Here is a 72089-nt window from a genome sequence, read left to right on the forward strand (position 1 = left end):
TGTTGCCGAAATATTTTGGCTATTTCGTCCACATGACAAACTCTTCAAAGCAAAATCATCTGATTTCATAGATCTGGCTGAAATTAGGCTTCAAATAGGTTAATCCGGGTCTGAAGAACCTATGAAAGAACTTTTGAGGAATTTCGACCTACTTACATAATTTTGGCAGGGCTCTGGAATTTCGGACAACCTATATTTAATATATGGCCAAAACTTTAAAGTCCGATTCGAAATTATTACAGATTATGCCGAAATTTTCTGAAGTCTGCTAAAAGTTGCTGCAGATCTGGCCCAAATTATCTGAGGTTTAAAAAATTTTATTGATATATCTACAAGTAGCTATATTTTGGAGCCGAAATGCGGCCGAAATTGAAAAAAAGTTTCGGCAACATGTATAGTTTATGTCTTTATTTTTTGTTTTTTGTTTTTCTTGGTCACTTTTTTCAGTGTAACCTTATTTCTTTGGGGGATGGGGGATACTGGAAAATTTGATCGTCATGGTGGCTAATTTTTAAAATCGATGATCACTCAGGTAATAAGGGGGGTGACAGGTTGGGTACTGCAGTTTTTGTAGTATGCCGATCAAAGTGGTCACATGTTGGACTATCATTGGATTGACTTATCTAGGTAGATCTTAGGCTAAAGGATCGTTCGCAATGAGGTGGGTGTCCTTCGTTTGGGATTGTTTGCAATGAGGTGGGTGTCCCTTCAGGATTGCACAACACTAAAAAGTTCCCCATCGGCTGGACTGCACGACACTAAAAAGTTCCCAGAGGCCTTTGTGAAGTAGGTTTGTTATCCATAGTATGTAGTTAAATAGGGGAAATTGAATTTTATGCGTTTTTGATAGTGCTAATAGTAGCTTGAAGGTTCTTTGCCGATTCTAGGAGTGGGTATGGCGCTTGATGGGTTATGTATAGCATAGTCGACTTTACTCATTTTGAAATAGATTTGGAAGGAGTAGCCATAGTTATTAGCATAGAGAGGGTGGGGTTTTATAAACTTAGCTTTTCTTATTTGTAAATTCATTGGAAGATTATTTGTTCTTTGTTTTTCTATTAGTTCTGCACTTGTTGTGGTTCTTTTTAGAATACTCTGTATTCTCTAAAGTGACTTATGGTATTAATTAATAAAATTCAAGCTCAAGCTATATTTGCCTAGTTTTTGACTGGTACTTTGTGCCTATAAAATCTACTCCTACTTCCTCTATCAATAATTTACCTAATAGATAGTTTTCTGCTTACCAGCCCATGGATGATGTGCCCTCCTCCATCTATGATTCTTTAATGAATCCCCTACCCTAGACGAATGGTTATCTACAGTTTCTTCCACTCCCAATGACAAAGCTCCTGGTCTTTCTATGATCACTTATGAGATGCTCGAACACCTTGGTCCTTGTTACTCCTGATTTTGATTCAAACTTGCCTATCCAAAGCTGATATCCCTGATCTATGGCAACAAGCTATAGTTTTTCCTATCCCCAAAACTCACGAATGAAAGTGTCAATTAAAGAACACTCGCCCTATTACTTTATTAGAAGTGATTAGAAAATCTCTTGTCAAACTTTTCTACAACCGCCTTTCTACTATTCTGGCTTCGCATGATGTCTTAAAAGGTGATTACTTCGCTGGTCTACCTGGTGGTTCTTGCTGTAACCCTATCATTACCTTAGAATCAATTATCCATGATGCTGACGTCAACAAAAATCCACTTTGGATTCTCTCGCAAAGTATTTTCAAAGCTTTTGATTTGGTCGACCTGACTATGTTACGTTTCGCTCTCAAACATATACGCCTTCCTATCTCTGCAGTCAAATTTATCCTATCACTTTTATGAAGCGCACTAATAGAGTCTTCACCGCTCATGGATCCAGTGTTCGGAAATGACCTGGTCATTTGACCATTTTTCGGATTAGGAGTCATTTGGTCAAATGACACCCCATCATTTGGCATTTGGCATTTGAATTATTCGCGAAATGACAAATGCCAAATGATTGGGTATCATTTGACTGTCATTTGCGTCCTTTGTCATTTGGTCATTTGTCATTAAAATATTTAAAGATTATTGGACAATTTATAATCACGTGATGTACAAAAAGGAAGGACGTAATCGAAATAATCACAAACAGAATCAATTTCACCAAATTATTTATTTTTTACTGTAATCTGAAAATAATAAATAACACAACCATAATTATTAAAGTGATAATATCTGATATGTTATTTATTATATATAATTTTATTATATAATTATATGCATAAATAAATATTATGGCCATCTTATGATTAAATAAAGACAACAATTATATATAAAAATGGTGAAAAATGGGATCCACTACATGTGTTACAATTAAATATTTTATTGCAAAATCAATTAACTTTTATCTGTGTGGATAAAATGATCATTAGTGAAATAATTATAAGTGAAATAATCCTGTCTATAATAATATTATTAACAAATAATAACCTGTAAAATAATAACAAAATCACGTGATTAAAAAATCTTTACTACTATTGGAACTTTTTTGATTATATATATTAAACCAATTTTGTTTTAATATTTTTGTTTTCTTAATTAAAATAAACAAAATAATTAATAAAAATTCTCAGAATATTTAATATTTTTCAAATGACTTAAATGACAGGTCATTTGAGTTGCAAATGACAAATGACAAATGACTTGTCATTTGAGTCATTTGTTCATTTCAAGTCATTTGCCGAACACTGCATGGATCTACTCCTACTTATAGGGTTCGCATTGGTATTGACCAAGGTGAAGTTATTTCTTCTCTTTTATGGGTCATTTATATTAATCCCTTACTTACTGTTTTGAAAGATGAAATGATGGACCCTTATATTCTTTCAGCACCATCCTTGATTGCATCTCAAACTTCTTTCCCGATTTGCATATCAACAATTTAGTCTTTATGGATGACTCTACACTTATTTCCTCAACAAAAATTGGCATTGAATCTATGTTATCCATTACAAAAGAATTTTATCAAATTAATAATACTTCCGCCAACCATAACAAATATGTGTTAATTACTAATTCGTTGCCCTTAAATTCAGTCTCTATTCCCTCCCCTATCACCATTGACTTGACTTTATTCTCTTTGAATAGAGTGCCATCTATCTCTATTATTCTGATTTCCATGACAACTTCCTTTTATTTTTTAGGTGTTTGGTTTAATATTAAAGGCTCTCGTGACTTTGTTAAGAAGCAACTCAAACATGAATGTAATTCTTTCGCTTCTCTGCCAAACAGTTATATACTTACATAATGCTGTTCTTATACCAAAACTTATCCAAATATCACTTAATAACAAGGACTATACGTTCTGTAGTGAAACACAAGGCTAATTTTATTTTATACTTATCTCAAGCTTTGGGCTTGATTAATTTGTTTGCTCATCAATGACAATGTTATTTAACTAATTTATTTTTAATGGCTAATTCTTCTTCTTCTTTTAGTCAATCTCTTTTTATTTATAGATTATGTTTAATTCAATATAATTTTTGATTCCTATTTCTCCTTTTTTAATCAAGGACTGGTCTATATGGTTTTCTCTTTTATCTTTTAAAAAGGATTATATCGCTTGCACCATTGCTCTCTTAGTTTCTACTCCTTTCCACCTGCTTCAAACTTTACTTTTGAAGCTCTTATCTTTATTTTTGCTCGATAGTCATGTTCCTTTATTTGAATGCATGATATCGCAGATGACAACTATTTTATTTGTCTCAACTTATTACTCCACAAGGCATCCATTTAATATCTTGGAAAGCTTTTTATGACAATTTAGTCAGAAGACATGATCTTGACTATACTTCCATTTGGTATAAAGACATCCAAAAACAAACTACCATCCCTGACTCTAATAACCGCTTGATTGATACATATATTTCTTCCTCTTTACCTGTGTTTTCTACCTCACCTGTTGATCTCACACCATGTGTATCTTCTCCTTCTACCACCAAGAACTAGATAGTCTCCTTACTGTGAATCTTCACCCGGCAATATCATCAAACTTTCTCTGTGCACTGGTTGTGCTGCTCACACTTCTTTGCCTCCCTTCAAGAAGCGAAATGCTGATTTAACTCTTTGCACGCAGAAAGTTTCTCTTACATGTTCACTTATCCTTCTTACCATCAATGAACGAATTAGATGCAATACTTCAGAAGTGGCCATCCTTTTCATGCAGACTTTTCTCCTATAGATTCCATTGAAACTCTACCTCTGCTGCTGCTGTCTTTACTAACTCCCCTTTAATCCCTTCTTCAGATTCACGTTATATCTTTTTCACTGATGGGTCTCTTATTAACTTAGGAACTCCTGATGTATCTATAGGTTGGTCTTGAATGCAAATTGTACCAGATGCTGGTTTTCCCAACTCTATTGCCACATATGCACATGGCATTATTCGAGATAATCCCTCTTCCTCTCGTGCTGAAGCTGCTGCTATTTATGCAGTTTTAACCATTTCTCCTTGCGACTCAGAAGTCACCATTTATACTGATTTGCAAACTGCCATTGATGGCCTTCGTGGCTGTTCTTCCTTTTCTTATTCTAATAGTCATCTTTATTATAAAACCAAGAACTTTAAACTTTGGGCTATTATTGAACAAACCATCCGCTCCAAGAATTTGATTGTCCTTCCAATCAAAATCAAAGCACACTCTGGAAATTATTTGAACGATTTTGCTGATTTCTTGGCCAATACTGCCCATATTTCATCGTCTAGTATCCTCATCTCTGGTTTGGAACTTGCCTTTGCCCTGCGTGACTTGTTGGAATTAACGCGTTTTCATTTCACTTCATTATTATCATCTAATATAGATTACAGTCAACTCTCGATATACCGAAGTCGCCGTTCAAGACTAAAACTTCGGTATATTGTTGACTATGCAAATTAAAATATATGACATATATAAAAATGATTGTTATTACGCAAACTATATATATAACCTTTTAAAAAATCTCAAAATCTATGCAAATAAAATTTTACGACTTTTGGAAATTTTACTAATATGGTTAAGCAAACTTACATGTGACCTTTATATGTATTTTTCGGGGTCCTAGCACAGTAAACATAAATTAAGAAATATTAAAATGCCAATTTTTGACATTTTGCTAAATATCTCATCAGCCAGTAATTGTAGAAAGATGAAACTTACTATTGACCTGACGCCCTGGTCTTAGATTCTTTCTCTTTGCTCCCATTCCTTATTCAATTCTTTATTTTTTTCTTTTTGTTTGAATATCACGTGGTCCCTTTCCTTCCGACCTCCGAAACGTGATCTACGTCTGGCCAAACTTCTCCAATCTATCATTTTGCAACATTTATTTCAAACTAGTTGGAGACTGTGAAAGAATCTTAATCTTTTCGTATTAGCACAACTGTGGAAAATTCCTTCTACCATGGCCTGATCTTTGATATTTGGAAATTGTTGAAAAAAAATGACGCATCCCAGCTTGGTTTACCTTTTTGATTGATAATATTTTGTCTTCTTTTAATTCTTCTTATTTTTTTTCTTCATTTATTATTAACCCTTCTTACGCAGTAGCCTCTCCTTTCTTACTTGATAATACAGTTCCTGATGGACAATATCGTCCATTATGGGCCCTTTCTCAGGATCAGATTACCCAAACTTTACTTGTTGGCCGTGTATGCATAACATATTCTAAAAAAGGACTAGCAATAATGTCTTATTGGCTTCCTACCACTGGCCCTGAATTCACCTCATTTCGCCCTTGTTCTGACTGCTCTCGCCACGTTCCTAAGTATGTAGCACTTTCTGCTATCAAACAACATTGTACAAGTGAACGTTGTTTCCTCCAGGTTCAGTTAACTGAAACTGTCACCTATCCTACTAAAAATGCCAAAATTTTTGCCACAGGCTGACCTATTAAGTTGTCAACTTCTTTAGCTTATGCTTCTTCTTTAGCTATGGTCTATCTTAATCCTCCTTTGAGTGACATCATTGCTCCCCTATCTCTAGATGATATAGATGATCTTCCATTTGTCCTTCCTTGTTCAACATGTATTTTATACACAGATGGATTCTTTCTTAATTCGATTTCTGAGAAATCTCCTTCTATGTCTTATGCCTGGCTCGCCTTTGATGATGATAACTTTATTTTGGAATTTTCTTTAGACGCTATTTCATCGACTTACCCTTCTGCCTACATTCTGAAACGTTTGCCCTCCTGTCAACACTTAATGCTTTAGCGCCTCATTCTTCAGTTGTTGTTAACACTGATTGCGCTTTTTTAATCTCAACTTGGAGTCAATTTATTGATAAACCTTTCTTGCCAAAGCTTTTACGTCAACCTAATCATTTGCTTTGGCTTTCTATTAGACATCAAATTCATAACAAACATTTATCGATTACTCTCCAGAAAGTCTCTGCTCACACAGATGATATGTATAATATTCAAGTGGACTTACTGGCCAAAGAAGCTCTTCACTCACCTCAACCAACAGTAACTCCATTGGCTCTGTTGGATGCTCTGTGTATCATTTTATATGACTCTCTTCCGGTTGATAATAATATTCACCACTTTTTTAAGTCTATTTACGAGGCCCAAAATTTATTAAATTTCAGTTCTCTTTCCCGCTTCTTTCATATTGCTTCAGTTGATACTTTTAACTGAGAGGGTATTCTTTTTTGGTTATCTCGTTCAAAGGTTTTTACTACTCATCATAATGGACAAAAAGGACTTCTCGCGTTTTGACTTAAAGTTTTATTGGATATGCTACCCACTTTAACTTCCCTTCAAAAACGCAAACCTTCTCTTTATCCTTCTGACTGGTTATGTTGTCTTTGCCACTCTGCTCCTGAAGACATGAATCATCTTTGGACTTGTCCGTACATTATTTCTCACGCCAGCCCTAAGTCAATCTATCACAAGCTCATACTTTCTTTTCATGATGCTTGTATTACTAATTTCTCTGAACTCGTTTCTCTTTCAGATACCTTTTTACTTGAGTTTTCCGCTCTTGATTGTTGGGACTTTATCACACCTTCACCATCCTGTCTTTGGCTAACTCGTGGGCTTTTTCCTACAGATCTTGTGCAATATCTTTGTAAACTACTTCCTAAGAAAAAAACTCTTGAAGTTTTAACTTCACTTTTATCTAATCTTCATGAACAACTATATTGGAACATTTAGATGCCTCGCAATGTATTCTTTTACTTATGGTTGGATTCGCAAGATTTAAATCTTGCAAATAATCATGCACACTTCCCCTTCCTCTCCTTCTTCTCCTGCTCTTCTCACCATTTCTGGCTCTTCTTTGGCGACAGTCTCTCAGGATTCCTGGTTTTCTTGGATATTCTTTTCAATAATTCGAGGTGGATCTTAAATTTCGCACTTGGATTTTCTGCGCTGCTTAACAGTTCAACCTCTTAGGATCTTTTTCTGGTAACAGACTGGATTTTTGAATGTTGGATAGTTGACTCACACTGGCTTTCGGGTAAAGTTAGGGTATGCGATTCTGTAATAGTTTAGTTTTTCTTTTCTTTAATAATGTTTTAGTTTAGACTTCTTTACTTGTATGAGTCGTGAAGCTACTCTTTTTGTTTTTTATTTTTCTATTTTCTTATTTTTGTAATATTGTTTGATTTTTCTGTAAAATTTTCGATTTAAAATATAAATAAAAGATAAAGTCATAGGACTGTTTACACAGTAAAAAGATGAAACTACCACCATTTGATTCGTCTCAATGAAATAATTCCAACAAGCTGTGTTGCATCTTTCTATGATTATTAGTTGCTAATTTAATAATATATATATTTTTTAATAAAGTATAATAAAATGTATTAAAAATTTAATTTTTATGTATGTTTTGTATATAGTCATACTTTTTTATAATCACAGAAAATGGCTTGCTCTAAATGTGTGACTATAAAAAGAGTTGACTGTATATAAAAAAGAATGTGTAAAAGAAAAAAACATGTAAAAAAAAAGATGTATAAAAATGAATGGATTTAAAAGAAAGCTTAAATAAACTTTTAAATATGATTTTGATAGTCTGCTATAATAAAATTATTATTATGTAAGAAGTATTTAATAACTATATAATATTATATATATATATAATAGTTTTATAAATTCCTTTAAAAAATATTGTATTTTAATACAAATTTATTATTTTTTTTTTATAAATAATTATTATAATTAAAAATCTATAAAAATCTATAAAAAATTCATAGAAATATTACAAAATACTGAATTTTGACATTTCATCTTTTAATTTTAAATGTTTAAATTATTTTGATTTAGTCAAATGATTAAATATTTTAGTTTTGCTTAGGATCTCTAGTAGTGGTAGATGGAAGCTTAATATTTATTACCATCTTTATTCAGTTTTTCCCTTTATTTAGGATTTTCTGAGAATTATGATTTTTCTTTTTGTTTTTTAGTTTTTTTTTTTTAAAATTTCAGTATTTTTACTTTTAATTTTCTTTTAGGAAAGTTGAAATATTGGGATGTTGATCATTTAGGTTGGAGGTTTAGTATTATTTAATTTGTGATCCGCCCATAAAATTTGACTATTAAAAGGCGGTGATAAGTTCATATATATTTTTAACAATAATTTAGAATCTGTGATTCCGGAGAAAAAATATGGGATAACTCACCTTCTATCGGTCATAGAGACATAAAATTATTACCATTAAATGCGTCTTGATGAGACGAATCTGATGAACCAAATTTTATTTTCCTACGACCACTAGATGATGAGTTATCTTTAAAATTTTAATTTTTTTTTTTCAAATTCAAATTTTCAGCTCTTATGAAAGTGTCTTTTGGTGCTTAAAATTTTTACCAGTCTTTTATTACTAAGACAGTCAAATGGCATATTTTTATGGCTATAATATTAGTTTTCATATTATATTTTAATAATATATACCTTGCATTGCCAGAACTGTAGATTCCGCGCTATTAATAAATATACAGTCAACTCTCTTTATAGTCACACATTTGGGACAGTCTATATTTGGTGATTATAAAGAGATGTGACTATATAAAAAATTTCTTATATTTGTATATCATAATTCCGGCCAAAAATTAACATAATTTTAGCCAGAATTATACTTAAAACTTTATTGTATCGTAACTTCGCCAATATTAATCGTAGAGAGATGATCTTACCGCCATTCGATTCGTCTTGATGAGACGGTTCTAATGGTATAAAATACGTCGAAATCCAATCACTAGATTAATTTCCGAAATTAAAAAAATATTAATGGTTTTTGTGTAATAACTCTGTCAATATTGATCCTAGAAAGACGATTTTACTACCATTCGATTCGTCTTGATGAGACAAATCTAATGGTATAAGATACATCGAAATCTAATCACTAGATCAATTTCCGAAATTAAAAAATATTAAATGGTTTTTAAGTAATAACTCCGTCAATATTGATCACAGAGAGATGAGCTTACCACCATTCGATTCGTCTCGATGAGGCGATTCCAACGAGCTATAAATCGTGTTTTTACAATCACTAGGTACCGAGAAATCTAGCAAAATGTTAAATGGTGCAGTAAACGTAAATCAAGAAATATTATAATGCCGATGTTTAACATTTTGTTGAATAACTCGTCAGCCAGTGATCGGAAAAGGATAAAACTAAAAATTTGGCTGTGTCGAAATGTTCTTTTCCATGCTTGGGAAGAGTCGCAGGGTATCTCGGCTGCTTCCAAATTACGTGGCCCATCTACAAATTCTTCTCCTAATACTACTTCTCTACAACAATACAACTCTTCTTTGGCGTCAGTCTCTCAGGATTCCTGGATTTCTTGGATATCCTCTTCTATAATTCGGGGTGGATCTTGGATCTCGCACTTGGATTTTCTGCGCCGCTTAACAGTTCAACCTCTTAGGATTTCTTTCTGGTAACGGACTGGATTTTTGGATGTTGGATAATTGACTCACACTGGCCTTTGGGTAAAGTTGGGGTATGCGATTCTGTAATAGTTCAGTTTTTCTTTGCTTTAATTTTATTTTAGTTTAGATTTCTTTACTTGTATGAATCGTGAAGCTACTCTTTTTATTTTTTATTAGTTTATTTTCTTATTTTTGTAATATTGTTCGATTATATTTTCGAAGTTCAAAGTATAAATAAAAGATAAAGTCACAAGACTGTTTGTACAGGAAAAGGATAAAACTAAGGGTTGGTCACCCTATCTCGGTGGTTAGTCACTGAGACCCTCATTAAGCCTGAGCATGGTGGAGGTGCCGCATGGTTCGATTCACCAGGCGACCACGGAAATAAAAAGAATTTTACTGCGGACGCTACAACCAATAGCGCGAACGTACAGGGATTAGTGTAGTTGGACTGCATCATGGTGAATTAGCGCGTACGGCAGGCCGCACATTTCAACTAAGGTCATGCTGTCCTTCTAACGTTCCCATGCGAGCCATTCAGATGCGCAGCCTCCCCGTCCTCGAGTCACTACTATACCTGTGGATTTCTCTGTTCAGGTGGTCATTCCACGATACCACTTGGGGTCAGTATGGCTAAATGGTCGTCCTAGATGGTAAAGCTGAGGGTGCAATGTCTTAGTGGTAGTTTGACCTTCTGTTAGGTCTTGGGCATCAACCAAGGTGTTCGTGCACAGAACAGGTAGCATGGTTATAGGGTTCGATTCCCCACTTCTTGGGATTCCCTAGGTTGGTGATCCCTGTTGGTTGATACCACCATATAAAGTGATTCTGGACAGAAAGCCTACTTCTGTATAAATTGGTCGCACAAAGTATACCTTTAGGAGGGGTAGCTGTACTATCGGTGCTAGGTAATCGCGGGCTGTAGTGGCCTTTGAGTGAGACTTAGTACGCAAAATGGTGGTATGGAAGGGTACTAGATGGTTGATGTTACCTGTCGAAAGTCCTCCATGAAAGTAGATCTTTCTAAAGGTCGTTAAATAAATTGAGTATCAGTATCGTGCAATGGGTATAGGATGAGTAGGCGGCGTGTACCTAGCTTCAGATCAGCCTATAATGGCCCGATGGAGGATGTCTTTATAGTGGTGCTGTTACGAGGAATTAAGTACTCGGTATAATAGTTGCGGTGAAGATGATAGGACGCGAGCAGAGATTAGTCGCCAAGAGGCAATGGGTGGTCTGGCCGTAAACATTAGCAAAGGAAAAGGATAAAACTACCACCATTCGATTCGTCTCAGTGAGACGATTCTAACAAGCTATGATACATCTTTGTACGATTATTAGATGCCAAGTTATTTAATATATTCTTTATATAACTGTGATTATAAACGGTTCTTTTTAATATAAGATTTTTGAGGATAGGTGTGATAGTGACTATAGATAGATTGTGACTATATAGGATAGATTTTAATAATAAAGTGTTTTGAACATTCAACTGGTGTGACTATATAGTAGAATGTGACTATAACGGGAGTGACTATAGAGGGAGTTGACTGTATATATAACTTTTACCAGAATTTAATAGCCAAGTTTTATGGTTCACTGGCAGATCACGAATTAACTTTTTCAGATTTATATAAATCAATCTATTTAGAAGAGCTGATAGAATTGATAAATTTTAGTTTTTAATTTTTACTAATTTAAGTTGATCAATAAAGAGATCATCAAAATTAAAAATATTAGATTATTTAGAAATATGCAATTGGTTGGACTGGTATATTTATTATAAATGTCAGAAAAACTCTGCCTCTTTATGCTTACAAATTTCAATTCTAGAACATACTAACTCTTTATAGTCTCAGCATTTTGTATTTATACAATTATAAGTTAATGTTATATTCATTAGTAGATGAAGTTTAAAACTTTTCTAAACTGTATAAATAGATTAAATATGCCATTTTGCTAATAGGTAAAGAAACCCTATAGGGATCATAGAGGAATCTGACTTTTTACATTACTTTTTTGTTTTTGATGTTTTTATAATAATAATATGATTCATATTGGAATTAATTTTGTAGTTTATTAAACTTAGATTACAGAATCTGAAAAGGCTGAGATAAAGTTTATTTTAAATGAATTGTATCCATATAATTTTATAACTGCCCAACTGTAGTAGATAGTTTAGGTAGCTCACTCATGTATGTTCTGTACTTCAATATACTGATATTCGATATACTGATATACTATTAAAAACTTGATATACCAATAAAATTTTATTTTTCTGCTATATGTGAGGACATATAAATATTGGTATAACTTTGATATAATGATATTTTCTAAAAATTTTATATATGTCCTGACATATCATTATATAAAGGTTTGACTGTATTTGTAATAGCTTAACTTGTTCTTAATAAATGCGTAATGGATAAAAAAAAAATTCTGAAAAATGGTTTTTTTATTAATTACAAATTAAGTAATATTTGTAATAGACATATATATAGAAGATACAAAAGTATTGGATTTGACCTCCTGGTAAAATATATTATGTGGGTCAAGTTAGCACCGCGTGGTGGGTCAAGAACATAGGGGATGTCTAAAGCCGTGTTCGATCACGTGAAATACACGTACCTTGATTGGTCACTATAAATAGCCAAACGACCCCATATATAGTTAAAGAATTATTCTCATAATTTGCCGTATTGCATGTGATTTTCATTACATAATAAACCACTTAGCGTCACTGGTAACAAAAATCGTAATTAACATATTGCTTACTCTCTAACAATCTTATCATAATCCTAATTCTGGAGGTAATATTAGGTAAGTTTATTCCAATCATTACATAGTATCGAAATATTCATAAAAAAATTCATCCAATTAATCTTGTTTAAGAAATTTATAAAAAAGTGTTTTTTTTTATTTTTAAAAAAGCAAAAGTTATAACTGCAGTTCTGTTAATTCTAATATTCCTTAAATGGTTTTGATATATTGTTTTCATAAAAAAATTTCGGTGGCTGAATCTACAATTCTACATGCGCACCTGATGTTGTCGTCATTAATTATGCTATAAATATAAAGTATCATTAAACTCTATTCAAAAGTATTTTCAAGACCAAAGCAGCTTAAATCGTTCGAAATATCGTTTCGGATAAATAATTTCTTAATATATATCGAAAATTTAGTTTAGTTTACTATAACACACTTGCTTTTTTTTCTTCACATGCTTTTTGTAGTATGTCAACAATAATCATGTCAGCAACAAACACTAGACCTACAAGAACGTCCCGCCGAAAACGGCCACCAAACCCAAATTGGCGTGAAGATTTTTATCGCAATGGAAGACCGGATGAACAGGAAGTAATAGTTATTTCGGATTCTCCTACACCACCTCCTGTGCACATCCGAAAACCACCTTCGCAAATTGAGACGAGGGGTATGAAACGTGGAAGGCGTTCTCCACCACAGTTATCTGACACTCAACAGCTACAGTCTTCACAGGTGTCACTTCAATCAATTTCAGCTGTTCCAACGCATAAAAGGCGACGGAAGCCTGGAATTCAGACAGCTCAAATTCACCAACAATATAATGATACGTCCTATCGTTCTTACATTTCAACGAGTTCACATACTTCTGCACATTATCGAGAGCCAATTTCGGCGAGAGAGGTAGGTAAAAACTTATTGAAGTCGAGAGCATACTTAAACTTGTATCATTGATATTGAAAGATTCATCCTTTATACTTTTGACTAAATTCTTATTTCTTTATAGTCTTATTCATCCGCATCTTCATCACGTCAAGCAATAATACCCAGTCATGATGATAAAGATGGGCATTACATTGTAAAGATTGGCGATGATTTGACTTCAAGATGTAAATTCGTTGTCACCTTTTTTTTTTTAACTTCACATTAGACATATAATGTCAATCCAAAGAAAAAAGAAATATAGTTGACTTTTTTAATGGGAAAATCATTTGATTTTAACATAATTTTACAGACAGAATTACTCGCCAGCTGGGTCAGGGTACTTTCGGAAAAGTTGTACAATGTTTCGATCGTGTTTCAAATCGACACGTTGCGATTAAAATTATTCGTGCGGTACAAAAGTATCGTGATGCAAGTAAAATCGAGATAAGAGTTTTAAACACTTTAAGAGATCAAGACCCTTCAAATCTTTAGTAAGTTATTTTTTAATATAATAATATCCTATATTTAAAATTTGAAGAAATAAATTCTAATATAATTTAATTCTAGCAAATGCATCCATCTTCGAGATTGGTTCGATTTCCGCAACCATATTTGTATGGTTTTCGATTTATATGGTTGTTCATTATTTGACTTCTTAAAGCAAAATGATTTTGCGCCTTTTCCGATGAATCAAATTCAACATATAGCGAAGCAATTGTTAAATTCTGTGGCTTGTGTGTAGTTCTCCAAAATATTTAGTCCGATAATTCATTTTTTTCCTAGCTAAAATTTTTATTTAATTATGTAGTTTTACACTCATTGCGTTTAGTACATACGGATTTGAAACCGGAGAATATTCTATTAGTAAATGATCAATGTAAAACTATACCTTCGAAGGTAAGCTTGCACTTTTATTTCTTGACAAATTACAAATTAGATTAATTATATTTAATTATCGATATAGCGTTCAAAACGTATGTTATTGGACACAGATGTAAGATTAATCGACTTTGGTAGTGCAACATTTGACGATGAATATCATTCATCTGTCGTTTCGACTCGACATTACCGAGCACCAGAAGTTATATTAGGTAAATGTCGAATTTTCTAAAAAACCGAAATAAATTCAAGATTTAGATTTATGGTTCACAATTTATATAGGATTAGGGTGGTCATATTCTTGTGATCTCTGGTCTGTTGGTTGTATTCTTGTTGAGCTGTTCACGGGAGAAGCCCTGTTTCAAACTCACGAAAATTTAGAACATTTGGCAATGATGGAACATGTTCTTGGTAAAATTCCAGATAGGCTTGTTCGACAAATGAGGTACGTAAATTCTTATCTCGCCAATACATTCGTTCTTTTTTCTGACATATTTTTTCTCGTAATTAGCCGACATCATCAGTCAAAGTATTTTAGGGGAAGTAGATTACTTAATTTTCCTAACGACGATACAACAAAACAGAGCCGCAAATATGTCAAGTCGTTACGTAGTTTGAATGTAAGTGAATTTGTTATCTTTAAATTTTAAGTATCTTAATTAATTACACTGTTTTGTAGGAAATTATCGAGCCTGAAAAATCAACTTTTAAAAACCAATTTTATGATCTTTTGCGGCAATTGTTGTTATATGATCCAACTGAAAGAATTTCAGCGCGTACTGCGCTTAGACACCCTTTTTTTTACATGTTCTTTGATGAGGAGGGTAGACATATTCGCTAAGGGGATATCTATAAATTAAATATATTGGCAAGAAATAATTTTCTTTCCTATTCTGTATATATAGATTTGCTGGGATTTAATTGTGAACATTTTTTATTTTATTTGCTTGTAGCCAAATCATAACTCGATTTGATTCAAATCGTTTTGTTTATTTGTATTCATTTGATTTTTTTAATACATGTGTTTTTTATGCATGTATTTTTTTTATTTGAGATTATATATTTTTCTTTTGTTATCGATAATATGTTGCTTCAATTCAGCATTTTTAATAGCTTGTTGGAGCATACAAGCAAAAAAAATTTATCTCTATATCAATTTATGTTGATCAGTCTACACGTTTTCTTTAGATTTACGATATTCAGAAGTCAATGAAAATCGATTACCACGAACAAAAAAAAAAATATGGGAGAATTTGGATCTAAAACATGGGTAAGCTTTAAATCTGGTGAAATATTATGATATATACTTAAAGTAAAGCTGGGTTTGGATAATTTAGATATAATTTTATTTAACTTAGTTAACAAAATCTTTGAATATGTGCTCGGTTCAAATTTCTTTTCCGTTAAGTTGGTATTTAAATACTCAACTTGAGGTTCCGCATTCAAACAATATATTGAATTGAATTCAGGAATTTCATCTAACCTAGACGAGTGCTTGAAAATCGAGCGCATATTTAATTCAAATTTCATTTGACATATGGACTTATAAATCCTATTACATAATTTGTAGGTATATGTTTGAATGGTGAACTTATCCAAGTAATTTTGGTAATTAATGTTTTGTAGTACAAGCAACTACTAGTATAAATATTGTATTATTTATAAAAGGTATAGAAGTTTCATTAAAATTTTTTTTTTTTATGTATAAATTTCCGTAAATGTTGTAATTATTTAAAAATAGTAGCCAGTAATTGAATATTAAATGAATCATATCATCATTTCTAAGCCACAAAGAACAAAAAAAATCATCAAAGCCTCTGAGCTAAGCCGCTACAACTCTTTTCAATTACATTTAAATTCATTAAAGTTAATCAATTCATTAATATGTGAACATTTTTCTTACTTTGAAACCCATTCTTTATCAAAAAGTAAACACTAAACAAGTATTGAACGTGGATTCTAACCATTTCAAATTCCCAGAATTTTGAAATTAGTTAGTCGTTTAGGTATTAAATATTTATTTTTTTTTTTTAACTAATCGAAATTTGTTCAAAATTTTTTATAAGCTATCAAACTGTCTTCAATTTCTCAAAGCCTCGAGGGAGGCATGGTGCCACCAAGTCAAACAATTAACGCGTGGATTGAAACTAATCTCTTTCAAGACTTTGCCACCATGCCGACGGGTCAAGGAAACAACTCGTCTACAAAACAAGTCATTGGTGGCAAAACAGAAATAAAAGTAAAGAGACGGATAACTAGGTCAATGTCTCAATCACTTGATGCTGCCGACACACAAAAGTCTATCGAAGAAACTTTGTATCAAGTAATTGATGATAATACTACTATTGGTGCAAAGATAAAAAATTATAAAAAGGATAATTTTGATACAACAGTTGAAAACAATTCAGAACAATTGGATGATTTAGAAGAACAAACAGCTGCTGCACAGGTCTTACAATTATTGGGACTTGCTAATGTTCCTGAAGATTCCTCTCCAAGGTCTTCAGAAAACGGGAATGAAAATTCAGATTCTCGATCAGGTTTAGATATAGTAGGGAGCCTTGTTGAAGCCGTATTATCCCAACAAAATTCAGTAACAGCTAATATGACAGAGACTAATATTACTTGTTTCAGTTTTCCTGAGTGGACATCCGAGGAGGATGAATTGTTAAAAACTGGTGTTAAAAATTTTGGATATGGCAAGTGGGAAGAAATAGCTTCTATGATTTCTGGACGCACAAAGAATCAATGTAAAGAACGTTGGGACATTATTTCATCACTTAATAGTGATGAATCAAACTCTTTACAAGATGAAGAAATAGAAGAGGAAACATTGTTAGATCATACATATTTTGGTACTGATTGGGGAGAAATTCAAAAGATAACAGATTCGCAACTTAATGCGGATTCGTCAACATCTACAGATGCAACTGTGAACATTTCAATTGATTGGAATAGTGTTGTAAATCCCCCCATTATTCCTGTTACAATTCAAAACCAAAACGAGGATAATGATATAAAGGAAGTATCTTCACCAATACAGTCACCAAATCTTAAATATTCGAGTCAGGATATAAATGGACCTCAGCAAGTCGAAAATTCATTGAATGAAACAACAGGATTATCGACAGATTTGCCTGCAGATTTGCTAATGACAGCAATGACTGAAAATCCTGAATTTTTCTATCCAGCGACGACAAATGATTATTCTAATGTTCCTTATTCAGCGGAACCAGAAACTTTTCTTATCTCCGACGAAAACGCAAATATACCATCACAACCCAGACATAATGAAAAATTAAATGAAACAAAAAACTCACGTTCATCTAAGCGACGGAAAACATCATCAATAACATCAGATACAGATTCTGGGCAAAACTCTCACAGCATGGCTGGTGATGAACAATCTTCTAATATTGGATATGCTTGTTTATATCCGCATTGTAATAAAACTTTTGCTCGGTTATACAACTTAAAGTCGCATCAACGTACACATTCAACTGATCGGCCATATAAATGTGCTTCTTGTGATACGGCATTTGCAAGAAATCACGATTTAAAACGACATCAAAAAATCCATGAGAACGCTAAGCCGTATAAATGTCTTGGATGTGCAAAATTATTTTCGAGGTTTGTTTGACAATTTGAATGATTCGTTTGAATAATTGTTTATATATCTTAGGTTTTTGATATCTCATGTAGATTAGATGCACTCAGAAGACATAAACATAATCCAAAAAGTCGCGATTCATGTCGTGAATCGGAAATAGCAGAAGCATGAAAGTATTGGTAGAAAATATGTAAATATTGCACAGTTAGATGTATAATATATTTATTTCATGATTGCATTATTGAGAAATTATGTTGAAATTTATATTTAACATTCATTGTGTTTGCATATAGTTCTAAATACGGACAATTCTTTTGATTTTTGAACAATTTATTATGATGAATTTATGAATTCATTATTAGCTGTCAAAATATGCTTCCGAATCCCTTATGGTAGAAAAAAAAAAGCCATTTTATGAACCTATTATCTTATTTTGATTTCGAGTATATTAAAAATTAATTTCTTATCATTATTAATCCTCCACAGTTTTAAAACGAAACGCAGTTTTAAAACGGACGAGACCTTCAATGTGGTCTCAACATTAATCTCGTTTTTTTTTCTTTTTTTTCTTTTTTTTTTTTTTTTTTTTTTTTGTTAAATTTGCAATAAATTGTGGTTTGTAATTTTAAGATTGTAAGATGTTATTTATTTGGAAATAAAGGTCAATGATGTAACAGCAATTTGTGTACGTCACGGGTTCATACATATATATATACAATAATTCCCAACGTTTTTTTTATTTAATAATTAAACAATCGCCCCGTAGTATTCTGACTATCCATAAAATAAAATAAGATAAATTCCCCCGTAGTATTTCATATCAATTTAAATATGCAAAATAAATCTTGTCTTATTTGTCATGTTCTTTTTGCCTCAGTTTCGTCTCTTGAAACCCCGTTTTTGACTAAATGTTGTAATCGCTGGGTTTGTGATAGCTGTTTAGAACAGAATCGAAGATATTATACGTATTGTCCATTTTGTCAAGAAATTTCAATTACCTATAGTAATACATCATACACTGATTGTTCTTTACCAACATACGAGGAAGTTATTTACAATGATTTAAATAAACCTAACAACACATTAAATTATTTCAATGAAAAATCGGATAAGAAATTGGACGAGAAAAGTAATTATAGTGCAATTCATTATGTTAAAAAAGATGATACTTTGATTGGGTTGGCTTTTAGTTACGGAGTTGAGGTATTTGACTCAATTTATGAGGCACAGTAAATTTTACTATATGTATTTTTAAACTAACTTTCCTTCCAGATAGCGGATATTCGTAAAGCAAATCGATTATTTGACAATAATATCATAGCTCGTTCGACTCTGATTATCCCTAACTATGTCGGTCCTTCCTTATCAGAGAAGTTTTCGGAGGAAGAAGGTAAATAATTATTCAATTACTTATTTATATTCATCATAATGTTTAATAAAATGTTAATTTTAATTCTTTGTAAGAAAAAAAAATGTTAGTAAAACGTTTTCAGATACGATCTAAATGTATTGATCCAATAGAGGCCAAGTTTTATATGGAGCAATCAAATTACAATATTGAAAATGGTAAGTATTTTATTCTTTTATTTTATTTGAATTGAGACTATGTTAAATTCTAATTTATTTGGTGAAATCAGCCGCACAGCTTTATCGGGATGATATATTATGGGAGATGCAGCATCCAATGAAAGAAAAGGTTAAATCTAAAAACAATAAAAGAAAAGTAGTATAATTATATTTAGATATTAGGAGTACGGTTATAAATAATTAATATACATTTATATTTAACGTCATTATTGTATGAACCGAACTTACTTTAAAGAACACATCATAAAATTTCCATATCACTATTCTGTTGCATTTTCTCAGTGACTTTAGCAATTTGTGCCTTAATCTTGGCAGAAGGAGCTCCAATAAGTTCAATATTCGTTTGAATTTCGCGTATATTTTCTGCCTTTTCACGTTCCTTGTTGCTAGACATTCTATAATTAAAACCATAACAATTAATATTAATTCATAGTATGAAATTTGAGTTAATGATTACCTATTCTTATAAAAGACACGTTCACGTTTAGCTCTAATTTCAGAAATCCGCTTAATAGCTTTAACAGTTGTGGCCATTAGTTCTCGATCATATCGAACTGGTACATTACGGCGTTTTTCAAATTCGAATGTAGAGTCCTGGAATTGTACTTTTTAATTTCATTTTTTTTTAGTTACATAATTAAATATTTAAGGTAACATACAATGGCCATTTCTTTGCCAGCAGCCTTTCTAAATGCTTTAGTCCAACGAACTTTGCGAGGATTACGTTTGTGCTTGAAAGCAGCATGACATTTGCTTCTGCAAAAGCGAAACATCTATAAATAGATCAATATAATTTCTGAATTTAATTAAAAGCATATGTAGAGGTACCTTGCTGTCGTTTCTAACGAACATAGTTCCATGACCAGGATATATTGTAGAAGAACAAAAATAACATTTTTCTAAACGCATTTTTTGATGGTTAGAATAAAATTTTCAGACACTGATTCATTTCATTATTTCAAATTAATTTTCGGTAAACGTGACTTGACAAATTTGATTGGTTGTACAAGCTTTAACTTTAAAATCACGTGGTCATTAAACTCTCACTTGTGAATGTTGGACTACGCGTTTTGGTGTTTACTATTTTTAGATTTGTAGTACAGAGTCACGTTACCAAAAATTTTCTCTTGAGACTTATATATATAATCAACATCTAGATTTCGTTCGCAGTAAAAAATTCTAAAGTCATACCATATAAATCATATAAATACACTTAGCAAATGGTAAATATTTTGTATTACTTTTAAATTATATAATTTCGCTCAAATCATCTTACTTTTTTTTAAAAAGGCTGCAACTATTGTCAATCCTAAAGCATTCCCTTTGGCTGATGCTGAATTAACCAGTCAAATACTTGATCTTGTTCAGCAAGCTTTACATTATAAGCAATTAAAAAAAGGTGCTAACGAAGGTAAATGCTCATTATTTATCAAATAAAAATCTTTTGAGGATAAGTTAATCTTTCGTAAAGGATATTATTTATTCAATTGAAATGCCTTTAGCTACCAAAACGCTTAATCGTGGAATGTCAGAATTTATCGTGATGACTGCAGACACTGAACCAATTGAAATTTTATTACATCTTCCATTGTTATGTGAAGATAAGGTGAAAATAAAAATCATTTAAAGCATAGAAAATTTTATTGATAGAATTATTAATAAGGTAAATTAACTTTTAACAGAATGTTCCATACGTTTTTGTACCTTCAAAGACTGCTTTAGGACGTGCTTGTGGAGTATCTCGTGCGGTTATTGCCGCTTCTATAATAAGCAACGAAGCTTCCGAGCTTAAACCTCAAATTCAACAGATAAAGTCACGAATTGAAAGATTATTGATATAATAATATTAGATTTTCTGATGCGTGAAGCATTTTGTTGAATTTATTACTCAAATTCTCAGCACAAACTATTGATTTGGATGTTGGGTTCAATCTCTTAGTTATGGCAAATAAAAAAAAAATTTAATTTAATAAATGAAGGCCGGTTTTCATTTAAGATAGACATTGACAAAATATGATCAATAAATAATAACAATAATAACAGTATAATTAACTTTGCATAAGATACTTAATATGATCCTATGTAATAATCCTGTTAAATTATGATAAATAGTATAATTTTAAGCGGAACGTAGAGGCGTGGTCTAATCATTTTTTATAATTTATACTGGAAATGTTATAAGTAGAACGTTCTGGCCCGCGTTTTGCGGAGTTATGCAGAGATGCGTAAGAAACAACAACTCAGACACGTGATCGCGTTTAAAATACAAATTTAAAGCATTTGACTTCGTTTAATATATAGGTCTATTTATTTTTATTCTTTTTCATGACTAAGATTTAAGAAAAATATTTATAACTAATGAAAATTTAAAAGTACCCTATATTAAACTTTCGATTTATAAGGTGAATTCTCCATTTTCATATTTAGATCGAGATCAAATGTGAAACTAATCTATTATCTTACTTAATTTTGTTAGTTGAAGGTATATAATCCATATCATCAAAATTTGTATTAATTTTACAATGTTTTTGTAAATTATTTATTAGTTAATATGTAGTCATTGTGATATTAATATGTTTAATTAACAATATTTTTTTGTTATAGGTACATTTGAGTTAATTTCCACCACGAAGAGCCAACACCAAATGAAGAACTTCACCGGCCAATATACCGCTATCCTCGGCTGTCTTTTCATCAGTCCTATTGTAATAATTAAAGTGAACAAAAAATTTCATTCAATCTTCTTTGTACATTATTCTCAATACTTACAATTGTTTACCAGCATAAATAAGACGCTGTTGGGCTGGCGGAATACCTTCTTTTTCTTCTACACGCTCTTTGATTTTTGCTACCTAAAAAAAATTTTTCACTTGAATAAAAAGAACAAAAAATTTGATTTTATGAAACAAACATACCGTATCTGAACCTTCAATGTCGATTTCAATCTAAAAGGTTTCAAAATAGAAGATCAATAAATGATTATTATATTTAAATGTTAAATTTATAAACCTACTTCTTTGCCAGTAAGAGTCTAAAAAAAAAATACGAAGGATTTATGTTAACATAAAATATTTATAGATCTATTACTAACTCACAGCACACAACACGTCAAATATAAAATAAGAAAAACTACCTTGACTTTAATAAGCATTTTGGTCGGTTTTTAGTGTATAAACAAGAAGAAAAAAGTTTTGGTGCGTGGTGACTTAAAAATCTATATTCGGAGGACAGTTCCGTTAGAATGTAAGTATGAATTTATTTTTATTTTTATGACGCAGAAGAACCAAGTTGTAGTACAAATTATAAGGACATCAATGTTCATACCTAATATAGAAAATATCACGTGATATTTCCTTAGAGTTTAAAAAAATATGCTGAAACACATTTATTGGTTAGATAAATTCAATCTATATATAAAAATCTATTCAACTTGTCATATGATTTATGCATTTTTTTTTTGTTTTTTCGCATGATTATGAATTCTAACCTGGTTGTCAAAAAAAATGTATCGAGTGTTCAAAACCATTGTAAAACCTATTAAACCGGTAAAAATTTATCACATTATACAAATTTTACTGTCCTTAGAAATTTTGTTAAGGGTTTCAAAAATTATAGTTTTCGGCTTCTGCATTTTCTCGAGGCTTTCACGTATCGAGACCAGCGTCACAAGTGATTGCTTCACAACCATTAAGAGCAAAAGAGGCACCTGTAAGAATTATTCAAATTTTTTTTTTTATATTATTAATTACAATATTAATTGTATTATAATCAGTCTACAATTTCTAGCAAATATCCGGTTATCGATCATACATATGACGCTATTGTTGTAGGTGCTGGTGGTTCTGGTTTGCGTTCCGCTTTTGGTCTTGCAGAGGCCGGTTTTAATACAGCTTGCATTACAAAAATATTTCCAACAAGGTCACATACTGTCGCGGCACAGGTTGGTGTATTATGATTCAAAATTAAACATTCACCGCCTGTAAGTCAAATTTATATTGAATTTATGATATGAAAAGGGTGGTATTAATGCTGCCCTAGGAAATATGACTGAAGATGATTGGCGTTGGCACATGTATGATACAGTGAAAGGTAGTGATTGGCTTGGTGATCAAGATGCGATACATTATATGTGTCGTGAAGCTCCAAAAACTGTTATTGAATTAGAACATTATGGTGTACCATTTTCTCGAACTGATGAGGGCAAAATTTATCAAAGAGCTTTTGGCGGACAAAGTCTAAAATTTGGTCAAGGTATATTTTATACTTTATTTAAGCTATTATATTTACATCTTTGTTCCTTTATTTATTCCCTTTTTTTTGAAAGGTGGCCAGGCATATCGTTGTGCTGCGGTGGCTGATCGTACTGGTCACGCTCTTTTACATACGCTATATGGACAATCTTTGAAACATAATACCAATTTTTTTATTGAATATTTTGCTATGGATTTAATGATGGAAGATGGTGTATGTCGTGGTGTTATTGCTCTTAATCAAGAAGATGGTACTTTACACCGATTCCGTGCTCACAAAACTGTATTAGCCACCGGTGGATATGGTCGTACTTATTTCTCGTGTACCAGTGCACATACTTGTACCGGAGACGGAAATGCTATGATCACTCGAGCTGGACTCCCTTTGCAAGACTTAGAATTTGTACAATTTCACCCTACTGGCATTTATGGAGCTGGCTGCTTGATCACGGAAGGTACGTAAAATGATTAAGTGATTGCAGTTTTTACTTTTCATTATACATGTTATTTATTATTTTAACTAATTTAAACAATAAATTTGTACATTCCAGGCGCCAGAGGCGAAGGTGGTTATTTACTAAATTCTAAAGGTGAACGTTTTATGGAACGTTATGCACCTACTGCAAAAGATTTAGCTTCTAGAGACGTCGTATCCCGTTCAATGACTATGGAAATCCGCGATGGGCGTGGTGTTGGTCCCGAAGCTGACCATATTTATTTACAGCTTTCGCATTTACCTGCGGAAGTTTTACATGAACGTTTGCCGGGTATTTCCGAAACCGCCGCTATTTTTGCCGGTGTTAATGTGACTAAAGAACCGATTCCAGTATTACCTACCGTACATTATAACATGGGTGGTATACCTACACGATACACTGGTGAAGTTTTGACTATTGATGAGGTATGTTCGATGCTACACCGTTTAAAGTTTCGATCGATTATGTGAATTCTTAAAAAAAAATATTTTTTTTTCAGAAAGGAAATGACAAACTTGTTCCTGGTCTTTATGCAGCTGGCGAGGCTGCTTGTGTATCAGTTCATGGTGCTAATCGTTTAGGTGCCAATTCATTGCTCGATATTGTTGTCTTTGGTCGTGCTTGTGCACATCACATAAAAGATACTTTAGAACCAGGAATGCCTCATAAACCATTATCATCAGATGCGGGAGCTGAATCTATTGCTAATCTAGATAAACTTCGAAATGCATCTGGATCAAAGAGGACTGCAGAAATCCGTTTGAATATGCAAAAAGCTATGCAACGTGATGCGGCAGTTTTCCGAACACAGGAATCTTTGGACGAGGGTATAATTTTTAAATAAGTTATTTATCCATTACGCATTTATAATTATTTAACAATTTTGCCTTATAAAATTTTAAGGTGTCAAAAATATTGACAAAATTTTCAAATCATTTGAAGACGTAAATGTTGAGGACCGATCCATGATTTGGAATTCTGATCTTATTGAAACTTTAGAATTACAAAATCTTTTGACCAATGCTGCTCAGACAATGCACGCAGCAGCAGTTAGAAAAGAATCCCGTGGTGCTCATGCGCGAGAAGATTATCAAGTTAGTAAACCATTGAAGAACAAATATTGTTTTAAAGCACTTCTTTTTGAACTGCTTAATCATATTGTATTTTAATTTATAACTCATTCAGACTCGTAATGATGAAGAGTGGATGAAACATACATTATCGTGGCAAGATCAAAACACAGGAATGGTTAAATTAAGATATCGCCCTGTAACGTCTAAGACTTTAGATGAAACCGAAATCGCTAGTGTAAGTATATTTCATTTTGTACCTTTTTAATGCAACTTAGCTTATGCTATTTATTATTATATAGATTCCTCCGAAGGCTAGAGTATATTAAAAAGTATTTTGATTTAAATTTATTTATTTATGAGTATATGGACTTTTCTTGACGATTTATTATATTAACGTCAATTTCGGCTTAAGACAAAAATTCCAACGCACATAACAATTATTACTTTTTAATAATTGAGAAATAATGAATTGAAAAAAATACATCATAATGATATTAAATAAATATATAAATAAAAAAATTTGTTACTCCCATTCTTATTTATCTGCAGAACTTAAGTTATATACATACTGTACATAACTTATACATATATCTATTTCAAGTTTCAAATTTATAATAATATTACACAAAATAAACCTAATGTAATTAAAAACTTGCAATAATGCGGATTTTGAAGTCTATATATGACCGCAAAAAAAAAATTTTTTTTTATAAATAACAATAATTACGGTTATTGATGATCCGGCTGATTCGATTTTTTAAAGTATCTGTGAAAAATAAAATATGAAGTAAAAATATTTGTAAAAAGCAAAGCAGTATTAGAAAAAAATATATTAAACATTTTAATATTTATCGTTATATTATGTGTCGCAAGTGTCACGTGACTTTACATATGTGAATAATTTGTCACCCCGCGTCACATCCTCTAGTTTTCCATTTTTATTATTTATTCTGGGGACTTGGAAAGGACCCAGAAATATATATATAGGGGTCAGGTGATGAAAAAAATTTTTTACTATGAGCTGTACGCATTTTTTCAGGGCCGGAATTATGATAATGCCAGTCGGTTACTATAATAGGAAATAAAAGTCTGACTGGCATTATCAAAAATTATCTAAAAAAGGAAAGATTTTCATGACTTTTTTAGTTCAAAATATGCAAACTCAAACCTGACCCTTTTATATATATTTCTGGATCCTACTTGGAATTTTTTCAGTGCAAAAAATACTATTTGTCACTCCCTATACATTACGTGCTTAATTTCGGCCAAATTTTATAACGCTGGCCAAAATATCCTTTTTTTGGAGCTTTAGGTAACGTTACACAATCCAAAAAAAGCAATTTTATTTTTGGCAAAATTCAAGTTTTTGTTACACAAAACTTCCAAAAACGGAAATTTCTTTGACGATCTTTTAATTCCGGCCGGAATTATAAAATCACGTGATACTGGCGATGCATCGCCATGGCGATAAAAAACAAAACCCTTATATTAAATTAAAAAAGATAAAAAAGATAAAAAAAAAAGGCGATTCAACCAGATAATTCAATGGATATTGGATAATCCATCAAATTATCCAGCTGAATCACCTTTTTTTGGGTTTCTTTATTTGCAAAATTGCATTTTTTTGCCAATTCAAATGCATTTTTGAAAAATATGATAGAAACACATTTTTCTGTCAGTAAAATGTGTTTTTTTTATAATAATGATGATTAATTTTTAAAATCTGGATTTCAGAAATCAATTTACATATATGAATTATCAATATAGTTTTATTTCTCTGATGATAAATAAATCATGCATCCTACACCTAAGGTTGCTTGCCAAAACCTCTCCAAAATCCTGCGATAAATTTCGGCAAGATTTTACTATATGTTTACTATAGTTTTGGCAGGGTTTTGGCAGTTTCGGCAAATGGGGGTTTCGGCATTTCGGCAAAGTTTCGGCAGGATTTTTAATATGATTTAATATAGTTTCGGCATTTTCCGTATAGGTTTCGGCAGTTATTAAGAAGGTTTCGGCAAGCAACCTTACCTACACCACACCACACACACATACAAAAAATTAAAAATCATAAGTCCAGATTGTGGGGCAGAACTTTATATTGTAATCATATATTTAATATAGGAATTATTTATCACTATAAACCTTCCTGCTAATTAGACGATGCAAGCCTACTCTCAAAACAATAAATATACAGCTCAATTCTGCATCATATCATTTTTTTAACAGATCTAAATACTCTTTACTTTTCTTTTTAATCTTCCATTCTAAAGCTTCATGAACTGTTTTTTGATCTGGCTGGTATTTATCATTAATTTCAAGGTTTAAAATTTCATCATCTGATTTTTTAACAATGATCGTGAAACATAAGTTGCTTCCTGCCAACTACCTTAAGCTCCATCCAATATAACATTCTCCATCTTAATATTATCAAATTCAATTGCTATCATTTTGTTGGCACTTGTTTTTACTAAATCAATTGCTTTTCCATTAAAAAAATCTGAGCTCTGAGAATACATCTGAAATTCTGGCTCAATATCTGCATGAAGAGTGAGAATTAAAGTATCTATAAAAGCTTGTTTCAATACCTCTTCATTTGGATGCTTAACACTATTGTCCTTTAATGGCTTTAATAAAGTTTTCTCTATAAATCGACAAAGAGGTTCAATGTTATATTCTGCCTCCAAAATTTGCAGACAATAACGGATGTACAGGTATTAAATCCTCTTCTTTCCAACCATAAATCTTAAATGCCTCTGTAATAAACTCTTTTTTAGCAACACAATTTGGTATTTCAAAATTGTGTTGTAATGATGCAGGTGATGAGTTTGGTTGATATGTGATAGCTCCATTATAGAACATGAATGATAATAATGAAATACGATTAATTGGTAGTTCACGAATATTGGTGAGTTGAAATCGTTGTTCTATGCCATGTTTAGAATTGAGAGGACGTCGATTGAGTGCTTCAGTAAGAATGGATTTTCCAAGAGGATTGTTAACTATTAAGTCCAATATTGTTTGAGCAGGCAATGTTTGTAGGTCAAAAGGGAAATTATTAAGTGTAGTAAAAATTACTGAAGGATCCCTGACCAACATCCATTTCTTCTTTTGGAACATCAATTGTCGATACCGTATGTGATACGTGCAAGTTATTGTAAATTCCTTCGGAGGTCGATTACAAATAAAAAATACCCATCATTTTCCTTCTTTAACAAAAACATTATTTCCTTTTTAATATTATCTGATAAACTATTTCCAAAAATCTTATTTAAGAGAAACTCAATTTCTGATTTCTTAAATCTATACAAGTCCCAAAATCCTTTTTTTAGTGTCAAATTTTCTGAAATGTTAAAACCTGAGGTGAATTCAGCCATAACGAAAGGAGTCACACCAGTTAGAAAAATACGAGCTATGGATTCATCACAAGCAGTCTTTAACATACTGAAAAATCGTTTAAACGAATTTTCCATTAATTTAATTTTGGCTTCTGCTTTAATTTTGTTATGAATAGAAAGATCTCGGAGTAGTGGCTGGTTTTTAAGGACAGCATTCATACTATCATCATATTTATCAATGAAAATATAGAGCTAAAAATACATAAGAATATTAGCTTAGTATTTTCTGAATAGAGATTGTGACTAAATGAAGAACAAATACTTTTTTATCATTCAGTACTATCACGTTCAATAAATCCCTGAAATTTGCTAAAGCATCCTTTTCATGAATTTGAAAATGATATTTTCCTAACTCTTGTTTATATCAGAACATAAAGTAGTTCATATTTGAATTTAAAATTCTGTAAAAATTCATTTCAAATGCTTTGTACGTTTTGTCAGTATAAAGTCCAGAAAAATTAAGTTTGAGAATGAGGAACTTAGATGCTAATGGTATAGGATTTTTTCTGATAAATAGATCTTGGAATAATTTCTCAAATCGGTCACTGTTCTTTATATCATAGTAAGAGGACAAAGTAGTGAGAAATAGTGTCTTTCCGAAATGACGAGGATGTAAGGAAAGGATGGCACAAGCACAAAGAGCCTCTATTTTAGGAATGAAATGAGTCTTATCTAAATAATAACTATCTTCCACCCTTAAATCTTCAAATAACCCTGATAGATATATTGGTAAAGATTCTGAAGATGGTAATGACTCTGTTGAAATTATTGGTAAAGGTTTTGAAAATGATACATTTGATTGAAACTGAAAAAAGTGGCAAGAGAGTAGAAAGCGAAAAGCATAAGAATTTCGCATCCTTGCAAGATTTTGATATAGCCACAAGTTTAAATAAAATATATATATATATCAATCTTTACCATATAAAGAACAAGTAACATTTAAGTGATTTACCCACATGTCTGAAATATGTGCCAGGGTGTTTGCTTAGTATTCAATGATCCTAATGTAAAATTTGTAAATATCATTTAAATAAGTTTATAATTTTCAAGAATTTCACATTTCAATTCTACATACTTTCTTCTATTTGCTTCAATTATGCTCAACTGTTCTTCAAGTATTTTTTCAAGAATGGATTGAGTATTATTTGCATTAGATTTAATATCTAAATCAAAGAAAATTGGTTAGATTTTTGGTGGCTCTTAGAAATTTTTCCAAAAATAGTATTCCAATATCTTATAATTAGAAATTAAAGATTTCACAATGTAACTGATTGATTGTTATTTATGTTTAGTTGGTAAATCACTAAACTCATCAAATTTCTTTCATTTAATACTAGTTTCAATAGCTTCAGTTGCAAAAAAAGATTTATTGGATAAATAATCATAAATATTATAAAGGATTATAAATGATTAAATTTACTTACTTGTCTTTTCAGTATATTAAGATGATATTGCTTTTGTATTTGATTCAGACGTTGATGGCATTGAGTCATTTTGAATTGATACATTTAGTGAAACTGGTAACTGTTTTAAATTTACAGATCTCCGTTGACGCCTATGAGATAATATTTGATACGGAATACCTTGTTAATCTTCACATTAAGTTAAATCAATATGATCAACTTTATCCAGATATTTATCATCAGCTTGGTTCTTATTTTTATAGCTCTTTTGATTATTTCTATCAAAAATATTAATTTATCGTAATGTAAAAATTATTCAAAGAATATATACTTTTTTTTATTATTTGCAATTAAAGGTAAAGTTTTTTTGACCACTAAATTATCAATCTCATATGCATTGAATATTAGGAACTAGCAAATTTTGAGGAATATTATATTTATCAATATCTATATGTTCAAATTTTTCGTTTAATGTAAATTTTTCTCGTAATGTAGTTTGCCTTTTGGTTTTAGATAAAAGTTGTTTTTTGCTTCTTTCTTTTAATCTAACCTATAAATTTGACGTATAAATAAAATTTATACACATATCTAATATCAACAAATATAAAAATAATTGAAATATTACATATTTTTCTTTCTTCCATGCTTTGAAATCATTATTATTTATTCGTTATAACTAAAAAAAAATTAAAAAAGGGAAAAAAGGTAATGGAATCATTGTAAGTAAAAAAAATAAATGATAATTATAACTAAAAAATTAAGAAAAATAAAAATTAATTGATAATAATAATGATACGTGCATCGGAATAGCATTAACTGTTAAATTTTTATAGGTTAAGAAAAAAATAGTTACGTTCTGGAGCATTAGAAAATTTTATTTCCAAACTTTATTTCGCAGAAATTTGAAATTTGTGCAGTAATAATTGCCTTTAGAAAAAATCACATGGCTTCAATATTTTGAAGAAGTTTTTGCCAAGATCAAAAATATGAGAGTCAATAGATAAAAATTATAGCATACAGTATAGTGTGGGTGAATGTATTTTATTGCTTTGCTATATATAACATAAAGCTAAATAATCTATTTTTATAAAATATTAGGATTAGGATTAAGCTAAATTTATTGCAAAAAAAAATGTTCTACTATGAATTAATATGTCTAATAAAATTCTAATAAAAAAATTTAATTAATAACGTTATAAAAAAAAATATTTTATATTAAGTATTAGCATTAGCAAACTAAAGTTCTTTGGTGAAACTTAAACGTTAAATTCATCAACTATTGCTTCATGAATCTCATAAAGATCCAAATTAAATCCTTGATTCATTTCTTGAGTAAAAGGTCGAATGGTAATATCTCCATCAAAGAGTTCATTTGCTGGGATATTCATGATATATATCCCAATACCAGCCATGTTACAAGCAGGGTAGCTGTTTTCAGTAACTGGGTCTCTTCTGCCAAATCCAATAAAGTGATTCTGAGGTACTCGCATGATATTGGTAATATAATCTTTAGTTGCCTTATGTGGAGCTGCTGTACCAAATGAGATAACTTGTTCTGGAATCAGTGGAGTCAGGTTTGTACGAACGTATTTTGCCGCAATTAATGTAATAGTATTGTTTCTTCTAGGCTTAAAAATCTTGATAAACAATACGATTTGGATGGTGGTTCGTTGAGAAAAATATAGTTCCACTTTTCTATGAAGATCGGGAAGACTCTGGCAGTAACCAACTTCAATTATCATCGTAGAGTATGCTGCTCCTAGGTTATTTGCTGCTGGCATACCAGGTCTTGGCCTAATACGATTTTTTGGACGAACCCACGAATTTGGCTCTTTCGAACTATTTGTACCTAGAATCAGAGTTGCATTATCTCCGTACTTCAAATCCCAACGATTCCATGCACCCATTGCAACTTTTATGGTTGCTGATGCAGTTGCATGAGGAAGAGTAGGTAATTCATACGCTTTGATTGTTCCATTGTCTAAGTATATGAGTACTGGAAGATTCGGGTCATGTTCATGATATTTTAAATAGGCATCAAGTGATACATTTTTACTTAAAATGAGTTCCCTTGATCCTCTATATTCGTCTGGTTCTTCTTGAGGTAATGCAAGCAAGCGATTTTTGACTAAAACAAGTTCTTTTGCAAGCAAGCGAACTTTGAATAAATTAAGTTCTTTGGTTTCTTGTGTACTTGTAGTCGGAAGAGCAGCCCGAGCTTGAGAACAAGTGAAGTAACAAGGACTATAATGAACTGAATATGAAAAATGTACGTTGATATTTAATAAACTGTACCAAATAGAGAACTATAAACTTTTCAGTGAGTCTTACCCTCTGCATTGCTGGAAGTCGAGGTCATAGCATAAACAATCTTTTATAAAATAGAGAGAGGGAGAGAGGGAGATTTCGTGAGAAGATTTATTTTAAAGAATAAATGTATTTGTAACAGCCCGTTAGATATCTTATTTGTAACATCCTTCTTTTATCTTTTTTTAATAATAAATTTAGTATGTGTTTTACAAATAAAATTTTTATATGCAAAATTTAATTTGGAAAACTTTTACTTAATGTACTTAAGACAGTTTCATAGACAAAATTTTAAGTTATAAGCAGTTTCTAAAAAATTATTTTGTCTTAGTAACAATTAGATTTATCCTATTTTAAAATTATATTTATCTTAAAACGTGGATATTACGTAATATAATTTTCCCTTATGTTTACATAATATCACTGTAGTGAGTCACGTGACAATATATTAATTGCGCAATATTCAAATGTAATAGCTAGGCTGCTAGGGGATAGTATGATTTCTATAGTAAAATTAGGGATGGCAAAAAACATGTTTTAAAACAATTTTGGCAGTTTAAAACATATTTTAAATGTGTTTTAAAACATTAAACACTTTACTAGCCTTTACGACGTAATACATATTTGCAATAAAAATTTAATCACTTTATTATATAATATATATTTAGAGTATACATATGCGCGGATTGGACTTTTTTCTATAATATTGTCATATGTGATATGTGAGAAATACTTATTTATTTGTATGTGATTATCACATTATCCTTGTGACAACACGTGTTGTAATACATGAAATAGTATGAAAACATGTTATGATAAATATAACACAGCCCAACTAACAATTTTCTTTCTTCCTATTTTGACAACTCTTTTTCCAAAGTTAATCATACTCCAATCATATTCATAGTCTCATCTTTGAGTGAACTCAAAAAAGAAAAGTAAACGTATTCTAAAAAAGGAAAAACAAGTAAATTTAAAATTTCATGAATTTCTATTTATGTTAATTGCATTTTCACCTTAATGAAGCCAATATTAATAACAATATATTATATTTTAGAATACATTTAATAAGCACAAAATATTACAAAATAATAGAATTTAACCTGCTTTTTTATAATAATCCCTATATTATGATGATATTGATAAACCCAGATTTTATAATTTTCCTGATACAAGAAACTACAAACGAAGATTTAATTTTAGTAAATGATAGTAGTACAAATCATACATTTTTTCATAATTACCCTTCCAATCCACATATTCATGCTGTTCGGGTGTTTAGTGGCAAAAATTATTCACAATCATATAAAATTATATCTCTTGGAAGATATCCTACAAAAGTGAAATATACTAAAAAAGAAAAAGTGGTAGCTCATAAGATTCCAGATAATTATCAAATAGAAACAATGTTAAATAGATTAACAGTTTTATGTAAAACACAGTATCAATTTTCACGTAAAGTTACTGTTAAATATACCATTGAACGGGTGGATGAAAATGGTCAAAAAGAATCAAGATACAGTTTATCATCAGCTGGGTCTGCAAGTTCCTTATTTCTAAATGTAAATTTGACAATTTTTACAATTGAATTATATTTTTCTTTTTTTTTTTAATAAGAGCGCAAAATATGAATTATGTTTTTTCAAGTAGTAACGCTATTTTATATTTATAGAAAATATGCAATAAGCCTACTTCACATGTTTCTGGTACAATACTTTTCAGGTTTGACATAAGTTTTCTGCAATAACTTTGTGAAATGATTGCCCAACAATCACCTATTACACCAGTTAATCGCAAATGATTCTTTAATGAACTTACATTAAGATCACAAAAAAATAAGCGAATTTCAATAGTTGGAAAAGATATTGCAACACAAACTATGAAAATTCTTAAAGAAAATAGATTTATATTTACATCTGAAGAAATTATTGCAACTGTTGAATCAATAATACTTAGGATTAACAGTGAAATTGTTGAATTACATTTTGATTTTAATAATACAGCTGATGATGACATTAAACATTTAGATTCAATTGTTCGTGCATGTGATGAAACATTAATTTCACGTGATGGGTATCGCAGATTAGCACAAGCTATTCCTAATTTAACAAGAGAACATGTAATTGAAAAACGCCAAAATGAAATTACAAAATCAATAAAAATACTTGTCCCCATTAAATCATTTAATATTTGTAGTGCTGCTATTAATAATTATGGAGATGAGAGTCAGCAAAATATTAGTGAAGTAGAATTTGATGATGAAGAAGTGGGAAATGGTGCTTACCATTCTACTACATCTCTATTAGATATTATAGTTCCAATCTTGGCTACTTCAACATCTCCTGTATTAAAAATTGGTAATAAAATTAATATAAGAATAAGTGAAAATGGAAGAAATGTGAGGTGCAAGCAAAAACATGTTATGCTTACTATGTGCATTCTTAATGAAGGTGAAATGGTTTTGAATCCTACACATCAATACAAGTAATATTAGCATATTTTTTAATTTATGATTTATGATTTATAAATTAATTATTAATTTAAGTTTTTTTATTACAGCATTTGCTTATATATACTTTACTAAAAATGGCCAATTTTTTGAAATGATTTTGTAATAATTTTAAAATACTACTAAAATACATTTAATATATTAAAATGTTTTTATTATACTTTAGTTATTATTTTATAATTGTATTGTATCTAGATCTATAAAAGTATCTTAAAATAATGTCACAATAATTTTTTAATGTTTTTATTATTATTTTATTATTATAATATAATTAACTTTGATATTATTTTAATATTTTAATTTTAAAAATACCTTAAATATATTTTGATATATTTTAAAAATTTTACAAAATAATTGCACAATTATTTTGAAAGCTATTGTATCTAGGTCTATAAAAATATTTCAAAAAATTGGCAATTTTTAGTAAAGTAGGAAAAGAATCTTATGATTCCTTGTCTACAGTATTAGCTATATTTTCACAAGAACTTAAACAATTAAAAACAAATGGATATAAGGCTTCAAATAGTTGAATTTTTTTTTTCAGGTGATTGGAAATTTGTAGCCTTAGCCTTAGGAATTAATGCACCAACATCCAATTATTTCTGTTTATATTGTAATTGCCATAAAGATCAACAATATAACATGGATTTAGTATGGGTAAATTTAAGAAATACACGTGGTATATAAAATGTATTTTTGTTATTTTTTAATAAATAGTTATATGATTTTTTTTTCATTGTATACTTAATTATTTTAACAATAATTGAAAATTATTATAGGATGCAAAAACACAATGCTTTTTCAAGCAATTGATCAAAATAATTGGATCTCTGATGAGTTACATCTCATGTTATGAATTTCTGATGTACTCTTTCAATGTTTATTTTACGAACTTATGAAGCATAAAGATTTTGCAAATAATGTGCAGCCAATAATAATTACAGAGATGAAAAGACTTCACATTCATTTTGAATTCTATTTGCCTACTACAAAAAATGGAAAATGAGAGTGGACATCTCTTATGGGTCCTGACAAGAAAAAAATACTGAAAGAATTTCAAGTGGCATATCTTTTTGGATGATAATCTACAAGAGAACAAGAAATTGAACAGCTTTGGCGTGAATTTTATCAGCTTTACAAAATAATTCGCCAAAAATCAATAACAGATTTGGAAATTGACCAGTTTGAAGCTGATGCAAAACAGTGGATTCATAATTTTTGTCGTCCTACTATTAGTACTATAAATAGTGCTAATCAGTAATAGGAGATGTATTTGCACACAGATGTCTTCCCATATATGTAGTGATGGTTAGGTCATTCCTAGTCCGGTCCTGGTCCTGGGACCTATAAGTCCTATTGAACGGACCTGCGGACCAGGTCCTGTTAGGACCAGTCCTGGACCTGGTCCCAGGACCTAGTCCTGACTAAGTTATTTATAGATTTTATGAATTTTAGTAATAATTAAATATAAAAAAAGTGAGTTGCGATATCGGGATTCACTTTTTTATATTGATTTTATATAAAAAAAGTGAGTTGCAGTATCGGGATTCACTTTTTTATATTGATTTTATATAAAAAAAGTGAGTTGCGGTATCGGAATTCACTTTTTTATATTGATTTTATATAAAAAAAGTGAATCGCAATATCGCAACTCATTTTTTATATGATTTTAATAATATAAAAATTGTATTGCAATATTGCAGTGCACTTTTTTATAATTTATAATTACTTAAAATCAAATTTACAGCAAATTATACATATATAATTTAAACATATAGATCTCTTATAACCTTATTGGCTAGGACTTTTTAGGACCTGGTCCGCTTTTGGTCCAAAATTTGGACCTAAAAATCTGCAAACCAGGTTCTAGGACCAGGTCTTTAGGTCCAGGACCTAGGACTTTACCATCCCTAATTATTCTATTATGATAATTTTTACATTTGACTATTTATTATACTATACTTTTCATTGCATTATCAAACTTTTCACCAATTTCTCTGGATATTCTAAGTTAAAATTCATATAATTAGTTAGGCTTTATATGCTTAAAAAAAATGTAACCAAATATATATTGAACCATTAGGATATAAAAGTAAAATTAAGTTTTCAATATTACCTTCTACAAAGTCTCTTACATCAACATTAAATTCAAAACGCATTGAACCACAATGCAATTGTGTGTCAGAATCTTTATATATACGTTCCTTCCAAATAAAGGTAATATTATAAGTTTGTTGCGCATTTTGCATTAATACATATGTGCATGTTCCTGTACGTCTCCTTTTACTATCCCAGTCTTTATTACCAAAAAGAATTCCCAGTTATTCATAACTTTGAGTACTCTCAAATTTGCAAATATATTTTCTTTGAGCTGGAGAATATTGAAAAGTTGATTCATTATAAAACAAAATAATAAAAAATCCTTCAGAAAAGGGTTCTATTTTTAGAGTTTTAGCTCTAAGTTCACTTCTATGGAATTGCAAACGTACTTTTAACTGCATAATAAAAGAGTTTTTAAATTGGCAAATATCATATAAAGATGGAGAAGTTAGGCGACATGAGTGAGGTATTATTTTATTATTTGGGTGGATATTGTTTCATGGAAAGAAAGTGAACTTTTTGATGAAAAAGTTCTTGGAGGATTAGTAGAACAAAGGCAACATATATATTTCATTATATGAAAATGCGTATTAAATAAAAAACTTCATAGCGTCACGTTTCAGTTTACATTTTTTGGACAAATTTTCAAATTTTTTATTTTAATAGTATTTTTAATCTTATTTTTAATTTAAGTAATAAAACAGCTTTTTAGTAACCAATCAAATGCATATGTTATGTGATATGACAACAATAAAGTGATGTCTCACAGAATGATTTTTTGTTGAGCCAAATCCGCCCATATGAGCCAGACAGGAATATAGCTTAGTAATACTAATAGTTTATTAAATAAAATGTGTACTAACTAGGGCTTCGATCAGTTTCAGTAATTACTGAACTGAACTGATCGGTTTCGGTATTGGAACGGTTTCGGTATTCTGATTTACCGAACTGAACCTTTCAGTAAATTTACCGATAAGTTTCAGTAATTTCAGTTTCAGTATCGGTTTTGCGATTTACTGAACTGAATTACCGAACTGATACTTTCGGTATCAGTTTTGATAAATTTTACCAATCATTTCGGTAGATTTTACCGGTCAATTTTAGTAAATTTTACTGATCATTTTGGTAAATTTACCGAACCGATTTGCCAAACTTTTCACTTTTTTTTTTGATAAGTTTCGCAAAGTTTTTTTTTTAATAATTTACTAAAAACGTTGCAAAATGTTCAATTTATATACTTCTCCGCGTTATTTTTACTAACATAATGTATTTTAATAAATAGTTTATTTAATATTTAACAAGTAATTTGTTTAACAATAATTATGACGGTTTTAATCACAGGTCGAAATACTAAAAATTGGCAAAAAAAATGGCGTGAAAAGCAGTGGCTATTCTTGGCTATTCTTGGCTGTTTTTAGCTATTTGCGAATTAACCTATACTATTTGTAAATAATTTATATAAATTTGCGAATAGTTTATGCAATTCTAGCCATTTTTTTTGCCTGTTTTTGGTCATTTGACGTGTGAATATATTAAAGCCATTTTTTATTAGTATTAAATTAAAATTGGATTAGACCTACAAAAAAAAGTAAAAGAACGTTAATAAACGTTTTTATATAAAGAAAAATTAAAAATCCGCTTTCTCCCTTTGAAAATACTCACCACCAGTCTCTATTTCTGAATTCTGGGCTAAAATCTACAAAAAAAATTAGTAAAAAAATGTTAATAAACGTTCTTACATGAAGAAATATAAAAAACCCTACTTCCCCTTTTAGAAATACTCACCGGTCTCCATTTCCAAGTTCCAGGCTAAAATCTACAAAAAAAGAAGTAAAGGAACGTTAATAAACGTTCTTACATAAAGAAAAACAAAAAAACCCTCCTACTTTCCCAAATACTCACCAGTCTCCATTTTTGAGTTACAGGCTAAAATCTACAAAAAAAAGGAAGTAAAAGAACGTTAATAAACGTTCTTGCATAAATAAAATAAAAAAAAACCTACCACTTCCTTTTTTAAATTACTCACCGGTTCCCATTTCTGAGTTCTAGGCCGAAATCTACAAAAAAATAGAAATAAAAGAACATTAATAAACGTTCTTACATAAAGAAAACAAAAAAACTCTCTACTTCCCAAATACTCACCAGTCTTCATTTCTGAGTTGCAGGCTAAAATCTACAAAAAAAAAGAAGTAAAGAATGTTAATAAACGTTCTTACATAAAAAAAACAAAAAAAACCTCCTCTTGCTTTCCCCTTTAAAAACACTTACTGATCCTCATTTTCAAGTTCTCAGGCTGAAATCTGTAAAAAGGAAAAAAGTAAAAGAATGTTAATAAACGTTTTTACATAAGAAACCCCCAAAAAACTCGCTTTCACCTTTTAAAAATACTCACTGTTTCCATTTCCAAGTTCCGGCCAAAATCTATAAAAAAAAAAGTAATAAAAGAACGTTAATAAACGTTCTTACATAAAAAAACAAAAAAAATTTTTAGAGACACTTACCCGTCTCTATTTTCAAGAATCAAAAAAAAAAGAATATTTTTTTTTTAAAAAAAATTTGTTCACTACCGTAATTAGGTATAGATTAGCCAATCAAGTGATAATGGCCTTAATGGGTGGGAATCTATCTATTTAGATCATGATATTAATACTAACGTTACCTCAAATAAGCCACAAAAAATGAAAAAAATTTTATTGAAATAAAATAAGGTGCACGGCAAATTTCATAATACTCAAACGTATAATAAAGATTTGGGTAAGTTCTATTTTTGCTTCTAATTTTTTAAGTTTGAAGTGGAACTGACTTTGAGAACGCTACTAACGTTCTTTTTCTAACTTTTTTATAGAAACATTATGAACGCTATTTAGAATTGTTTTTTAAGACTGAACTTACAGGTAATGCCATAATGGGAAGGAAATGAGTAGATTTATTTAATAAGAAGCATTTCTAACGTTTCTGTTTAATTCTACTTTATAGGAATTGTTGGCCAAGACGAATTAGACTTACATGGTGCTAACTTGACTCCTGCATGCATGTTGTATTAAAGAAAAGGGAAAAGAAAGGGGTTTTTTTATATTTATTTAATGAGAAACGTTTCCAACGTAAGTAATGAGAAAGTTGACAAGTAGGAGTTTCGGGGGTTTCTCTTTTATTCTTTTTTTGTTTTTTTTTGTATTGGTAGGAATAGGACTTCTTATTTTTAATTTAATTTAACAATTTGCTTTATTACCTTGTATTTCATATACTGTACGTATATATACATCAGGAAATTATATAGTGCGAAAAGTTGCGCAAGTTTACACATCATAATATTTCGTAAGCTTCCAGACCTGCCGCAAGTTTGCGTAAGCGTAATATTTTGTAACTTTTTAAAATATTTCAAAATATTACGATATGCAAAGCTTCGTAATTTTACGATTTGTAATATTCCGTAATTTTGCGGTTCGCAATATTTCGTAATTTTACATAATATTTCGTAAGTTTTCAGACCCGCCGCAAGTTTGCGTAAGCGTAATATTTTGTAACTTTTTAAAATATTTTGAAATATTACTGTATGCAAGGCTTCGTAATTTTACGATTCGTAATATTCCGTAATTTTACTGCGTAATACTTCGCAACTTTTTAAAATATTTCGAAATTCTATGATGCGTAATGTTCCATAATTTGACGATTCGTAATATTCTGTGATTTTACACAACTTAATATTTCGTAATATTTCAAAATATTTCGATAAATAATACTTCATTTTCTGTACTATAAGTTTATATAATGTATGTTTTATTAGACATAATTTTATTAAACCATAAAAAATTACAAGTATTTATTAATATATACAGAATACATAAAAGTAAAAAAAGAAAGAGTAGAGTAACAATATTATTAGACGTAAAAAAAAGAGAAACAGCTATAGTAACGTTAGTATTAGATATAAAGATAAAAGAAATATTGTTATTATTGTTAGTATTAAGGTAAAAAGAGTTAAAGAAACAGTAAAAGAAGTAAAAGAAACATGGATATTATCGTTAGTATTAAAGTACAAGTAAAAAGAAATAAAGGAAACATAGATAGTATTGTTAGTATTACGACATAAAGTAACAAAGAGGTAAAAAAAAACGCGTTAATATTAAAATAATTAGTATTAATAAATAAATATTTCTATACCTGCAAAGTAATTGAACAAAAGAATAAAAAAATAAAGAGAAAGGAAAAAATAAACATGTTGTTAGTATTGTTAGTATCGTTAGTATTAAAGTACAAGTAAAAAGGAATAAAGGAAACATGGATATTATTGTTAGTATTACGATACAAAATAACAAAGAGGTAAAAAAAAATGAAAATAATTAGTATTAATAAACAAATATTTCTATACCTGCAAAGCAATAAATTATGAAATATATGTAAATATATTGTATATAATTAAAGAAATAATAGAAAGAAGAGACAAAAAAATTAAAAATATTGAACAAAAGAATAAAGAAATAAGAAACAAAAATAAATAAGACAAAAACGCGTGCATGATTAAATAATTAAATGATTAAATCACATGCAAGGATCAGCCTAATTTTGATTGGCCAGAAAATACGATATCGTAAAATTACGAAAATCCGCATTTTAAAAAATCACAGAAATTGTATATGCACAATTACTAAATATCATCCCCTCGTGATAAATTAAAAATTATCAACACAAATTCAACACAAATTTAACAAATTTAACGAAATTTGGCCAAAATTAACAAATTTTTACCAGAATTATCAACACAAATTGAACACAAATTGAACACAAATTTCAGCCACAATTTATTTATGTCACACCCGTGTTGTTAAGAATTAATAACCATTTTATTTATTAAAACTATATTAATTATGGTAAAAAAAATGCTATTACGTGTGATATATATAAAAAATAATATTTATTTCCTATGCAACCCATAATTCTCTAATAAACTATTTACATACCGACCTTCCTCCTCCGTGTTATAAGAGTCAATAGAAAGTATATATCGTCAGCTATGCCGTCATTGGCCGCGCCGATAAGTTGGCCGCGCCATCGTTGGCCGCATCGTCGTTAGCCCGCACCATCGTTAGGCCTACCATCGTTAGTCACACCATCATCAGCCGCACCTGCTCTATCGTCAGCTGCTCTATCACCACCATCATCTACATCATTACCATCATGAGAATCATCGTCCGAATGTGTAAATTTATCCCTATTTTCCAACTTTTGCTAAAAATCAATAAATAAATAAATAAACTGTAATTCAAATAATTCACATTTTGCAAATTGTAAATTAAAAACTTACTAAGTTGTTGATTATCTTCGACTTCATTATACTTTCGCTCATTTGAATGTTTTGATTATTAGGATTTAAGTACGTTTCACATATGCTAATCGCATACGCTATTTGTGTTTTTGAGGGATTTTTATTTTCTTTTCGCAACTTATCAATTATCAGCGACATATATGTCGTAGGTTGCCCATCTTTAACCTTTTTAAATAGGTTGTTGTAACATCTTTTCACCTTCGCCTTACTCTTCCATTCCTGAATCTTTGACGGACTAGCCTGAGTGTTAATAGACGGTAATTTATGCCCAGTCGCTTCAAAAACAGAATACATAACGTCTTTAACTCTAGACGTGAACGTCCGTATGCTTCTATGTTGTTGTACTAACTATTAAAAAAAAATGTTAGTATGAAATTTAATAAAATTCATAATTGCTTTAACTTACAGTCGGGGCAATTTTTTTTTCGAAAAAAATAATCCATTGATTTTTTTGAACTGGCGCATAAATTCCGGATTTTCGTCTTTTAAATATTTTTCAGTAGCGAGTTTGTACCCGTCTTGCGAAGGATAAACAAAATTTTCAAATAAAATTTTCGACACCTTCTTAACGAGCTCCTAATCAAACAAGATTAGCATTTCAGGTTTACATTAAATAATATTCATCTTTATTACCTTTACATACTCCGGATCTATTGTATTATTATTATTTTTGTTATTATCGTTGAGCTTTTTTTCTATGCTCGAGAGACGGGTTTCAAGATTTTTTTGTCCGGTGATAAGAACTTCAAGCTTAGAAATTATCTGCGAATTGGTTCTTAATAGTTTTTCTATTGTTTTTTTATTAACTTTAACAATAAAATATAATTTAACTATATATTATATAATTTCTTTTATAAAGAATATGATACATATCATGTCATATATACCATCAACGCTATCATCGGATATTCTCACTCGCTTCTCAGCTTCGCTACCCTCAGTACTACATTTTGAAAATCTTTCATTATCATCAATTCTTCGTTTCTTGCCACGCTTTGTAGCCATTATGATAATAAATTTGAAACGAAAATATGAGAAAAAGGAGGAAATATATGAGAAAAAGGAGGAAATATATGAGAAAAAAGAGGAAATATATGAGAAAAAGGTGAACTAGAAAATTCGAAAAGGATGAGGAAAAAGGGGGAAATACATGAATCAGAAATTCAGAAAAAGGAGGCAAGCTGTCATAAGGTAATTTCCGCCATTCTATACTAAAAAAAGAAAAAAACTTGCGAGATATTGCGAAAAATGGATGAACTAATGCGAAATATTACGAAAAATGAATGTACTAATGCAAAAATTTTGCATCGTGATATTACGAAAAAATATTGTAACACTTTCATAAGAGAACTTTAAAAAAAACTCTCGTAAAAGCACATAGTACAATCAAAATATTAATCAAATCCAATTTATAAAAAAATAACATGTTACACATGTTGGGGCTTTTATGCATGAAAAAAAAAAGTTGCAGCCAGTGAACTCATTTGGCTGATCAGATTGATAGTGATCTTGAGCGCTTATAACCTGATTATCGCATAAATTTGTGGCTGATCATCCATCCATTATTGTAAAAGTGATTTGCCGTGTTAAGCCAATAAATTTGCGGCTGATTATCGGATGATTAGCCGATTGAATAAGCCATCCGAATTCTTACAGCCCGTTACAGCAAATTCAAAATATGCGAAACACTCAGCACTTTTGCTGTCGATTCACTTGGCAGGTTGCCGGCAAATTGAAATAGTAAATAAAATAATAAACAATATTTATATGGTACATCGCTAAACTTGTTACATTTATTTTTAGATTTGCCAACCCACGAACTCGGCAAGTTCCTGACAGCAAAATTGCTGAGTGTTTCGCATATTTTAAATTTTGCTATAATGCGTAAAATTGCGAATGATTCCGCGATATTAGCCACCAGATTCTTACAGCCAGTTCCATTCATTAATGCGTAAATTTGCGTAGTCGTGTCTATTCAAATAACTCAATCAATTGTAATCCATTCAATTAATTCATTAAATTTTTACAATAAATTTGCAATATAATTTTATTAGCACACATAATCTCATATAAATTAAATAGTGAATTGATACTTTTCATCAAATTTGACGCGTTAATTTAGTAACATGAGTTTCAAATGCCCCCTTTGTATGCGAATATTCAGTCAACGCTTTGCATATACTCAACACGCCCAAAAATGCTTAAAAAATGTAAAAGTAGAAGTAGAAGATGATGATGATAATAATGATAGTGAAAAATATAGCAGTGAAATGGATACAAGAAGTAATCTAAGTAGTGAATATGAAAATGATAAAGTTGAGGTAATTATGTTATTCCAGATTATTCTTTTTAAAGAAAAAGCTCAATAATTATGTTATTCCAGATTATTCTTTTTAAAGAAAAAGCTCAAATTATACTAACTCATTTTGGTTTATAATTTTAGGTGGATAATGATAATAATGTACAAAATATGTCATTTGACAGTATTGGAAGTGCAATATCAGAGATGAGCCTTGAAGATAGTAACTTTGAAAATATATTAGATTCATCTGAAGAGCCTAAAATTTTTGAAGAACCCAAAAATCTCAATACCAAAACTTGCACAGAATTTCCTAATGATGCTTATAAAGATCTAATGTTATTAGTAACGAAATATAAAATAAACAATAAAGGTGGTAATGAAATAATACGTTTTTTTAATAAACATTCAAATCTTACAGAATTACCATTACCAAAAAATATTGAATAGGGACGAGCATTTATGAATAATATGAAGTTTTCTAATTTAGAATTTAGTAAAGTTCTTATAACAAAACATAAGGATAAAGATTATTTTCTTTATTATCAAAACTTAATACAGTGCATCAAAAATATCTTAACTGTTCCTGACATAACACAAAATTTTGCGCTATCTTACGAAAACTATGAGGTAAATAGTAAATATTAGTTAATTCAATAATTTAAATAATATTTATTTTAATTTATTTATATTATTTTATAGTATAATAGAGAAAGTATTTACAGTGAACAAAACACTGGAAAATGGTGGAAAACTACGCAAGAATCCTTACCTACTGGTTCCAAATTATTATCAATTATTTTATATTCAGATGCAACAACTACAGATACATTAGGAAAAAGTCAATTGCATCCAATATATATTTCATTAGGCAATATCCCAATATGGCGTCGTAATAAACAGGATGCAAAGCAACTTTTGAGATATTTACCAATTTTAGAAGCTGCAAATAAAGATCTGGTTCGTGATACCTTTCATAAATCTTTACGTCATTTACTAGAACCAATTATTTTATTAAAAGATGGTATAGACCTTTTTATAAATAATGAAAATACCTGGTTTTATCCTAGAGTTTCAACTATTATTGCAGATTGGCCAGAAGCCGCAAGTTTTTGTTTAGTTTATAAATCCTCCAATTCAAGCCTTCCATGTCACTCCTGTTTAATTAAAAGGGACAATCTTGCAAATATAAACTTATCGGTTAATGATGTAATACTAAGAACTCATGATGAAATGCGTAAATATTTTGAAAATGATACACAAAAATCTGTTTGCATAGAATCTGTACCTAATTTTTTTTGGGATTTGCCGTAAGTATGCAAAAGTAGAAATAATTATAATAACATATATATATATTAATTATAAATATTTATATTATCAAGGAATATAAATATCTACTTGGCTACTGTTCCTGACAGAATGCATCATTTAGATTTGGGTTTATTTCGTTATCAAATTATCTTCACGTGCGATATCTTAAAATTGCAACATGTTAATGGTAATAAATTAGTTGAAGAAGTACTAGATCGCCGTCTAGCAGCAATTCCACGTTTTCCCGCCATTAAAATTTTTTCCAATGGACTGCAGTCAATTGCAAGATTAACTGCTAATGAATATCGAAGTTTGATGAAAGTCATGATATTTGTTATTGATAATTTATATGATGAAAATAATAACGAAGTAGATAATTTTGTAAATAATGATGATCTTGTGAAATTGTACGAATATTGGAATGAAATGTATATTTTAAGTAGATATGAAGAATTTAGTGAAAGTGACTTGGAGAAATTTAATGTATGTATTAAAATTTTAGTAAAATCGAAAATTTAAATTAAATAAATTAAATTAACATTTAAATTTTAGGATGCAATACATAGAGGGCGCGGATGTTTGATCAAGGCTTTTAAATTTGTTTCTCCTTCCAATTTGAAGTTGCCTAAATTGCATTCATGGGTTTATCACATTATTGACTCAATACGATCTTATGGCGCAATAAATGGCTATACCACAGAAACTTACGAAAGTCTTCACAAATATTTCGTTAAAATACCCTACCGAATTAGCAATAAAAAAGATGTCGAACCTCAGCTTTTACGAACTGTAAGTATTTGGAAATTTATTTATTGTATATATTTATTATATAACTTAAGATGGAAATTAAATTAATAGATAAAACGTCAAGCAATATCTATTAGAATGTCTCAACATTCAGTGAATCCGGCAAAAACACCTCGCACTTGTAAATTTTCTGCAAGACTCTTTGATTTCTCTTTACAAGATGCAAATACATTTTTTAATGAAAAAAAAGATTCCGTAGACAATAAAATGCAGACCGGTTTTTGTTGGGATTTATAAAGTCAGTTTTGGATTCATATCTAGATTTACTTGATGGTTTCACAATTATTGGTGAAACCCGAATAAACATATACGGATCAGTAACACTGGAAAATGGTGCCATAATGCGTGCCACAAACAGGTATTATAATAAAGTATGGTTTAGCGACATAGCTATTTCAATGGATTCTGAAGAATCAAATGATTATATATCGACAAAGGACTTTGTTATGGACAGGTATTTTTCCAATTTATGTAATAATTTATTATAAAGTATTAATAAATATTTATTATTTATAGGCCTTATTGTTAGCAGAAGTATTAACAGACCCACCGCTAAATCTCGCATTAATTCAATAAGGTACGATTTTAAATCTAAAAGGAACCCATATTTATATGGATGTCCTCACTTAAAATTGATAGAATTATATAACTTTGTAGCTATAGAGTCTATACATGGTGTCGTTCACATAGTACCCCGATTTGATAAACAAAATGAATATTTCGTAAATAAATATATTTTTTAGTCACTTGATATAGGAGTTTTGATTTATTTTAATAAAATTATATCCTTAAAGAATTTATGGTCACGTTTCCCATATCATAAATAAAATGCAGATTTATTTATTTAATTATTAACAACACAGGTGTGACATAAATAAATCGTAACTGAAATTTGTGTTCAATTTGTGTTCAATTTGTGTTGATAATTCTGGTAAAAAATTATTAATTTTGGCCAAATTTCGTTAAATTTGTTAAATTTGTGTTGAGTTTGTGTTGAATTTGTGTTGCGTAATTTTTTATTTATCACAAGGGGATGATATTTAGTAATTGCATGTACGACGTACAAGATTTTTTTTTATGATTTTTTTAAGAAATGTACGCAAAATATTTAATCAAAATATAATTGTTTTATTTTTAAATATGATATATTGATGATTTTTTTTTTAAAAAAAAAAATTGATTTTTTTAAAATTCAATAGAATGTGCTAATAATAAATTGGTTTATTTTTAAATATAATATATTGATATTTATATTTAAATAACCAAAACATGTACATGATTTTTAATTATTTTTAATTGAAATCAAACTAAGATTTTTTTTAAAAAAAAATTAAAATAAATTAAGTGATTTATATTTATATTTAGAATCATGATATTTATATTTAGATAATCCATATCCGCATGAGATTTAATTAATATGTTTAATGATGAAAAGTCTAATAAATTAAATTTTAATTGAAACGAGAAATAAAATCAAACCAAAGAGGTATTGTTCAAATTTTATTTAAAGTGACATTTTACGACTTTCTTTCAAATTTTTACTCATCCCAAAATCAAATTATAAAAATCAAATCTAATCTAATAATGCCTCGCCACATACGTCGTCGTTCCCACTATAACGTCCATTAGAACTGGGCTATGATGGACGAACTTGTTGACATACGCCGAGACGGAAACCGCGCCTACCACAATATTAATGGTAGAAGCCGCCAAGATTTTTGGGACTCTGTTGCCAATAGGTTCATATGACTAATATCTATAATTTCTTTAAGAAAGAATTTAAATTCAAATTAACCAATCCATTTAATTGAATCAGAATAAATAGAATATTTCGAACGAGGGTTTCTGGGTAACAGTGCAGCCAAAAGTGGAGGAACCTCGTCAGGGATTACCATGTAAGTAAATAAATAAAATTACATTCATATAAATTAAATGTATTTACCGAATATTCAAACTGATTTTGACATTTAGAACTATGTCCTTTATCGTAATGGTAACCCTGGGCGGCGGCTGTGGACGCGTACCGGCGCAAGATATTATCGCGAATTTAGAACGAGATTTTGGGAGAGGCCAGGTAATTATACTATAATAAAATTTATAATTAATATTTACGTTCATGTTTTAAATTTGATAAATTTGATCAATTTTAGTACGTGCGTGACGATCGTAGGGCAAGGAGAAACTTACCTACGTATCGTAGAAGAAGATAATTATTTTTATTTTTTTATTATTTATTAAGTGAGTAGGCTGCAGTCCGTACCAAATATCGGCTGGAGACTCACGTTTTTTTTGGGCTGTGACTGATACTGACGTTCACGCCGTACAGCCTGGTTACTATTTTATAAAATAGTAGCGAACAAGTATCAAATGTGTATTTTTTTATTAAGTTATAATAAAAATTAGAATTTACTTTAATTTTTAACATAAAAATTGTAAATAATAAAAAATTCGTAAATAAAAATAAATTTGCTTTCCCAAACTTAAAAAAAAAGGTGTTTATATAAAAGAAAAGGTGTTTATATTATTTTTGATTATTCAATAGTATCACATGCCCCTTGTATACGTTTTACTGCATATGCAGTTTACAATCTCGTAAATTTTTGAAATATTTCAACTGTAATATTACGCAGGTTTACAGTTTTGTAAATTTTCGAAATATTTTAACCGTAATATTACGCAGGTTTACAGTTTCGTAAATTTTCGAAATATTTCAATCGTAATATTACGCAGGTTTACAGTTTCGTAAATTTTCAAAATATTTTAACCGTAATATTACGCAGGTTTACAGTTTTGTAAATTTTCGAAATATTTCAACCGTAATATTACGCAGGTTTACAGTTTCGTAAATTTTTGAAATATTTCAACCGTAATATTACGCAGGTTTACAGTTTCGTAAATTTGCAGAATATTTTGACCGTAATATTGCGTAAATCTTACGATATTGAAAACTTACATAATATTTTAACCGTAATATCACATAAATCTTACGAAATTGTAAACTTACGTAATATTTTGAAATTTTTCGAAATATTATGCCATAAACTTTCGTAAACTTACAAAATCGTAAACTTACGCAATTTTTCACGCTATAAAATTTCCTGATGTAGTACATATATTGCTAAACTACTAATAAATGATAATAAAAATTTTTGTAATAAAATAAAGTAAGCTGGTGTTTTTTGAAGCATTCATTTTAAGGTAATCAGAAAGTACTAAACCCACAAAAAAGAACCGTGAGTAAGGTTCTATTGTCAAACCACATATAGCCATAAAGATTTCGAGCGCAAAGGGTGTTTATAATATTATTTAATGAAGTATTAGTTGGAGAACGCAAGACTCAGAAAATAAAATTTTCATAGCCTCACGCCGATCATTTATTTAAAAAAACGTTTTGCAACGTTCTTAATAGAAAATATTGTGAAACATTTTTTATTTGTTAATTTAATTTAAAAAAACGTTTCGCAACATTTTTTTTGATAATTTAATAAAAATGTTGCGAAATGTTTTTAAAACTGAACCGATAATGAATCGGTAAATCAGTTCAGTTTTCGGTAATTACCGGTTGGTAATGGTATTTATGATTACTGAAACTGATCAGTTTCAGTAATTAACAATACCGTTACCGATCAATTCGATTCAGTTTCGGTTTTGGCAAAAACTGTACTGAACTGAACCGATCAGAGTCCTAATGCTAACTAACTCTTAATAAAAAAAAATTATATAATATATTAATTTTAAATCTTCTAATTGATTAATTAAATCAATAACTAATGTCATTTTCACAATAATTACATACTTTTGATGAGGTGTTTTTCGTAACTTTTCAAAGTGCTTATGATGATGGTCTTTTATGAGAATAATTTTAACTTAAAAATACAAAAAAGGCCATTAAAAAATAATTATGCAATAATCATGTTTTAAAACAAAAAAAAAATGTTTTAAAACTAAAAACTGATTTAAATTGTTTTAAACCATCTTGTTTTAAATCACATGTCATCCCTATTAAGGATGGTAAAAACCATATTTTAAAACAATTTTGGCATTTTAAAATATGTTTTAAACGTGTTTTAAAATATTAAACACTTTACTAACCTTTACGATGTAATACATATTTGCAATAAAAATTCAATCACTTTATTATATAATATATATTTAGAATATAGCTGGACTGATCTTGTTGGGAATATAGCTTAGTGATACTAGTAGTTCGTTAAATAAAATGTGCGCTAACTCTTAATAAAAAAAAATTATATAATATATTAATTTTAAATCTTCTAATCGATCAATTAAATCAATAATTAATGTCATTTCCACAATAATTACATACTTTTGACAATATATTTTCGTAACTTTTCAAAGTATTTATGATGATGGTCTTTCACGAAAATAATTTTAACTTAAAAATACAAAAAAGGCCATTAAAAAATAATTACGCAATAATCATGCCAATCAATATTTTAAAACAATAAAAAACTGATTTAAATTGTTTTAAAACATTTTGTTTTAAATCATGTGCTATTCCTAAGTAAAATCATGTGAAAAATTAAAAAATTTATTATAGTTTCAGCAAGATTTTGGCAGTTTTAGCATTTATAATAAGTTTCGTCAGGTTTCGCTTTTCTCCAGAGTTTTGCCAACTTTTTAATAAAACTTTTATATAGTTTTGGCAAAGTTTCGCCATTTTAGCATTTTGCCAACTTGCTAAAGCCCCCTAGTTTCTCCAGCAACCTTAGGTACAGCTAAAGTGAAGCTAATGTGGCTCAAAAAATTTTTGATGTGGCATATGCGGTAAAATATTTACCCATGGCACTGAGCTTAGGAGGTCTTTCGTGAGGCATTTAAACAATTTGCATATACTTTCAAATGTAACACAATTGTAAAGCGATTACGTGTTAGTGCATATAGAATAGGATCGACATTTATTTATATATGTAAGGCCTGACCAATTTGATTATATGTTTTACATAACATATGAAATTAAATATAGGAGGGGGGGATAAAAAAAAATACAAATAATAAAATTTTGTAAAATAGTTCTATTTTATTTAAAATACTATGCTATATATAATAGAATTCAAATAAAAGCAAAATAAACTAGTAATTACTGTAAATTACAAATTCTTTTTACAATGCGCAATCTTTATTTATTTATTAATTATTAATACTAACTATACTAATTATTAAACATTATTAAACGGTAATACTACTTATTAAACAAAAGAAACTATATATAAAAAACCCATAAATTTTAATCTAGCTTATTTTTCTTCGCTTTGAATTATTGTTATTCACTTTAACCTCTATACGAGTGCTAAATTCTTTACCTTTATCCTGACACCCTTGGCATAATAGATATATTATCTTATATTTAGTTCTTAAAATGCTAGGTGAATCAACGAAATCACTATCTGTACCACAATAGTAGCATATATCGAAGTTTCCAGATTTTCGGCTAGAACAGTAAAGGATTTCCACAGGAATGTCACAAGATATTTTTACACGAACAAATAATATTTCCGCCAAATAATGATCATCAGAAAAGAGAGGTGCGCCACAAGAATAATCATATACATCCAGAGATTGCTTAAAATCCTGCATCTCATCTTGACTCAATGCTTTATTACTATAAACACAACGCCGTTTTCCACAATCACAACACATAATATAATCTCGAATTTTACCACTAACTAATACACTTTTGGGTGCAGGCTCAGCATTGGCTTGGTTAAGTTGCAGTGATGGGCAGAATTCTTCACTAGTTTGTTTCCCATAGACGGCTTGAAATGAAGAGTAGTGTTCCGGACTATCTGTAATGTTTTGTAATGTCAAAATTTGTATTTAAAATTATCAATGCAAAACAATTTATAATTATAATACCTAGTGCCGGAGTTGGATCAGGTAAGAAATATAAATTGTCAAAGATGGTTTGTGGAAGGCGTATTGGTGTACAAATATCACACAATACATTTTGGCATTTTTTAATCTATAAAATGAAAATAATAAATCTATGTGAATAATATGCTCAAGCCATGAATTTGATATTATTAAAGTGGTATTTAAATTTAAAATAAGACAGAAATAGTTCTATGCCAACTATGATTGTGAAAATTTAAAGTGTATATCATACCTGAAAGGAATAAGCGCGTTCATGGCAATGGGTTTTCATAAAACTAATCAATTCAGTATGACGTGTTAGTTGAGCTTGTGTGATTTCACTACGGATCAATGAAGGATCAACCTTTAAAATAGACTGTATAAATATATAAGAATGATTAGTAATTAATAATGACAATAAAAATTTAAAAATATATCTTAATACCTGAAACAAGCCGTTAATATCATGCTCATTTGCAGCATCGTAACATTTGAAATATTGATCTTTTAAAACCAATCTTTCAGAACGATTATGCAATAAATTTTGAACATCTTTAATGCAATCTCGTAACCCCTTTTCTAAATTAGAATTTTTACTTGCTTTATCACGAATTTCATCAAGTATATCAGCTTTGTCAAAAAGTGCTTCAGATTCATCACTCATTGTGTTTCGCATAATTGATACATTTTGAAGTCCTAAATTTAAGATGCTCATTATTCTTTCTGCCGGATTTGTCCAACTGTGATGTGGAGCTGTGCGCACTGCAATGAGCATGTCGTAATTTCCACTTAAAAAGAGACTGATTAAAGCAATTTGAACTGAACCATAAGTACACCTATGATCTGGTCCACCATCAGTATAAAGACATAAAATTGGTGGTGAAGTTTGATGTGTGTACTTTATATCGATAGCATTGTGAAATTCAGTTGCATGTCTAATAGCACTGCTTGGTTCAAAAACAGTGTCTTTAAAAGATACAAAAACTTGTCCACTATAAAATCCACCAGAAATATCACTTGGAATGGAAACAAAAAAAATGACTGAAGGTGTAAGCGAAAGTTTAGTGAAATCATGATCAGATGCATTTAGATCATTATTTTGTGTAGTTAATGATCGACAGTTACGCACTCCAGTAGATACAGGCACATCCTCACCAATAGGCTCTTATGTTTATCGTCAGCTGATATAAAACATGCCCATTGTTGATATTAAATCAAAATTCGCGTAAATAGCGAAAAATTGCTGCACAATAATGAGCATCCACACTTTTCTTACGAAGTAATCTACCTTGCACCTTGAATTTAACTTGATATCTTCCTGTATATTGTATAGCCTTTGCTGTTGTAGAATTTGTTGGCTAAAACTGCAATCGAATCCATTCATATGATGGTATGTTGAATTTCTTGCCTCATTTTGTTTTGTTCACCATTCTTAATATGCATCGCTTAAAATTATATCACGAAGATCACATATAGAAATTGCCAAAAGGCATATGCATGATTGTATCGTGACGTCGATCATCTACAGCTGGAGTTTCCTATATAATTAATTGTATTAAAGATTATAATTTTGTTTTCACAGCACATATTATTATCAATCAATTGAAAATTATACCTCATTAAAATACATATCTAATTCAGTCCAAAATATATCAAACTTATTTCCCTTGAATCCATTATTTGTTCGCAAATCAAATGTTATTGATGGATCTTCAAGTGCCATCATTAAGTGTAACCTTTCTTCAATTTCACGGCTAATAATATTTGCTGTAACAGCTGCATCACCAGTAAGATCAAAATATAACATTCGCAATATGGCAGGAGTAACTGTTTTTATTAAAGAATACTGCACAAATAATATAAATGTTAAAGTTTAGAATACTTTAAACATAAATGATCACTTAATATAGTTTAAAAATACCTTGTTAAGAACATTCTTTCTCATCTGCCAGGTAAAGTACTTAGGCAATCCTTCATGAATTTTTGCCAACATACGAACTTTTTGGGTTTCATCTTAGAATTCGTCAGTTGCTTTCGATTCTGGTATTTTCCATATGTATGTTATTGTGCCAAGATAATTTCTTTGTGCATATCTAAAGAAATACTTTCTTTTAGCATTAAACAAAACAGCCATTAATAATTATAACTTGCATTACCTATAAATTCCAATTGAGCAAGTTAATTGAAGATGTTTTAGATATCGATAACATTTCATAATATCTATAGGAAGATAAGAGTAAACATCCATATATTGATAAAAACCACATTGTAGAATGGCATCATTTAACTCTTGATATTGTTCATTAAGATCATTTTCCTTACAGCCAAGAACACGAAACATACGAGAATTATTTGTTGGATTGCGTGTTGATTCATCATTGTGATGAATAGTGGCCATTATTGTTTTACTTTTTACAAGATGCTCACTATATTTTCGCATCATATCCACCAAGGCAATTATAGCAGGAATAATATTATTCCATTCATTATCGTTCACCCAAGGTTGCCCTATTAAAAGTTCTAATGATTTGATTAAAAGGTCTAGTTTCTGATGTGAAATAGGTTCTTTTTTGTGATGAGTGGTACGATATGCAAGGTTGTATGTATTTATATCAGGATCATCATTTGCATATGTTGCTAATTCTTTAAAGAGCACAGGAATATGGCAAGAACGAGATTGTAATAATTTTAAATGTGGATCAATATACCAAATAGCATTTGCAATACGCTCTACAAACTCCTTTCCTAAAGTTTGGTGAACACCTCCTTTCCAACCAGCTTTTTGATTACGTAAAAGATCAATAATTTCATTATATAATAAATCACGTCTAGTATGTTTAGTATGATGCTGTGGGAGTTTCAGTTGTCATGCATTTCTCATCATAATATCAAATGCATCAGGAAAATTAACCGGATCTATTTCTCTTATAGATTCTGTGATAAGCGAAAAATTTACATGATTATATCCTAAGACCTCCATAATTTTAAGATCACTATTTAACCCATCGCTTACTTCTACCCATTTGTCAACTCTATTTTGACGAACATAAACTTTAACATTTTGATTATTAAATTGTCCAGAAGTAAATATTTCATACAATTCTGAAAACTGTTCATTTTCTGTAATTGTAATTATTCGCTCAGGTAGTACACATTTAATAATACCTTCAGTAACTATTACTACAAGATATAACATGTTGTTTGTACATTTATAAAGGTTTTTAGTACAGTTACTAGATACTTTGCCATGTTTTTAAGATATAAATTTAAAAGAATAACGAGAAATAATTCTATTATAGAAATACTTTGTGTTGTAATAACCGAAAAATACAATAATATAGAATAAGGATAAATAATCAGCCGAAGGATAAATAATTAACTGATGGGTAAATAATTAGCCAATAAAATTATATTTATAGTTTAGTTTAGTGTAACGAGATAGTCATATAATAATAGATCTTCAAATTTTATTAGAAAAGATAGTAAATATGAGAAATATTTTTCTTAAAAATGTATAAATACAAGTGGATTTTGATAGGAAATTCTGCAGTCAATTTTTTTTGGCTCAAATAAAATAATATTAAAATATTAATTATTAAAAAGTTATTCAAATATGAATATGCTCATTGTACGCTTGAGAATTAATTAATATTATATTATTAAGTTCGAAATTTTAAAATAATATTTGGTAAGAAAATAATGTTTTGTAATTTTTGTAACTAATTTTTATTTTAAACCAAGCATAGATATTATTCGAACTCAATACGTCGGTGGCAACATACGATATTTTATTTTATTTTAATATCCTATGGGCGGCGTGTCACATTTTTGGTGCATGCTCGCGAGAAAGTAAAAGATTGTTGTCTTCATACAAAATCTAAATGAGAAATAAAAGAAAAGTATATGAGAAAATGAAAGAGAAAAATTTGTGAAATTAATAAGAAAAGGATGATATGAGAAATCATCAAAGAAATAATAGATGATATGAGAAATCATCAAAGAAATAATAGATAAGGAAGACTTATCTGAAACATGAGAAAAGTGTTACTATATATGAAAAAAAATATAGTAAAAGAAAATATATAAGAAAAATTAAAATATTATTGAACGATATACGAGAAATAAGAGAAAGTAATATTATGAAAAAGGAATATTACGAAATATATGAGAAATGAAAATATACGATATATTGAAAAAGTATATATCGAAAGGATGAATGAAATATTCAAGATAATAATGAAAAGATTTAAAAATTGAATGAAAATAAAAATTTATAATGAGAATGAATTTTGTGAATAATAAAAAGTTAATAAATGATTGAAAAATTTGAAAAGTATTATAAGAAAAGAAAAGTTATTAGTGACAAACTCGTAAACTACTATACTTCTATGAAGAAGGTAAAGGCAAGCCCGGTATAGGTTACTAAATGAAAGAGAAAATTAAATGATATTGTAAATATAAGAAATATCGAAATGTTATTATTTGATATATGAAAAATAATTTTATTACAATAAAAGAATAATATGAAAGATTATAAAAGATAATAATGAATTATATAAAATAAATGATAATGTAATATAAAAATAAAATGTAGTACAAATTATGTGAGTAATGTAAATCACGTGATGAAGCGCAGTAAATAAAAGAAATAAGAGAAAGTATAGGTCATGTGATAAGGCGCAGTAAAAGAAATATATAGCTGCGCCCCTTGGGCAGGAGCGACTGATTAATAAAAATAATAAATAAATAAGAGAATAGTAAAGAAATAGTTGTATCACCAGGGGCGTTTGTCAACAGAAATTTTAGTACGTTGATCGCTTAAAAATCCGTGGCTATCCAATTATAATAAGAAAATATTAATGAATTATAAAATGAAATGTGAGAAATAAAATAATATGAAATAGATTTGAAATAAATATTTTGGAAGTTAATATAAGAAAAAAATTAAAAGTTATTAAAAAGTTTAATTTTGTGTATAGAACTGGGAGAACCCCAGTATAAATAAGAGTACACTGGGAGGACCCAGTATAAATAAGCCTTTGTTGGTGATCATATTAGTCTGACACTGGGCGGCCCCAGTTATAAATAATCCCTAGCTTTGATCACAGTTTATTTGCGCAAGATATGGAAATTTTATAAATAAAATCGCGATTATAGATTATATTATAGAATGTATAGAAAAATTATAGAATCAAAGCTGGAACTTTGAAAATATTAGAATTTAAATTGTATTTTAAAGAAGTAAAAGATAAGTAGTTGTTTAGAAAGATGTTAAACTAATTGAGAATTAGTGAAGTTAAAGAATATTAGGATATAAGTAATAGAATAGTATATAATAAAAGATGTAATAAGAAAAAGGTAATAAGAAGTCATGTACATGAGAATGTAAAGAAATAAAGATTGAAGTAATAAATGAATAATTATATGAATAAAATATAAATAAATTGAAAATACGAAATGAAATTATTTTACAAATAAATAAATAAATAAAATAAATTAAAATGTCTGATATATATGATGAATTAGAAGAGATTAAGAATAGACATGAAATAGAGAAACACAATGAATCAAAGGAAGAATATCAAGTAGACCCTTCATGTCTAAAATGTTATAGTACTAATGAAATAGAAATAGGAGATTGGTTTAAAAGATTTTGGAAAATTTTTCAAAAGGTAATACTGGAAGCAATGAATTATAATAGAAACATGTACACAAAATTAATGGAATATATAGTATTGACAAGAAAGGATGGAGAAGAAAATTATCCATCTAGTAAAAAGAAAAGAAATAAAGAATTTGAGAAAATAAGAAAAGAAGGAGAAAAACTGTTAGATATAGTTGTAAGGTCAATTAGGTATAGAAATAAAACAGGTCAAAAAGTGAAAAATCAGGCATCAATCAGGCACCAATCGGTCACCAATCAGGTACCTGATTGGTGACCGATTGGTCTGATTAACATTTTCGCCTAAATGAGTCAGCCAATCAGGCAGTTTGCTAACTTTTGATCCAGTGATCAGAAAAGAATGAAATATAGCTCATTGGAATCGTCTCAGCAAGACGAATCTAATGGTGGTAAAATCACATTTCTAGGATTTATAGTTAATAAAAAATTAAATAAAATATAAATGATACATTTTTATTTTTATATTTTACTTAATTTCTCATCAAGTATTAATCCTAGAAATGTGATTTTACTACCATTAGATTCGTCATGTTGAGACGATTCCAATGAGCTATGTTTCATTCTTTTCTGATCACTGGATCAAAAGTTAGCAAACTGCCTGATTGGTGACGGTATTTGGCGAAAATGCCAATCAGGCACCAATCAGGCACCAATCAGGCACCAATCAACTACCTGATTGGTGACCGATTGGTGCCTGATTTTTCACTTTTCGACCTGTGTAAATCAGACTATAGAAAAATAGGAATTATATCAGTAATAAAAGTGATATGTGAATATTATATACTTAGTGAAGATAATGAGTTCATATTAGATGATCAAACAGAGGAGAATTTGTTAGAAAATAAAGAATTGTTGACGTATAGATATATTATAGAAGATGATGAATTAGATATAAGATTTGCAAAATTTGAGGAATGGTTAGAAGAAATAGAATCAGTAACTATTAAGAATAAAGGATATAGTACTATGAGAAAATTTAAAGAAATATTACATTTAGAAGAAAATATAGCAGAAGAAAAAAATAGAGAGGAAGTCAAGAAGTTTCAGAAAAGTATAACATATCAATGGTGGGACAGAAATAAATATCCAAAACCATGGATAGACGATGATTTAACAGATAAGATAATAGAGAAAATAGTAGAAGCAAAAGGTTTTGTTGAAGAACAAAGTGACGTAGGAGAACTAGAAAGTTCAGATGATGTGGGAGAATCAAGTTCAAATGAAGGAGACGAACATATAGAAAGAATATACAGAAATTATTGGTTAGAGAATGGTTATGAAATTGATATTGAAGAAATAAGACGAATAATAAATTTTAGAGTAGAATATGAAATAATAAAAACTAAAGAATTTATGAGTTTCTACAAAACTATTGAAGAATTAGATGACAAAGAAATAGAAGAAGAATTAAGAATATGGCATTATATGTATACAATAGAATGTCCAATATGTAACAAAATAATATTAAAGAAAGAAGCAATAAAAGCGGTAGAATATAATAAAGAATTTATAGAAAGAATATGTAAAAGTTGTTATGAAAAAGAATTAGAAAATGTAGAAGATGAGAATGAATCAGATGATGAAACAGAAATAGAGAAAAGATTAGAACAGTTAAAAAATCTAATCAAAATTTTAGAAATTGAAGTTTCTGATGGAGAATTATTAAGATTAATAAGTATGGGATATAGAGATGTTGATATATTAAGTGCAGACTTTATAAGAAAATTTCAAGAATATAAAAATGAATCAGAAAAAGAAATAAGGAGAATATTAGATGAATATTTAAAGAAATTTGAAATTGAAGAAAGTGAAAAAGAAGTTGAAGAAGAAAATGATGATACAGATAATTCGGAAAAGATTGGAGAAATATTGGATCTAAAAGAACACGAGATTTGGGAAGAAAATACTGAGTTTTAATGAGAATGAGTTTGAGAGCGAAAATGAAAATGTTATAAATACAGAAGGTTTTGGTTTAAGTCAAAATTCAGATTCGAATAATTCATTAAATATTGAAGATTCTGATAACGAAAGTGAAATATCTGATTATAATTTACAAGATTTATTTCAAGAAAATATATTATTAAACATGGTGACAGAAGCACAAATAAGAAAAATAGTAGAAAATGCTATAGGACTCGCACCTAATGCATTAGATAATGCATTAGGAGCAGGACAAACTTTAATAGACAGAATTCAAACTGCAGGAATGGGAGGAATAGTAGGTATGCCAACTTTTAGTGGAAAAGAAGATGAAAATGGTAACGATTGGATTAGACAGTTTGAAATAGCATTTAAAATAAGTGGAAGAATAGCAGGAAATGTCGAAGGAGGTGTATGTAGACAAAATAAAGCAAATGTAGCAATAACATGTTTAAGAGGAACCGCATTACAATGGTATAATGAAGAAAAAGAAAGAGTAGCAGCTAATTTAGTAAACTGGTGTGATCATAATGATGATAGAAATTTGAAAAACAAATTAATTGATAGATTTACTAGAGAAGATGTTAAAAGAAGAAAAATGATAGAATTGACAAGGATTAAACAAGAAAAAAATGAAAGTGTTGAAGAATATACTAGAAGATTTAGGTCAATATTAAGAATTGCAACTAGAGGTCAAGTATTACATGAGATGTATCAAGTAAATTATTATATCCAAGGATTAGAACCTACATTGGGATACCAAATTAGAAGAAGTAATCCAGCGAATTTAAATGACGGAATTAATATAGCAAGAAGAGAAGAAGAAGCTAAAAATGAATTGATAATGAAAACAACGGATGTAAATATAGAACAAATAAGACAAGAAAAGAATATAGAAGAAATTTTAAAAAGAAGAAACGAATAAAAAAGAAGAAAATGAAATATATAAAAAAATGCAAAAGCCAGTTAATGAAAAAGATATTGATAAATTAAGTAAAGCGTTAGAACAATTTAGAGCAGAAAAAATAGCTATGGGAGAAATGTTAAATGAAATAAAAAATCAACAAAGAGATATAAATAGAAATACAAATCCAAGAAATGCAAGAATTATGAGATGCATGCTATGAATGCAATGAAGAAGGTTATAAAAGACCAGAATGTCCACAATTAAGACGAAGAAATAATTATAGAACGCAAAATAATTTTAATAAGAATAATAATGAAAGAAGAAATAATAATGATAATAATAGAAATATAAATTTAATGGATCACGAAAGATATTATGATAATAGTAGATATAATGATAATGAATATGATAATAATTACAAAATATATAATTACGAAAAAGAAATATTTCCAACTTTAAGAAGTGGTAGAAAATATGGAAGAGATTTAGATAATGATTATGATGAAATGGAAATTGAAGATGTCCCAATACCACCAAAAAGAGAATATGATATGAAAATGGATATTGATAGTGAAAGAAAAAGAGGATTTTCTAATAAAGAAGATAGAGATAAAGCATATCAATCAAGAAGAATACATAACCAATGTGAAAGATGTGGATTAAGAGGTCATTTTATAAAAGAATGTCCAAACCCAGGAATGAAAAGAGGAAATAAAAATATTAGAGTACGAGTTAATGTACCACCAGAAAAATATGTAATGGATATGTATAATGAAAAAGCGAATATAACATATGGACAAATTTATAATGAAAATCTAAAATTTAGAAGAATAGCTAGAAATTATGATGAAGATAATAATGCATGACTACACTCGGACCAACAAATAAAAAGTGCAGATAATAAAAGTGAAACTAGAGCAATGAGAAGTGAAGTTATAATAAAAGGAAAATTAGTATCAATAATAATAGATTCAGGAGCATCAGTCAGTTTAATATCAGATAAATTAAGAAAAGAATTAAATATTCCAATAATAGAAAAGAGTGATATTAGATTTATAATGGCTAACGGAATAAGAGTAGCATCAAAAGGAAAAATAGAAATAACAATAGAAATAAATGAAAATACAGAAATGAAAATAATTATGGACGTAATAGAATCAGGTAGAAAAAGAATTAATATTAGGAAATGATGTGTTAAGAGAAAAGAAAGGAATAATAGACTATAATGAAAAGACATTAATATTAAGAGAAGATGGAAAAGATATTGAAATACCAATAGAATATGAAAATAATGATGAAAATATTAATGATGATAATGATAGTGATGATAGTGAAAATGAAGATAGTGAAAATGAATATGAAGAAACAAGTGAACGAAAAATATATTTAATAAATAATGAAGAAAAAGGACATATCATAGAGGAAAACTATTAAGTCTTGGCCATAATGACGGAGAGACATTAAAGATGCACAAAGACTGGACAGACGAAATAAAATATAAAGATTTAGAGAAATTACAAGAAATAGAATTAAAAGATTTAGTTAAAGAATATGAAGATATTTGTATATATGGAGATAAGAAAATAAGTAAAACAAATATAGTAAAATGTAATATAAGATTAAAAGATGAAACGCCAATAAATCAAAAAGCATATAGAGAAAGTACAGAAAATAGAGAAATAATAAAAAGAGAAATAGATAAAATGTTAAAAGAAGGAATAATACAAGAATCGTATGTCCATGGTCGTCCCAGTAGTAATAGTAAATAAGAAGACAGGAGATAAAAGATTTTGTATAGATTTTAGAAAAATAAATCAAATGACAATAACAGACGCATATCCTTTGCCAAGAATAGATGATTTACTAGAAAAATTTAGAGTAGCGAAATGGTTTACAACAATTGATTTAGCAAGTGGATATTGGCAAATAGAGATGAAAGAAGAAGATAAAGAAAAGACAGCATTTATTTGTAGTCAAGGATTATATGAATTTAATGTTATGCCGTTTGGATTAAAGAATGCACCGGCAATATTCCAAAGAACAATGAATAAAATATTTAAAGAATACTTGGATAAATTTATGAACGTATATATAGATGATATTATAATATATTCAAAAAATTGGAATGAACATTTACAACATATAAAAATAGTATTAGAAGAATTAAGAAAAGCGAATATGATGTTAAAATTAAAGAAATGTGAATGGGCAAAGAAGAATGTAGAATATTTGGGACATATAGTAGGAACAGATGGGTTAAAACCAGATAATAAGAAAATAGAAAAGATTAAAAATTTAAAACTGCCAAAGAATATCAAACAAATAAGAGAAATAAATGGATTATGTTCATATTATAGAAAATTTGTGAAAGGATATTCAAAAATAGTAAAACCAATAATGGAATTAACGAGAAAGAATGTTCCTTTTGTGTGGACAGATAAACAACAAAAAGCATTAGAAGAATTAAAAGAAAAATTAATAAATTATCTGATATTACAACATCCAAATTTTGAAAAAGAATTTATATTAATAACAGATGCATCAGGAGAAGGATTAGGAGCTATATTAGAACAATTAGATGAAAATAATAGAGAAATAGTTATTAGTTATGCAAGTAGAAGTTTAGTAAATACAGAAAAGAGGTATCCGATAACAGAATTGGAATGTTTAGCAGTATTTTGGGGAATAAAATATTTTCATAAATATTTATTTGGAAGAAAATTTAAAGTAATAACAGATCATGCAGCATTAAAAGGATTTATAAGTACATCAAAAGTTCCTAAAGGAAGAAGAGGAAGATAGATGATGGAATTACAACAATATGATTTTGAAATAATACATAGACCAGGAAAAGAAAATAAAAACGCTGATGCAATGTCAAGGTTAATATGAGAAAGATAAAAGTTAAAAAAATAATAAATAATAATGAATAACGAGATAAATAAAATTAAAAATGGTTGAAAGAATAGGATTAGAAATATATGTATTTATAATTCATACAAATATAAATTATCATTGCATATTATTTGAAGATAAAGAAATAAAATTTATTTTACCATTTGAAAATGAAATAGAAAATTTATTAACAAATGGATGAAAAAGAATATGATAAAATTTTAAAGAATATAGAAAAAGAAGAAAAATACGTACAAGAAAATGGAGTTTTATATAAAATTAAAGATGAAAATAAATTTAGAGTAATAAGAAGATTTGAATTAGAAGGAATAATGTATATAATGCATGATCATGAATTATCAGCACATTTTGGGATTCAAGCTACATATGAAAAAGTAAAAGAAAAATATTGGTGGAAGAATATGAAACGAGATGTAGAAAAATATGTAAAAAGTTGTGATAATTGTCAAAGAAGAAATAATCCACAAGGGTTACATGAATTACATCCAATAGAAGTAAAAGAACCTTTTCATATGATTGGAATAGATGTAATAGGACCATTACCAAGAACAGAAGAAGGAAATAAATATATACAGTCAACTCTCTTTATAGTCACACATTTGGGACAGTCCATATTTGGTGATTATAAAGAGATGTGACTATATAAAAAATTTCTTATATTTGTATATCATAATTCTGGCCAAAAATTAACATAATTTTAGCCAGAATTATACTTAAAACTTTATTGTATCGTAACTTCGCCAATATTAATCGTAGAGAGATGATCTTACCGCCATTCGATTCGTCTTGGTGAGGCGGTTCTAATGGTATAAAATACGTCGAAATCCAATCACTAGATTAATTTCCGAAATTAAAAAAGTATTAATGGTTTTTGTGTAATAACTCTGCCAATATTGATCCTAGAAAGACGATCTTACTACCATTCGATTCGTCTTGATTAGACGAATCTAATGGTATAAGATACATCGAAATCCAATCACTAGATCAATTTCCGAAATTAAAAAATATTAAATGGTTTTTAAGTAATAACTCCGTCAATATTGATCACAGAGAGATGAGCTTACCACCATTCGATTCGTCTCGATGAGGCGATTCCAACGAGCTATAAATCGTCTTTCTATAATCACTAGGTACTGAGAAATCTAGCAAAATGTTAAATGGCGCAGTAAACGTAAATCAAGAAATATTATAATGCCGATGTTTAACATTTTGTTGAATAACTCGTCAGCCAGTGATCGGAAAAGGATAAAACTGAAAAAGGATAAAACTCTAAAACAACTCTCTCCCGTTCTGCTCACTTGACAATATTTACGAAAAAAATAAAAAATTTTTTCGAAGTTTTTTATTACTTTTTCTTTATATTTTCTTTATTTTAGATAACTACGACACTTTACAAAATGACTACAGACAAGAAAAAGAAAAACAACAAGTCTAACAACGATACTACTTCTAAACGTCCTGCCTCTAGCTCTCCAGCAGGCAACGTTTCTGGTCAAGGTTCCTCTATATCTGGCCCTTCGAACACCCCACCTTCGACCACCTCTACTAATAAACGTACCAGAGTCAGCGCTGATGACTCTGTCATGGATGTTGATAAACCTCTCACGCCTCCTGGCCCTGTTGAGACAACTTCCGCTGAGATACCTTCTCAACCCGATACCTCCTCTCTCGATGCTTCGCAACACGCCCCTGCTAACAACAACGATAAAGGCAAAAGCCCTGAAATTACTCCCGCAGTCTCTTTTCCTGAACGTGCTGCCTCTCCGGACGCGTCCCAAGCTGCAGTACAATCTCAACCTACACTTTTCTACGCCTCGGCCGCTCCTAATGACGTCGATGGCTTTTGGAATCACTTCGCTTCGAACCGCGACGCGTGCGACGCGGTTGATCGACAACTTTCCTTGTTCTCCTCTTATGGTAGTCGTGCCACGTGTAGTGGATCCAACGATTTGAAGAGGATCATCGTCCACTTCCGAAAAAGGATGATCTTGACACAGCCACAGCTTCCCCTATGGATTCTTTGTTTGGCTTGCATTTCCATGCATATGACCCCCAGGCTATTAAAGCAGATGAACACGCGCGTACCCTGGTGGTTACTGACATCCCCCTTTTTATAACTGACGCTCTTTTGCGTGGTACCTTTTCCCGTTACGGCAATATTGTTCGCTGCCATACCCGTTTATCTAAACTTTATCGTACTGCTTACATTACCTTTGAATCTACTGGTGCTTTACAGAACCTCGACTCTACCTGGGGCGTCCTTTGTGGAGGACATTGTTTGCGAATTTGCCCCGCTTCTTTCTCTCCTGACCAACGTGCTGAAAGACGCGCTTATGTTGCTTTACTTGCCGGTCTTCCACGTGGTACTATAGCGGCCGATCTTGCTGAAATTGCCGATGAAATTTCCGCTAAATCTATTAATGTTCCCTTCTCTATGAATTCCTACAATCCCAAACCTTACGCCTATTGCCATTTTGCCTCGAAACGGCTATGGAAAATGCTAAATCTATTTCATGTGCCCTCAAGAAAGTTGGCCTTACCTGGCATTCTCCGGATGAAGTCACTTCTCTTTGTCATCGATGTGGTCGCCCTAATTGTAACCCTGATCGATGTGGTTCTTCATCTAGATCTAATCGCCCTTCTCGCCCTTGGCAATCTAATGATAAATTACGTGCTTTATATAACAAGCATCTACCTCCTTCTCATCCTGCTAAACGACATAACCGTTTTGCCCGCCCTGATAACAATAATGATGGACAAAGCCGTACCAATGCTTCTCGCCATCGTTCTAAATCCAGACTTAATAACCGACAACAATCTCGTTCTCGTTCTCAACGCCGACCATGGAATCGCGATAATCTCAATAATAATAATAATGATCAACGTCGTCGCATTCCCTGATGAAAAGGAACTTGATCACTATGCTGATGGCATGGATGTTACATACCCTGCTCCTCCTACTGTGCTTACTGATTGGAAATCTATTGGTGCTGCTCTTGAAAAAGTAGTTGAAGAATTAGCCCTTCTTACCACACAATTTGCTACCACGAACAGCCGCATCACTAATTTGGAATCTGCTATGGCTGCTCGTGCTCCTATTCCTGGCCCTTTTGTCACTAAACCTCCTTCCTACATCCCTTCCTCTATGCAAGGTTGGGATGATACAGTGAATCGAAATGATAATAATATCCTCGTTGATGTTAATTCTCCTCCTTTACAATCAACAAGTGGTTTTTCACCGATTCCTCATTTTGCTCCCATTCCATCTTCCAACGTCGCTCCTTCCTCCCCTATTGATATGGAACAGCGTCTCTCCTCTCTTTCTGATACTGTTGCCTCTTTGGCTGGCTCGATTAAAGAAGGAATCCAACAAAACAACCTCATCTTAGCTCGGCAACAAGGCCAAGCTAATCAATAATTGTTCTCTTTTTCCCCCTTCTTTATTACCGATTTATCAGTGTGTAATAATGATGGACAACAATAAACATAATTTTTCCCCTCACCCCTCTCCCCTTATTAAATTTGGTCAATTAAATGTTAATGGTTTATGTTCCCCAGTTCGACAACAACATTTGCTTAATTTTTTTCTCCACTCCTCTTTTGGTGCTTTATCTATTAATGATACGCGTCTTTCCCTTCAAATGCTAAATTTATTTTCAAAAATGAACACTCCCAACATCACTTTAAGTCCTATTGGGCTTGTTCATCTTCTTCTTCTCGCCCTCATGATGGTGTTGGCATTTTGTTACGTAATCCTCCCCTCATAAACATGTCCAAACGATTGATCCTTGGAACGGTCGACTTCTTAAATTAGACTTGTTCTTTCATCAAATTAAAATTTCTATTATTTCTATATATTATCCCCCTTCTGGTTCTGTTCATCAATCTATTTGCAATGATCTTATTGCCAAACTTCTTTCTTGGCTCGATTATGCCCGAGCTAATAATTATTTTGTAGTTATTCTTGGCGACTTCAATGTTGATGCAATCGCCCATTCTAATTATTCACCTAATCATTTTAAGCTTCTTCGCTTGCTTTCTTCTCGGTTTTTTACCGATCATCAAGCTCACTCCTCTACAAATGGTCCTGATCCCACTTTCTTTCATGATAATGGATCTTACTAGACTTGGATTATTTATTTGGTCTTCCACCTATTTTCTGCTGTCTTTTTTCGCAAGTGGTTACTTGCCCGGATCTCCTTGATCGTCCTTTTACAGATCACAAAGTTCTTTCAACTGTTTTTGACTTCAGTTCTTGCCTGGTTATTTTGGCTAAATCTCGTCTTAAACAAAAACAAGAATTGCGTACTATTTTCTCCTACGCTTCCACTTCAGTTGAACAATGGAATAATTTTACCACTGAAGTAGATGATTCTCTTGGAGTTTATTTAGATAGACAATATCACCCTAATTTTGATTTCTTCTCTCTTTCTCTTGATCGTATGTGGCATGCATTGAAAGCTGCCATAATTAGTGCTGCAATTGAAACTTTACCCTTTCAAAAAGTCTCCAACACACACCGACATTCGTACTCTCCTGAATTAACCAAACTTATTGCTATTAACAAGTTTTTAGATCGATTTTTATATCGCCTTACTACTCGTCGTTCTAATCGGCTTACTCAACTTGCGCAAATGACTGCCGCTTTGCCCTCCCATCTTGAAAATCTTGCATCCTTACTCCCTGATTATTCAGTTCCTACCTATTCTACAACCCCTGTATCTGTATTTAAATCGTTTTTACGATCACAGAAAAATTTAGTTTCTGCCTTTCTATCTACTAAATTCGCCCAACACCTTACGGACTCAGTGGAATATTATACTGCACTACGTGATGAACACTTTTCGAACTCGCTCGGCACCTTTATCGATTCTGCCTTATCAGTAGAAAAACGTTCGATTGTTCTTGACCGTGTCCTGGTTGTCCTGGACTCAACTCCTACTTTATTAACAGACCCTTCGGATATTAAACAAGCTGCTATTTCTCATTTTCAATCAATTGTTTCTCCTCCGTTGGTCCGCTACTCTTCCATCACCTCATTCCCCGCCCGATGGCAACAAGCTTACACTCCTCTAGCTAACGTGTCTGCTTCGTTATATGATCCTGTTTTGGCGCCTATTTCTCTGCAAGAATGGTCTGCTGTGATTTCCTCCATGCCAAATAACAAAGCTTCCGGCCCTTCAAAAATTTCTTATGAGATGATTAAACATCTGTCCGGTGAAGCCTTGGATTTCTCTCTTTTACTTGCCAATACCTGCCTTTCTCGCGGTGATATTCCTGCTGACTGGCGTGAAGCTGTGGTTTATCCTATTCCTAAACCCCATGATTTTGATGCTCAACTCAAGAACACTCGACCTATTACTCTTCTGGAAACAGTTCGAAAATGTGTAGTTAAGGTCGTCACGAATCGTCTTTCCAACATCCTTGCTGATAATAAAATTCTTCAAGGTGGTAATTTTGCTGGTTTACCTGGTGGCTCTACTGATGTCCCTATCAAAATGCTGGATGCAATTATTCATCAACATAAACATGACTCTACTGATGATCAGGAACTATGGATCGTTTCTCAAGATATTTCTAAAGCTTTTGATTCTATGGATCTAAATATGCTTAAATTAGCTTTAGATAGGTTACATATCCCTGCACTTTTAGTGCGATTTATTTTAAATCTTTTTACACGACGAAATAATAAGATAATTACTTGTCATGGCGATACAGCTGCTTATAGAGTACGTGTTGGTATCGATCAAGGAGAAATCATTTCCCCTCTTCTTTGGGTTATTTATTTGGATCCCTTACTCACTGTTTTGAATCAAGAAGCACGAGATCCTTTTATTTTAAAATCTTCAGCTCTTTTAAATTACTCCCCACTTGAATTTGAACAACATTCTTTACCAATTTCACATTTAACGTTTATGGATGATTCTACACTTATTGCTTCCTCAAAATCTGGAATAGAAGACCGTCTGTCTATTACTGCTGAATTTTATACTTTGAATAATGTTCAAGCCAATTCAGCAAAATATGTTCTTCTTTCATCCTCTTCGCCTTCTTCGGAGATTACTTTTGAACTTTCACCTTCCCTTTTAGTCTCTGATTTGTCTCTTTCCCTTTCTTCTTTACCTCTTAAAACTTCATTTCGTTTTTTAGGAGTTTGGTTTTCTTTGTCCGCCTCTTCTGATTTTGTTCTGAAACAAGCGCGCTCCATGGTTAAAGATATGGCTGCTCTCTTGGGACCGAAGAAATTATTAGCACAACATGTGGCCTATCTCTATAATGCTGTCCTTCTTCCGCGATTGGAATTTCGTCTTCAAACTACCCTTTTCTCTGAAAGTACTATTCAATCAATAGTCAAGCCTATGTTTTCAGTACTTCGAAGAAAAGCTGGTCTTGCTGCGACTACCCCGTTGGCCTTATTATTTCTCAAACTTCCATTTTCGCTTCAGAATGCTTTTTATCGATTCCTTTCTTCCCATATCGCATCTTGGCAAAAAATTTTCACTCATCCTGATTTTACAGATTTTGCCCTTTATGCTATTTCCTATCTTCAAGGATACTTGGGTGCCGAAAGTTGCCCGACTACTATTAACCTAGAACCATGGTCGCATATTGTTTCTTTACGAACGCATACTTTGTTTAATTCGCTTTTGTTTTCTTCGCGTTTGAACATCACGTGGTCTTTCTCCTTCCGGCCTCCGAGGCGTGATCTACAACCTGCTTTACCACTCCGATCTATTCTTCCACATTCCATTTTTCAAACAAGTTGGAAACTTTGGAAAAACTTGAATATATTTGTGCTTGCTCAATTGGTTTCTCCTTGTGGACGTTATCTTATGAATTGGCCTGACCTTCGTTATCTTGGCATCGTTGGTCGTAAAGGACGGATCCCTAATTGGTTTACCTTTATTAATAATAATTTTCTTTCTTCTTCCTCTTCCACTTTACTTTTATCTTCATATTTTATTAATTCTTCTTTTACTTTAGCTTCTCCTTGTTTATTAGATCATACTGTTAAAGATTATTTTTTTTATCCTCAATGGGCTATTAATCTTCGACTCTGCTACTCAAACTTTATCTGTTGGTCGTGTGTGTATCACTTATAAGAAACAAAACTCGGCTATTATGTCTCATTGGCTTCCTGTTTCTACTGTGGCTGATGAACGATCCTATAACCCTTGTCCTGGTTGTGCAGTTAACATTCCTGCCTTATCCAAGAAATCTGCCATTAAACAGCGCTGTAACAGCGAAAAGTGTTTTTTCAATGTTACCCTATCAGAAACTGTGGGGTACCCTACCAGAAATGCCAAAGTTTTCGCGGCTTATCTTCCCATTACTCTATCTACTTCATGGAGTTATGCGACTTCCTTGGCTCTTGTTCATTTTTCAAACACTTCTCCCGCTCTTTCTCCTCTCTTTAAGGATAGAATCGATAGAATTGAAGACACTATCTTACCACTTTCTGTGCAATCTTTGTACACAGACGGTTCGTTCCATCCTGCCCATGATTCTTCGCCTTCTTCCATGACTTCTGCTTGGATTGCTCTTGATGATGATGGACTTGTTCTGGAATCTTCTTCCATGCATCTCCCTTCTTACTTTCCTTCCGCTTTGCGCTCTGAAATTTCTGCTGTTCTATTAGGATTGAATGCTCTTTTCCGTGATTCGTCAATCTCTATTTATACTGATTGTAGTCAGTTAATTTCACTATGGACACGGTTTGTTGATGCTCCTTTCTCACCGAAGTTGCTCCGAGAACCCAATCATCTTCTTTGGCTTTCTATTCGACAACTTATCATGGATCGCAATCTTAATGTCGAATTGATTAAAGTCCCTCGCTCATGGCGATGATATCTACAATATACAAGCGGATTCTTT

At 30.4% G+C, this 72089-nt stretch overlaps 11 protein-coding genes across 11 annotated transcripts; 5 read left to right on the plus strand and 6 right to left on the minus strand.

Moving 5' to 3' along the window:
• Nucleotides 1–13129: 13129 nt before the first annotated feature.
• On the plus strand, nt 13130–15302 carry OCT59_029531 (uncharacterized protein; the record flags this gene model as incomplete). The annotated part of the gene is made up of 9 exons (XM_025318578.2): nt 13130–13561; nt 13665–13767; nt 13893–14073; nt 14150–14316; nt 14391–14479; nt 14547–14673; nt 14744–14906; nt 14973–15081; nt 15141–15302. 9 exons carry the CDS (start codon nt 13130–13132, stop codon nt 15300–15302), a joined length of 1533 nt encoding a protein of 510 aa, XP_025175689.1.
• Nucleotides 15303–18902: 3600 nt separating this feature from the next.
• OCT59_029532 (uncharacterized protein) lies at nt 18903–20064 on the plus strand (the record flags this gene model as incomplete). The annotated part of the gene is made up of 4 exons (XM_025326523.2): nt 18903–19274; nt 19344–19461; nt 19536–19637; nt 19709–20064. 4 exons carry the CDS (start codon nt 18903–18905, stop codon nt 19801–19803), a joined length of 687 nt encoding a protein of 228 aa, XP_025175686.1. The 3' UTR covers nt 19804–20064.
• On the minus strand, nt 19621–20593 carry OCT59_029533 (uncharacterized protein). Its single transcript, XM_025318576.2, has 5 exons — nt 20487–20593; nt 20318–20431; nt 20116–20252; nt 19887–20053; nt 19621–19774 (listed from the first exon to the last, which is right to left on the minus strand). The coding sequence occupies exons 1-4, from the start codon at nt 20565–20567 to the stop codon at nt 19900–19902; spliced, it is 486 nt and encodes a 161-aa protein (XP_025175685.1). The 5' UTR covers nt 20568–20593; the 3' UTR covers nt 19621–19774; nt 19887–19899.
• A 233-nt stretch (nt 20594–20826) lies between these two features.
• On the plus strand, nt 20827–21721 carry OCT59_029534 (RNA binding protein snu13). The gene is made up of 4 exons (XM_025311036.2): nt 20827–20881; nt 20949–21069; nt 21161–21264; nt 21341–21721. The coding sequence occupies exons 1-4, from the start codon at nt 20879–20881 to the stop codon at nt 21497–21499; spliced, it is 387 nt and encodes a 128-aa protein (XP_025175684.1). The 5' UTR covers nt 20827–20878; the 3' UTR covers nt 21500–21721.
• A 217-nt stretch (nt 21722–21938) lies between these two features.
• On the minus strand, nt 21939–23001 carry OCT59_029535 (nedd8-conjugating enzyme UBE2F). Its single transcript, XM_025318575.2, has 5 exons — nt 22792–23001; nt 22672–22689; nt 22574–22603; nt 22428–22510; nt 21939–22358 (listed from the first exon to the last, which is right to left on the minus strand). The coding sequence occupies exons 1-5, from the start codon at nt 22807–22809 to the stop codon at nt 22274–22276; spliced, it is 234 nt and encodes a 77-aa protein (XP_025175683.1). The 5' UTR covers nt 22810–23001; the 3' UTR covers nt 21939–22273.
• A 124-nt stretch (nt 23002–23125) lies between these two features.
• On the plus strand, nt 23126–26005 carry OCT59_029536 (succinate dehydrogenase flavoprotein subunit). Its single transcript, XM_025318574.2, has 10 exons — nt 23126–23203; nt 23274–23366; nt 23431–23598; nt 23675–23909; nt 23983–24363; nt 24460–24809; nt 24884–25211; nt 25288–25478; nt 25570–25692; nt 25757–26005. The coding sequence occupies exons 1-10, from the start codon at nt 23162–23164 to the stop codon at nt 25781–25783; spliced, it is 1938 nt and encodes a 645-aa protein (XP_025175682.1). The 5' UTR covers nt 23126–23161; the 3' UTR covers nt 25784–26005.
• Nucleotides 26006–27847: 1842 nt separating this feature from the next.
• On the minus strand, nt 27848–28900 carry OCT59_029537 (uncharacterized protein; the record flags this gene model as incomplete). The annotated part of the gene is made up of 3 exons (XM_066144629.1): nt 27848–28101; nt 28196–28545; nt 28653–28900. The coding sequence occupies 3 exons, from the start codon at nt 28898–28900 to the stop codon at nt 27848–27850; spliced, it is 852 nt and encodes a 283-aa protein (XP_065994749.1).
• Nucleotides 28901–29219: 319 nt separating this feature from the next.
• On the minus strand, nt 29220–29711 carry OCT59_029538 (uncharacterized protein; the record flags this gene model as incomplete). The annotated part of the gene is made up of 1 exon (XM_066144636.1): nt 29220–29711. The coding sequence occupies one exon, from the start codon at nt 29709–29711 to the stop codon at nt 29220–29222; it is 492 nt and encodes a 163-aa protein (XP_065994750.1).
• Nucleotides 29712–31514: 1803 nt separating this feature from the next.
• OCT59_029539 (uncharacterized protein) lies at nt 31515–32617 on the minus strand (the record flags this gene model as incomplete). Its single annotated transcript, XM_025329226.1, has 2 exons — nt 31515–32512; nt 32590–32617. 2 exons carry the CDS (start codon nt 32615–32617, stop codon nt 31515–31517), a joined length of 1026 nt encoding a protein of 341 aa, XP_025175680.1.
• Nucleotides 32618–33698: 1081 nt separating this feature from the next.
• Nucleotides 33699–34773, plus strand: OCT59_029540 (uncharacterized protein; the record flags this gene model as incomplete). The annotated part of the gene is made up of 4 exons (XM_066144651.1): nt 33699–34127; nt 34238–34287; nt 34390–34684; nt 34762–34773. The coding sequence occupies 4 exons, from the start codon at nt 33699–33701 to the stop codon at nt 34771–34773; spliced, it is 786 nt and encodes a 261-aa protein (XP_065994751.1).
• A 7468-nt stretch (nt 34774–42241) lies between these two features.
• OCT59_029541 (uncharacterized protein) lies at nt 42242–43502 on the minus strand (the record flags this gene model as incomplete). The annotated part of the gene is made up of 4 exons (XM_066144657.1): nt 42242–42400; nt 42477–42845; nt 43131–43303; nt 43385–43502. 4 exons carry the CDS (start codon nt 43500–43502, stop codon nt 42242–42244), a joined length of 819 nt encoding a protein of 272 aa, XP_065994752.1.
• Nucleotides 43503–72089: the final 28587 nt, after the last annotated feature.

This window comes from Rhizophagus irregularis, chromosome 9 (assembly GCF_026210795.1).
Source record: "Rhizophagus irregularis chromosome 9, complete sequence".
Lineage (NCBI taxonomy): Eukaryota > Fungi > Glomeromycota > Glomeromycetes > Glomerales > Glomeraceae > Rhizophagus > Rhizophagus irregularis.

Bases quoted from the DNA above. Each gene is read 5' to 3' on its own strand.
- OCT59_029533 (XM_025318576.2), bottom strand. From the start codon at position 20,567: ATGCGTTTAGAAAAATGTTATTTTTGTTCTTCTACAATATATCCTGGT. The intron at 20,432-20,486 runs GTACCTCTACAT...ATCTATTTATAG, and splicing joins TCGTTAGAAACGACAGCAAG to ATGTTTCGCTTTTGCAGAAG. The intron at 20,054-20,115 runs GTAATCATTAAC...TTTTAATTATAG, and splicing joins CGTGTCTTTTATAAGAATAG to AATGTCTAGCAACAAGGAAC.
- OCT59_029534 (XM_025311036.2), top strand. The intron at 21,070-21,160 runs GTAAATGCTCAT...AAATGCCTTTAG, and splicing joins AAAAAAAGGTGCTAACGAAG to CTACCAAAACGCTTAATCGT. The intron at 21,265-21,340 runs GTGAAAATAAAA...AACTTTTAACAG, and splicing joins CATTGTTATGTGAAGATAAG to AATGTTCCATACGTTTTTGT.
- OCT59_029535 (XM_025318575.2), bottom strand. The intron at 22,511-22,573 runs GTATGTTTGTTT...AATTTTTTTTAG, and splicing joins ACATTGAAGGTTCAGATACG to GTAGCAAAAATCAAAGAGCG. The intron at 22,359-22,427 runs GTAAGTATTGAG...TTATTACAATAG, and splicing joins ATTTATGCTGGTAAACAATT to GACTGATGAAAAGACAGCCG.
- OCT59_029536 (XM_025318574.2), top strand. From the start codon at position 23,162: ATGTATCGAGTGTTCAAAACCATTGTAAAACCTATTAAACCG. The intron at 24,364-24,459 runs GTACGTAAAATG...TGTACATTCCAG, and splicing joins TGGCTGCTTGATCACGGAAG to GCGCCAGAGGCGAAGGTGGT. The intron at 25,212-25,287 runs GTATAATTTTTA...TAAAATTTTAAG, and splicing joins ACAGGAATCTTTGGACGAGG to GTGTCAAAAATATTGACAAA.